This window comes from Coregonus lavaretus (genome assembly GCF_964263955.1).
Source record: "Coregonus lavaretus genome assembly, chromosome: 32".
Lineage (NCBI taxonomy): Eukaryota > Metazoa > Chordata > Actinopteri > Salmoniformes > Salmonidae > Coregonus > Coregonus lavaretus.
In genome coordinates, this window is record NC_140019.1 from 29,195,405 (window position 1) to 29,267,493 (window position 72,089).

General features: G+C 44.6%; 2 protein-coding genes across 3 annotated transcripts; both read right to left on the reverse strand.

Moving 5' to 3' along the window:
- Positions 1-9,431: 9,431 nt before the first annotated feature.
- LOC311107366 (NXPE family member 3-like) lies at positions 9,432-36,029 on the reverse strand. Of its 2 annotated transcripts, none has more exons than XM_084149856.1 (6): positions 35,941-36,029; positions 13,097-13,166; positions 11,800-12,632; positions 11,401-11,468; positions 10,617-10,823; positions 9,432-10,154 (listed from the first exon to the last, which is right to left on the reverse strand). In XM_084149856.1, exons 1-6 carry the CDS (start codon positions 35,970-35,972, stop codon positions 9,622-9,624), a joined length of 1,743 nt encoding a protein of 580 aa, XP_084005982.1. In that variant the 5' UTR covers positions 35,973-36,029; the 3' UTR covers positions 9,432-9,621. The 2 variants fall into 2 exon arrangements, with proteins under 2 accessions (XP_084005982.1, XP_084005983.1); XM_084149857.1 differs by lacking the exon at positions 35,941-36,029 and adding an exon at positions 31,367-32,381.
- A 551-nt stretch (positions 36,030-36,580) lies between these two features.
- On the reverse strand, positions 36,581-43,321 carry LOC311107649 (NXPE family member 3-like; the record flags this gene model as incomplete). Its single annotated transcript, XM_084150178.1, has 4 exons — positions 36,581-37,427; positions 42,130-42,174; positions 42,377-42,556; positions 43,307-43,321. 4 exons carry the CDS (start codon positions 43,319-43,321, stop codon positions 36,633-36,635), a joined length of 1,035 nt encoding a protein of 344 aa, XP_084006304.1. The 3' UTR covers positions 36,581-36,632.
- Positions 43,322-72,089: the final 28,768 nt, after the last annotated feature.

Below are 72,089 nucleotides of genomic sequence, written 5' to 3' on the forward strand. Positions count from 1 at the left end.
AAATGAAACATTTCTGTATTTCATTATCCCATATTTTTCAACAATTTCTAAAAACATGTTTTCGCTCTGTCATTATGAGGTAGATAGGTGAGAAAAACACAACAAAATGTGGAATAAGTCAAGGGGTATGAATACTTTATGAAAGCACTGTACAGACCTATTTGATAAGGCCAGTTCTAAAGGGTGACCGAATTCCTGTTTTGGCCTCGTTTTAGATTTGGTTAATTAAGAAATGCTAGCAGCCATGACTGAATTCTAACGTGAGTTGGTTTCAGTGTGTGGTTTTATGTGGATGTCTCTTGTGTGTGTTTGCAGGTGGGAAGAGTTCGACAAATTATTTAGCCAATTAGCTTCTCTGGAGATAGTTAGGGACCGTCAATAAATTACACAATGTAAATTAGGCACGTGGGCTACTAACAGCTTACTACACAACATACACTTAGTATTACTTTCTTAGCTACAGTATACATATCTCCCTGGCATATTACATCATTTATGCAGCAGCATACAATACGTTTTTGGACTCACCTTGTTGTGCTCACTTGAACAGAAAGGTGGCGCGGCGGTCCTTCGTGGGCAAATTTTGTCATCAAAGATTAAGAGGCCGGATTTACAATTCCGAGTTGGATGACCATTCAAAACGTATTTTCCCAGTCGGAGCTCGTTTATTCCCGACTTCCCAGTTGCAACGCTTGCAGTTAGCCACTGTCACCGATTCCCTCCAAACCACTCATTGTTGACTTTGCGATTTCCAACTTGTTGTGTCATGTTTCTGTCCAATGGTCGATGAGCACCGATACATTTTATCTAAATTATAATTTATCTTCATATGACAAGGATTAAAAAGGATTTGCCAGTAGTTTGTCGACTTGATTCATGATGATGACTGCTAGCTAAGATTTTGAAAGTAAGATGTTGACATGATCAGTCCAATCAAAGCTACTGTCCATATAACGTGATTTGACATCATTTTATCTGTGGCCAATGACCTTGAGCCTTCTTGGAAGGGCACTTCTAAGATAACTCTATGGCAGCAACCAAGGGGCTTGAATTTTCATTTTGGAGTTGCCTTACTCAAGCAAACAAAAAAGAGATCATGTTTGTATGCAGCTTTATTAACTCAATTATATATATTTTTTACATTGTTTGCATACTGATATGTGACACGTATTAATGCCAAAATAACATGCAAAAAGTCTAAAACTGTGGGGCTCAAAACAGAATGACGGGTCACCACTGCACATATGCCATTTTCAAAACGAGAAGTAGATTTTTAGGGGCAGTCGCTATTTAAACCATCCCCCTTTCCCCTACCACGCTTGATTCCCCTTCTGTATCTGAAAGTACAGAATTGGTGTAAGAAATATGGTAGAAAATGCAATTACTGTACCTGAGGAATAGGTGGAGCTATTTTTAAAAATTTAATTTAACCTTATTTTGACAGGGAAGTCATATTGAGACCTAGGTCTCTTTCCCAAATGTGCCCTGTATAGTATATGGGCAGGTTTTGTAATGTTTTGTCACTCATTTTGTGGCACAGATCACTCTACATCGATCACTCTACACGCAGCCAGAGACAGTAGACAGCATCATCGACCTTGCAAAAGAAACCTGCAACAGATTGGCTAGTGAAACGCACACTTTGCACTCTGATTGGACCAGCAAACTGTCAATCAACACAGGTCGGCGAGCTAGCGAACAGATTACGGATTTGCTGTAGCATGCAACTATAGCATCCGGTGTAGCGCAAACGTCAAATTGTAGGATGAGAGGATTGCCATAATAAATAAATATGCAGCTCCAAAAATTATTTGGAGGTCAAGAATATTAACTGTTTACTTTGCAAGCTCACCAACAATGGGGCATCAAGGAACAATGACTAACATAGGCCCACTGGTCTTTTGGTATGTCAAATATGCTTGAAATGGATCATTTAGTTATGAAGCTTGTATTTGGAATTTGTAGTTCAAATGAATTATTACTGTGGAGAAGACGCACTATGGGCGAGGCTCTTCACTTGGGCTCTCCAAACTCCCGCTAGTGGAGAGTGCTTTTTTCTCTTGTTGAAATGTTTGCTGTTGCTTTCACACATTTAAATACATGGGCCCTATGTGGTAAACCTATATTATATCTAATCAGAGGTGGGTAGAGTAGCCAAAAACTGTACTCAAGTAAAAGTACTGTTTCTTCAGAATAATATGACTCAAGTAAAAGTAAAAAGTAGTCATCCAAATAATTACTTGAGTAAGAGTAAAAAAGTACTTGGTGAAAAAACTACTCAAGTACTGAGTAACTGTTGAGTAACGTCTGATTTATTTTTTAACACAATACAACAATCAGACAGACAAAAATACAAAATAATCATCTTTAGGCAAATTATAGTTCATCCAATCAATAAAATAAATTAAAATAAGTTAAGATAAGCAGCATAAAGCATGTATGATGTGTCTTTACAATGGAGTTATACATTCATAGCTCTGCGCTTTCTAGCACAGCCATTACACAGTTAAGGGGATTAAACGCTTTGCTCAAAAGCACCTCAAAAGCAGTTGAGAGAGGAGCAGCTTCCCCCATCTAGACTCCCACAGACAGACAACAGATTTGGCAATATTCTAACCTTTAGGCTGACACTGGCCCTTTGACTGGTTGACTGGAGTCAACACTCCAGGAACTCTTTGGCACAGTAACATGAAAACCTTTTTATATTGAAGGCCCCACTGGGAGTGAGTGTGTGTGTGTGTGTGTGTGTGTGTGTGTGTGTGTGTGTGTGTGTGTGTGTGTGTGTGTGTGTGTGTGTGTGTGTGTCAAAACATGCAGAAACAAACTATTTCACCAAAGAATCACTCAGTGATGTCACTATTAAGCTTCAACAGTGGCTGGCTCTCAAGGTTCTTGCTGTGAAGCTGTGATCGTTTAGCAGTGAACAGGAGTCCTGCATGACTGAAAAGTCTCTCGCAGTCTGCAGATGCAGGAAGACCTGTGTTGACTTTGAGTGACAGCTTCTTGATGCGAGGAAAGGTGTGGAGTAGATCCATACCTGCAGGGGACAGACATGAAAGGTACCTCTCCAGCTCTCCTACTTGTGATTTTCCCAACTCCATGGATGCAAAGAAGTCGTCTTCATCAGAGAGGCCGCTGTTTGCGCTGGTGACATCATCCAAGTAGGTGTCGAGGTGATTTCTGATGTAGTCAAGGCCTGTGGGTTTTAGGGCAAGATAAATCGTTTTTCAAACGAATTAAGCCTGCACATTATTCTTACCCTTCTACTGTATAGGCTGTCAAGCTGCTGATGTTTGACATTAAAAGCTACCTGAGCTTCTAACTATATTGCCACCCTGTGGTTTGTCACTGACACACTATAATCCTAAATGACAGTAACATTATACAGAGTTATATAGGTCAATGTCTACTGGTTTACATTTGAATTGATAAACAAGTATATTTACCAGCATTTAAGATGTTCTCCTCTGTGGTCCAGGATGTTCTGAATCTTGGTAGGAGTATTGCTGCTGCAATCAGCTCAGGCTCTTTCATGATGTCTCCAAAACATTTCTGGATCCCTTGTTGCAGGGCGTGAACAAGAGGTGTACACATTTTGCAAGTTGACTCCAACCTCTTCAGCTTGTCCCACAACTGGTAAAGTGTTGGCAGCAGGAGGCCCATATGCACAGATGATTCCCCTTGGAGGATATTAAGGGCCATGGCAACAGGCTTCATCACAGCAGCATACTCGACCAAAAACCCAATTTCAGCTGGATTGAACCTATAAAAGATGTAACGATAAAAAAATTACTTATAGTTATTTCTGGTACAATGTCTTTATTATGCATTACATGTTAAATACACAAATAAATACAAATAAAATAAATTAGTTTAATTATTTCATTCAAGTCATCCACAATTGTCACACCACCATGCAAAGAAAACTTAGTTACTTGAGACAAGTGGATTCACCCATTAATCAGCAAGGCTTATTTATTTTTATTATTCTTTTAAAACAAAATATAAATTTTGTCAACTTACATCTTTATCTTTAATGCTGTGCAGACATTGTGAATTGCTTGTTCTCCTTGCTCTCGGTGAATGTGCACAATCCTTTCTACAGCGAGGAACAGGGAGCTCCAGCGTGTCTGATTGGGTCGGAGAAACTGCAGCTTGCATTCACGTTCCACTGTTTCATGAGCCATGGTTGACCTGCTGGTTTTATTCCAAAGAGCATGACATTTTGCAAAAGCAGACCGAGACAGCCTCTTGTAGGTTTCGTTTGCAGCTCCTCCTGCAGCAGTGGCATCAACTGTGGATATAAGATTGAGGAGATGGCATTCACACATTTGGTGCCTTGGAAGTTGGTACTCAAGGCCTATGTTGTCATCCAGAATAGCAGACACATCTTGATACTCCACCTCTGACTCACTCTGATCTTCTGTTGCATCATCAAGGGTGGAGTCACTCTCCTCTTGTACACTGATGGCTTCCTCCTCTTTCTCCTCACCATATAATCGAAAGGCCTTCAGGAAGTTTGAGCCACTGTCTGTTGTCATCCTGGTCACTTTTTCCCTGATGTGGTACTCAGAATGTATTTCCTCTAATGCAGCAGCAAGGACATCAAACGTGTGCGAGCCTTTGACAGGTCTACAAGCCAATGCACCGGAGTGCCTCTCCAGTGAGGTGTTGTCTATCCAGTGACAGGTGACACCTAAGTAGCTACGTTGTCTGGCAGACCAGCAGTCTGTTGTGGTAGCAACATAGCACACAGCTTTTTGATAATTATGCTCTTCTTGTGTTTTGCAGCTTCTTGTATTCTTGTGCATAACGTTTTCCTTGTCATTACTGTATGAGGTTGCAAGGTTTCTATCAAAGTCTTGAAGGATGGCGTCTCAACTACAGAAAATGGTTGGTTGGCCTCACATACAAAATTTAGCACCAGCTTGTCAAGCGTTGCTTGTGTTACCCGCCCTGGGGCAGCGAAGGCTGTGATTTTTGCATTTTTCACAAGAGTATCACTGGAAGAGGAGGACTTACGCTTTCTGTGGTTCTCTAGTAAGTCTGTGTACTTTGCCAGTTTGTTGGGGTGAACCCTCTGTGGATAGAAAAAAAATCTGTGAGGCTACAGGGAGATCAAGACATTAAAAGATACTTATTATCACATCAAATGTGGATATATATATATATATATATATATATAGAGAGAGAGAGAGAGAGAGAGAGAGAGAAAGTATGTAACCTAAAAGACAAACATTCGCCTATCCACAACAAAAAAATACGAATTTAGGAAACTTACCGCTACATGTTTCCTCAAGTTAGATGTTGAGTTCTTGAATGCTGAAATGTCCGTTTGTTTTGGTAGACACAGAAGACACCGCATAATGTAGCTGCTCTTTCGCACTTTTACTAAGGTAAACATGCTTTCAATATGAGGCCAGGGGTGCGGGTGTTCCTCCTCGTCTGTGTCTGCATTGCCGACGGCTAATTCTGACATTTTTGTGTTGCTACGACTGTAAAGCTAACCCGTCCCGCCGCTGAGATTGAGTATGGTAATGTGACGAGACTGCACAACTACGTTTGATTGGTGAAACACAGTCACGTGGTAGAGCCTTAGCGGAAGTTTCTCTCTCTCTGTCAAAATAAAACATTAAAATAAGGCGTATGCGGGGGGATAAAGACAATGACGCGTAGAATACCAAAGAGGTAAAAAGAAAAGTAACGACCTCATTGTAGCGGAGTAAGAGTACAGTTTCTTCTTCACAAATCTACTCAAGTAAAAGTAAAAAGTATAGTGATTTAAAACTACTCCTAAAAGTATAATTTTTTCAAAAATGTACTCAAGTAAATGTAACGTTGTAAATGTAACTCGTTACTACCCACCTCTGCATCTAATACTACAATAATTGCTAGCGTTTCATCATTCCATCCCCCTACCTACCGTTTATTGCAACATGTAGACATTTCTGTTTCATGTTTGATAGGCCTACGATACATTTTCTTTTAGTCAACCATTTCTTACCCTACTCTGAGTGGGCGCGATGTTTATAGTGCACATGAACGTTCACAAACTCATGAGGTAGAAGTTCTGTTTATTTAATTAAATGTATATTTTCCTTCGTTCATATTTCCCGTGTTATGTCGGAGTTCCGTGTGTCTGTGTCCTATGTCTCTGTCATTTTGGTTGTGCGTAATAGGAGCACGCGCGCCACAGTGCGCATAGAAATAGGCTACGTCGCCTGCCCTCCACGCTTTGGAGTCAGAACGTTGAATAACAGAAAATGATTGTTCCATGTATGCATGGTGATGAAATATCATTAAGTCTAATTAAGACGAATGTACCAATGTAACAATAGATGTAGAACCAGAACAATGAATGTAGAACATTGTAGAGCCAGTGTATTGGTTGTAATTGCCAATTGGGTAATTGTATGGTCCTGGGAGCCAATTGCTTATATTACTGTATGTAGGCCTATCTGTTTAAGCTCATGTTACACAGATTCGATTTGGGAGGCTGTACAGTCTTGCCCTCTACCTGTGTCCGTTAAGATAGGACAGGTTAAGCCTGATACAGAGGCTATTTCTTTTGGGCTATTACCCGTATATATTTGGTAAATCTACTTGGATATTTTGTATGCTATGGCGCTTTCACAATTGGATCACCAAGACCTGTAAATAAATCTACACTCTGAGCATGTCAACCTGCCTTACCTTCTGCTGATTTCATGCCCTTACGGCTACAAGGTCCCTATTTTACAATTACATAGGCTAGTCAAAATGTGTTCTAGACCAAAAAATGAAAAGGGCTGTCTGGTAGCCTCAATAAATAGACAAAGATTTGTAGTTGAACAAGTCGTTGCATGTATAGATTTTTTTTTTTACTTGAATTGAAAACTTGTGACTCGACTGACTTGTCTACTTGGGACTTGACTTGAGACTCGGACCTTGTGACGTGAGACTTTCTTGTGACTCGAATAACAGTGACTTAGTCCCACCTCTGGTCTAAAGCATTGACAAAATCATTAACAACTATTGCCAAATTACAAATTACTTTGTGGATGTGTTAACTAGTGATGACCAGGCTTCTGCGATTGTTTTGAGACTGGGCCATTAAGGCATGTGATAATGGTATTCCAAAGTTTCACACAGAAAGTGCACAGTGTCTAGAATGCTTATATACTGTACCAGTCAAACGTTTGGACACACCTACTCATTCAAGGGTTTTTCTTAATTTTTTACTATTTTCTACATTGTAGAATAATAGTGAAGACATCAAAACTATGAAATAACAAACATGGAATCATGTAGTTACCAAAAAAGTGTTAAACAAATCAAAATATATTTTATATTTGAGATTCTTCAAAGGAGCCACCCTTTGCCTTGATGACAGCTTTGCACACTCTTGGCATTCCCTCAACCAGTTTCATAAGTAATGCTTTTCCAACAGCCTTGAAGGAGTTCCCACATATGCTGAGCACTTGTTGGCTGCTTTTCCATCACTCTGCAGTTCAACTCATCCCAAACCATCTCAATTGGGTTGATGTCGGGTGATTGTGGATGCCAGGTCATCTGATGCAGCACTCCATCACTCTCCTTGGTCAAATAGCCCTTACACAGCCTGGAGGTGTTTTTTCGGTCATTGTCCTGTTGAAAAACAAATAATAGTCCCACTAAGCCCAAACCAGATGGGATGGCGTATCGCTGCAGAATGTTGTGGTAGCAATGCTGGTTAGTGTGCCTTGAATTCTAAATAAATCACAGACAGTGTTACCAGCAAAGCACCATCACACCTCCTCCTTCCTGCTTCACGGTGGGAACCACACATGCGGAGATCATCCGTTCACCTACTCTGCGTCTCACAAAGACACGGCAGTTGGAACCAAAAATCTCAAATTTGGACTCATCAGACCAAAGGACAGATTTCCACCGGTCTAATGTCAATTGCTCATCTTTCTTGGCCCAAGCAAGTCTCTTCTTCTTATTGGTGTCCTTTAGTAGTGGTTTCTTTGCAGCAATTCGACCATGAAGGCCAGATTCACCCAGTCTCCTCTGAACAGTTGATGTTGAGATGTGTCTGTTACTTGAACTCTGTGAAGAATTTATTTGGGCTGCAATCTGAGGTGCATTTAACTCTAATGAACTTATCCTCTGCAGCAGAGGTAACTCTGGGTCTTCCTTTCCTGTGGCGGTCCTCATGAGAACCAGTTTCATCATAGCGCTTGATGGTTTTTGCGACTACACTTGAAGAAACTTTCAAAGTTCTTGACATTTTCCGTATTGACTGACTGTCTTAAAGTCTTAAAGTAATGATGGACTGTCGTATCCCTTTGCTTATTCGAGCTGTTCTTGCCATAATATAGACTTGGTCTTTACCAAATAGGGATATCTTCTGTATACCTCCCCTACCTTGTCACAACACAACTGATTGGCTCAAACGCATTAAGAAGGAAATAAATTCCACAAATTAACTTTTAACAAGGCACATCATTCAAGGTGACTACCTCATGAAGCTGGTTGAGAGAATGCCAAGAGAGTGCAAAGCTGTCATCAAGGCAAAGGGTGGCTACTTTAAAGAATCTCAAATATAAAATATATTTCGATTGGTTTAACACTTTTTTGGTTACTACATGATTCCATATGTGTTATTTCATAGTGTTGATGTCTTCACTATTCTACAATGTAGAAAATAGTACAAATAAAGAAAAAACCTTGAACGAGTAGGGGTGTCCAAACTTTTGACTGGTACTGTATATATATATATATATATATATATATATATATATATAATTTATATATACACACACACAGGTTTTTTTTCTCCAGTTTTCATATTGAGTATTTCCAAGATATTACACATTTCATGATTTACAATCAGATTACTTCGTACAGTTACATTCATTTAGATGGGTCAGAGGGGCATGTACATTCAAGATCATGGACATTTTTACATTGCTCAAATGCAGTGCTTCTCAGTCCTGGTCCCGGGGACCCAAAGGGGCGCACACTCCCACCCCCGCCCCCTCCCACCCCCGCCCACTCACACCCAACCCAAACGAGAGGCTCCTTGATGAGTTGAATAAAGTGTGAGAGAGAATGCGCACTAGCAAAAGCGATTGCACCCTGCATTGCCCTGGGCAAGATTAAACCAGTAGGTGATGGCTCAAAAAGGGCCACCAGATGGCACACTTCTACATTGACTGCAAACATCATAGACTGTTGTTAATTAATTACATTTTACATTTTAGTCATTTAGCAGACGCTCTTAACCAGAGCGACTTACAGGAGCAATTAGGGTTAAGTGCCTTGCTCAAGGGCACATTAACGTCATTTAGCAGACGCTCTTAGCCAGAGCGACTCACAAATTGGTGCGTTCACCCTATAGCCAGTGGGATAACCACTTTACAAGTATCAAGTACAAGTACAAGTATCAAGTTACAAGTATCATTAATGCATAAAAAAAAAAAAAATGACAATTTGCTCTAAAACAGCCCACAAGTTCTATAAATGAATCATTGCTTAACTATATTTTATGCATGACAGAAGAATCATTGCAGAGCTGAAAGCAGGCAATAGTTTGACAACCACCATGTTCTATGCAGTTGATTTTACAGACAATCCCTTTTGAATGCTTCTCTTTTCTCACTGTGGACAAACAAAGGACAGGAAGAGGTCCACTTCATTTTGGATCACCACGGGGGGCGGGTGAATGTTATCCGGAGAATAGTGGCAGGAGGTCATCTGCCAAACGTCAATACGGACCACGGGCAAGTCCCTGAATATTTCCTTTAGAGCCATGTCGAGCTGCCAGGAGAGCCAGTCGCTGCCGTACACATCCTTGTAGCCCGTGTTGGCTGATTTGATCACTACCAGAGTAGTGGGAGATCTTCTTAGCAGCGACGCCACAGCCCTACGGATGACGACCAGACGGTGTGCATACATAGCCAGTGGGTACGTGGTGAAATGAGCCCAGATGGTGAAGACGACTACAGAGTGTGCACCCCCTGCCAGACCCTCTACCTCTCTGGCGATGTAGTGGAGGTCAGCCCAGGGGGTCTTGCTCGTCCGTATAGGTATCCCATGGGCCCGCCAGATGATACGGGTGTTGGACTGGGTGTCGACTGCCTCAAAGGGGCCCGATTTGCTTGATGTGTGAAGGTTCAGGCGTTTCAGTGCTGCAGAAGGATCATGTTGGGTTCAAATCCGGCAGTCAATTTTGATACTTCAACCATAATTACCATTAAAAGGGAAATGCAAAAAATATCCCCCACAAAAATGTATTTTCAATTAAATTCCAAAGATTTAAATTTTTGTTACAATTCCAATTGAAACAGTCTAATTCCAATAAAATTCCATTGATATGATCAATTGAATCAATAGATTGTTACAATTCGAATTGATTTCCAAGTAAATTCACTGCTTCATGAGTGAATGAAAAAATTGAATTGGAATTTCAATGTAAAATGGAATTCAACCCAACACATTTTCAGGTGTTTCCCAACACCCGCAAAATGGTGGCAGCTACCTGCAAGAATGTTTCCAATCTTGGGGTGTACGGCCAATGAGGCCACCCAAAGTAATACATAACCACATATATGAGTATCTTAACACTGAAAGGATTACAGACTATATCTTACTTGGCAAAGTTTTCTCCAGGTACTCCAACCATTGACGGAGAGTGGAGTCACCCATCATAAGGATCTGTTTGTCCTTCAGGCATCCAGATATCAGTTTAGCTGAGGGAAATGATTTTGAGTCACACACCATGGACGTCCAGCGATCCTGGAGGTAGAATCCAGACGGTACTGGCGTGTGCAAACCAGGACGGCATTTTGTGTTTGGACCTAGAGAGAGAGAAATCATTGTTAGATCATCTGAGCCGAATCTGCATCGCTAGCATGAAATAAAATGTTATTTTCACGTGCCGAATACCGTGAAATGCTTACTTACAAGCCCTTAACCAACAATGCATTAAAAAGTTAAGAAAATATTTACTAAATAAAATAAAGTAAAAAATAAAATATACAGGGGGTACCGAGTCAATGTATGGGGGTACAGGTTAGTCGAGGTAGAGGACGCTGAGTTGTGATAATCACACCAGTTTGCAAGTTGATAACAAGCCAGGTTTAAACCAGATAACAAAGGATATGACTTGTTTAAAGATTGTGACTTATGTAGGTAGCAAGGTACTGCTGTATTCTTTGTAGTGGTATTACAATAACCCAAGGAACTGCTGTATTCTGTGTAATGGTATTACAATAACCCAAGGAACTGCTGTATTCTGTGTAGTGGTATTACAGTAACGCAAGGAACTGCTGTATTCTGTGTAGTGGTATTACAGTAACCCAAGGTACTGCTGTATTCTGTGTAGTGGTATTACAGTAACAGGAGGGAAAGGAGGAATATGTTGTAGGGACTTACGGGTTTCATTGCCCTGTTGCTGGACATGTACAACTGAATTATCATATGGTACAATAATGTTTGTGAATCTGCAAAAAATGAAATATTATTTGAGTGTGAAGAACAACAATCAATAATTTGGAGACACTACCATTAAGTAATGGAACAGGATGCAGTGCAGTCATGGTTTGTACACATTTCTGCTAACATTGGGTCTACAGCAATTTACTTTATTTTCCTGAACAGCATGATTTGTCAATTCACCAATGTTATGTGAGTTCCTCTTTCCCCAACATAAAATATTTTCAAATAATAGGATAGGATTGTGTTTGGATAACAAGAGGGGCCACATTAAATCAGATGGTGGGTAAACAATGACCCCCAAGCTGCATATTTGACACCCGATTGAAAGATATCTACCTCTTAAGAAGAGTTGTCTCCAACTTGGAGAGTACTGCCTGGTAACCACCCATGCTATGGTAGGTCAAAGCATGGCAGGGCAGGAAAGATGGCCGACGACAGAACCAGGACTCTCCGGTGACTGGCTCTCTGTACTCACAGCAACACTGCGAGCTGTTCCCCACCAGCCTAGGACTTCTCTGGGCATTGCACATCACTGTTTCCTGCATGCCACCATCCTCAAAGTAGCCTTGGAAGTAGATCTTATCTGGGTCCTGTTCCCTTTGCCTGCACAGTACCTGCACGGCCTCACTGGAGTGCACTAGGCGGATGGACACCTTGGCAGGTCCGGGCCAAAGCAGGGCCAGGCGGGCAGTGTAGGTGCCATTAAAGTGGTCTGTTACAGCTCCATAAGTACTGGCCTTAAGTTCTGCGTTAAACAACTTGGCCTGAAAAAAGTCCCCTCCATAGGTTTTGATCCTGTTTTTAGTATCTCTAGCTATCAAAATCACATCTATAAACCCTCCAACTGTGTGGTTTGAATTGGGGTTGACAACAGAGAATGAGCACTTAGTGGGGTTTGTGGCCTCATCTGTGGATAAGAGGTCAACAGGCGGTAATGACCATTGTAGCTTTGTGACCAGAGATTCCCATTCCTCTTTACTTATTAAGGAGTCATTGGTTGGCGTAAATGTCCTGTTGGTGATTCCATTACAAATATCAACATGTGGAGTTTGAGTGGTAATATATGGGGTATGAGTGGTAACATATGGAGTATCAGTGGTAAAGGTAGTGTGGTTGATTTTAAGGTAATGTGAAAGAATATTCAATTGGCAATGGTTGTCTCGACACACCTGAAATAGAAAGACATGGTAGCCCTTATTACATTTAAAATATGATCTCATGAACTCTGCTATATTTGATGTTTGTCCAAAAGATGCAAATGTTGAACTGCATGCTCAACGATCCTCTTGTGGACAAAATACCGCCACTGCTAAATTGCCTCCCGGTGTATAATTTCATCTTGGAGAAACATTGAATGTAGCAGTGTAAAGCTGGGGACCAGGCTGTCAAGTTAACAAGTAACTCTTTGAATGATCAATAACTAATAATTCCATGAATCATTATTTTGACCAAAACCTGAGCAATTAAAAGTAATCTGACTGAACAAAGGCAAATTAAAATGGGATTTTAAATTAGATTAGACCTTAATGGAGCCTAAGCTTTTTAATGATTTCAAGCATCTTACAGTACTTGTATTTATATGTCTTATAATCTTTTATAAGGTCAAGAATATAAAAAGCGCTTTAGAACTTACTGATAAAAACAAAATGGTGATCGTTACCACCATAACCAATATCTGTAGCCGCAGTCTTCCCATTCTCAATCTGTTGGTAAATCAGAAGGTAAAAGATTATCAAAATTTGAACAGACAGGAAAGGCTGCTCTCCTAATCTTGAATATGATGGACAGGAAAATGTCAAAATTAGAGCCATATACATAACTTACTTTTGGACAGTTTTACTTTTTATGAGTTCCTGTGACATTTTTTGTGCAGGGCCCCAGTATTGACTAACTAACAATACTACTGGAAATATGTTTTCATTCTCTTAATGTAAGGGATCGGGAGTTGGCTGGGTCTAGACAGAGTCTGACACTTCCCCGATCTACAGAGAGGGGGAGTCATCAGACTCGATCTGGTTCACCTGAGTTATAATATAATATAATATAATATAATATGCCATTTAGCAGACGCTTTTATCCAAAGCGACTTACAGTCATGCGTGCATACATTTTTGTGTATGGGTGGTCCCGGGGATCGAACCCACTACCTTGGCGTTACAAGCGCCGTGCTCTACCAGCTGCGCTACAGAGGACCACAGAGTTCTGAGCACACCTGTCAGTAATTAGTGTAGGATTTAAGGTGCGCTCAGAAGCTCAGTCGGCGCGAGGTATTGTTCCATTGTGACTTGCTAAGCGTTTTGTTCCGAGAGAGAGAGAGAGTTTGTTGTTTTTGATTACCCGTGTATCCGACCTGTGCCTTGTTGTTTGACTCCCCAAATAGCTTAATCCTCTGCTTGTTTATCCCAGTGATTACCGTACTCTGACCCTGTGCCTGTGCCCTCGACTACGACTCCGCCCGCTCCCTTGGAACCTCTGCCTGTCTCTGCCTGGCCCGGTTTTGACCACAGCCCGCCCGACCACGATTTAGCTATTCCCTTGTCTGTACTCTAATAAAGCATCGCTATTCTGCGATTGGATCTTACCACTCTGTCCGAGTATTCATTACACTTAAGGGTTCTTGCAGCTTTGTTTTGTTTGTGAAAATAATATTTCCTAATAGTGGGGTGGCTAAGCAAATGCATTGTTCAGTTTGTCATAAAAGCACCAAATTTGGCACATAGGTAGGTTTAAAAAAGTAGACAACATTTAAAAAATGGCAGCAAATCCATCATAATTATTAGTGTGGTGATTAAATCATTCACTTTTTGATAAAAGTAACAGTTTTGACAAATAGGTTGATTTATGTACTCAATAGATTTAGTGCAAAATAAGACAAAAAAGTTTCAAGGGTTTGAGTGAGAGGTCTCCAGGACTCACGGGTGTTTGGCTTGCTTGTATGATATCAAAGCAGTATTTATTATAATCCGCTACATCTCATCTTTCAAAATACAAACTCCTCTTAATTTACAGCATTTCCCTCCTTCAGAAAACCAACATTTGCAAAAGTTGCTCAATTAGCATGAGGGATGGGGGCAACTTCTCGTTGCGCAAGGTACTCAAGTTCAGAACGGCTGTCTGTCAAAACCCATACAGCGCTGTGAAGCGCAGAGCCAGAGCGCTGACATCATGTATAGCATGTTACTGTACAGCCACTGCATTCCAATTTAGGCATTTATCAATGTCATTCATAAACATGATACCTTCCTTATACATCTTTCCAAGACAATTGGTCTTTCCTCTATCAGTACACTGGAGTTTAGCCATATTAGTTTCTGTAATATTTGTTCAGCCTCTTCTGGAGGATGAAATTGGAAGGAGAAAGGAGGATCCTTTAAACAGGGTTCCATTATCAATCCACCAGAAATTGTTAGTTTTAATCCGCATAACGGCAAAAAGCACCCTTTTAAACATTGGATGTGCCTCTTTTAGTAAGCTAATGGAAAGCCAGTTTGGAATTACTGTACAGTTGAAGTCGGAAGTTTACATACACTTAGGTTGGAGTTATTAAAACTCGTTTTTCAACCACTCCACAAATTTCTTGTTAACAAACTATAGTTTTGGAGAGTCGGTTAGGACATCTACTTTGTGCATGACACAAGTAATTTTTCCAACAATTGTTTACAGACAGATTATTTCACTTATAATTAACTGTATCATAATTCCAGTGGGTCAGAAGTTTACATACACAAAGTTAACTGTGCCTTTAAACAGCTTGGAAAATTCCAGAAAATGATGTCATGGCTTTAGAAGCTTCTGATAGGCTAATTGATATAATTTGAGTCAATTGGAGGTGTACCTGTGGACGTATTTCAAGGCCTACCTTCAAACTCAGTGCCTCTTTGCTTGACATCATGGGAAAATCTAAAGAAATCAGCCAAGACATCAGAAAAATAATTGTAGACCTCCACAAGTCTGGTTCATCCTTGGGAGACATTTCCAAACGCCTGAAGGTACCACGTTTATCTGTACAAACAATAGTACGCAAGAATAAACACCATGGGATCACGCAGCCGTCATACCGCTCAGGAAGGAGACGTGTTCTGTCTCCTAGAGATGAACATACTTTGGTGCGAAAAGTGCAAATCAATCCCAGAACAACAGCAAAGGATCTTGTGAAGATGCTGGAGGAAACAGGTACAAAAGTATCTATATCCAGAGTAAAACGAGTCCTATATCGACATAACCTGAAAGGCCGCTCAGCAAGGAAGAAGCCACTGCTCCAAAACCGCCATAAAAAACCCAGACTACGGTTTGCAACTGCACATGGGGACAAAGATCGTACTTTTTGGAGAAATGTCCTCTGGTCTGATTAAACAAAAATAGAACTGTTTGGCCATAATGACCATCGTTATGATTGGAGGAAAAAGGGGTTGCTAGCAAGCCGAAGAACACCATCCCATCCGTGAAGCATGGGGGTGGCAGCATCATGCTGTGGGGGTGCTTTGCTGCAGGAGGGACTGGTACACTTCACAAAATAGATGGCATCATGAGGAAGGAAAATTATGTGGATATATTGAAGCAACATCTCAAGACAAGAGTCAGGAAGTTAAAGCTTGGTCGCAAATGGGTCTTCCAAATGGACAATGACCCCAAGCATACTTCCAAAGTTGTGGCAAAATGGCTTAAGGACAACAAAGTCAAGGTATTGGAGTGGCCATCACAAAGCCCTGACCTCAATCCTATAGAACATTTGTGGGCAGAACTGAAAAAGTGTGTGCGAGCAAGGAGGCATACAAATCTGACTCAGTTACACCAGCTCTGTCAGGAGGAATGGGCCAAAATTCACCCAACTTATTGTGGGAAGCTTGTGGAAGGCTACCCGAAACGTTTGACCCAAGTTATACAATTTAAAGGCAATGCTACCAAATACTAATTGAGTGTGTGTAAACTTCTGACCCACTGGGAATGTGATGAAAGAAATAAAAGCTAAAATAAATAATTCTCTCTACTATTATTCTGACATTTCACATTCTTAAAATAAAGTGGTTATCCTAACTGACCTAAAACAGGGAATTTGTACTAGGATTAAATGTCAGGAATTGTGAAAAACTGAGTTTAAATGTATTTGGCTAAGGTGTATGTAAACTTCCGACTTCAACTGTATAAATACTTTTGTTACAATGGAGGCTTTAAGTGAGAGGTTAATGCTTTAATGTTTGATAGTTTTAACGCTCCAAACGCATTGTTATATAAATATGCCCATTTAACTTTGTCTGGTTTGCCAATCCAGATTAAATGAAAAAAACTAATTCTCACATGACTTGGAAAAAATATGATCCTGGAGTTGGTAAAGCCATGAATAGATATGTAAACTACTAGGGAATTAATCAGGGTAATTTTCCCGTAGATGGACAGGTGTTTCCCTCTCCAAGGTTTCAAGATCCTACCGTATCTATTTGACTAAGTTCCTATCAAAGTTAATAGTTGCAAGATCGTTAGACTTTTCCGGGATGTACACCAAGCACAACAACTTCACCATCCGCCTATTTAACTAGGAGACCACATGGCAATTTAAAGTTTGTATCTTTTAGCTACCCAATCTGTAAAATAGTACACTTATTACAGTTGAGTTTTAGTCAAGAGAAACTGGAAAAATATCCAGGTCCTCAATCAGGGCCTTCAAGGTTGAAGATTGAGGACTCAAGAGAGAACTTGCATATGGCATACATTAATGTTTTTGTCTCTAACTGATAGATTCATTATTAATGACTAATTATTACACCCTGAAACTGTGTATAATGTGTTAGAAATGTGTGAGTGTAGGACCAGTAAAGACGATTAGTTACCGAAGTGTAACTCCAGTTCTATGAGTGGAGCGGAGCCCCATAGGGGAGCTCTGCTCCTAGTGGTTTACCCTCTGCCCTAAGGCAGCAGCAGCCTGAGACAAAATTATGCACACACCTACAGCCAATAGGAGTACAGGTGTCCCTATAAGAGGGGATGCCTCCCCTCACTCAGCCTCCCGAGACATTTTTCTTCAGCGAGACTAGAGAGGGTCGGCAGGGCCTTAAGTCCTATGGGGCTCCGCTCCACTCATAGAACTGGAGTTACACTCCGGTAACTAATCGTTCTATATCGTGGAGCTCCGCCCCATAGGGGAGCTCTGCTCCTAGTGGTTTAAGGCGGAGCGTAGCGCTCCAAAATGTACTCCCTGCCGAGCCTAACACTTCCCATCGAAACGAGAAAGTCAGGCCTAGCAATGGCTGCAACCGAGTCCCGCAGTACTGCAACTAAAAAACCCTACGGGCGTCACAATATACCGCGTCATCGGTTAAAGACCCGCCCCACCTAGTCCAATGGCAATGCCAATGACTAGTGGGCAGATCACCAGAATAGAAGCCATACTAATCTGTACTAGCAGATAGGTATGCCTCAATATCCTGTGAAAACACTACCGACCACTAATGGAATGACACCAAGTGTCACTCTACATTGTAAACGCGGTAGACCGCCTCACTCACTCGATGGAATCCCAGAGATTAGTGGGCAGGAACAAAAACATGAGTCATACTAACTGAACAAGCAGATAGATGACCTCACATTCTGTTAATCAACGCATGCCTCTACTGTACTGACCCTGTCAGTCAGGATTCATGCCACAAAATATGTTTTCCCATCCAAAGCGGACCTAATGGAAACCCTGTCCATAGTCCTGCTTTTCCCTCTCTTCCTAGCTCAAAATCTCCCTTCAGCTATGCTGAGTACAGACCGAGCCAAAGAGTTAGAAAACACATTTGTCAAAAAACACGTCTTCCTAACCAAAGCGGACCTGATGGAAACCTATGTCCACAGTCCTGCTTCTCCTCTCTTTCTTGCTCAAGATCTCCCTTCAGCCACGCTGAGTACAGATCGAGCCAGAGAATTAGAAGACATATCCAAGAGATAGAAACGGATAAATGGAGACGGCGTTGACCAGGATGCTGCTCTACAGATATCCTCTACTCCTGTTCCTCTGAAAAGGTCAGTAGAAGCCGCTACTCCACGAGTGGAGTGAACTCTGATACCCTGAGGCAATTGCCGCCCCGCTGCCTCATAAGCTGTCTCAATGCCTTCACAAAGCCAATGAGACAACCTCTGTTTTGAAAGTTGTCTGCCTAGTGCAGCCGCACCGTGACACACAAACAACTGAGGCGATGACCTAATCGCTGCTGTGCGCTCGACGTAACACGCCAAAGCGCGTACCGGGCACAGGCGATGGAGCTTTTCCTCACTCCTCTCTCTATGAGGAGGAGGAGAAAAAGCCCACAGCTCCACGGTCTGTGACCTATATGAACTCTTAATAACCTTCGGCACAAATGCCAGGTTAGGACGTAACACTGCTCTGCTCAGGTCACCATTGATGGCCAAGCAGTCAGGTCTCGTCGAAAGAGCACACAAATCACTGACCCGCTTGGCTGTAGTCAAAGCGAGCAACAGTGCTGTCTTTATAGACAGCATCTTGAGGGGTATTTGATTCAATGGCTCGAACGGCGACTTACATAGCGCTTCGAGTACCAAAGCCAAATCCCACTGAGGAAGCGTGACTCTAAGTGTTGGCCTAAGTCGCCGCGTTCCTAATAGGAAGCGTTTCACTAGAGGGTGGCTAAAGACATTGTCTCTGCCAAAACCCTCATGACAAGCTGAAATCGCTGCTGCAAACACTCTAATCGTGGCAGGCGATTTTTGCTTATCAAACATGAGCTGTAGAAAAGAGAGAATACTCTCCACCTGACAGCTCATGGGGTCTACACCCTGTGTGACGCACCATCGTGAAAACACGTTCCATCTGCTGGCATACATCTTAGAAGTGGAACTGGCACGTGAACCCTGTATGGTCCTGATCACTGCATCAGATAACCCACGGCGCTCTAGCCTGTCCCTCTCAGCAGCCAGGCCTTCAGTGGTTGGCCGATTATGGGCAATTTCCCTATCGTGCCAGCCGCCTGAGACAACGCGTCCCGTCGATGTGGAATTGGCCAAGGTGGCGCAATCAACATCTGACTCATCTCCGCAAACCACGGAGCCCCCGGGCGATCGGGCGCTATCAGTATCACTGACAGCCCCCCTGACCTCACCCTGGCTAGCAGTGGGAGAATGCAGGACAGCGGAGGGAATGCATACAGGAGAACTCTCGGCCACGGTTGCTGCGCAAAGGCGTCCCTTCCCAGTGGCGGTTCGTCCTGTTCCCTCAGAGAGAACCACAGAGGACATTGCGCGTTCACGCGTGACGCGAATAGGTCCACCTCGGCTCTCCCGAATTGTTCCCAAATCTGGAGAACAATGTCTGGATGCAGACACCACTCGTCGTCTCGAGGACCCCCTCTTGACATGAGGTCTGCTCCTACGTTCAAGTAGCCCGGAATGTGTGCTGCTCTCAATGAGCGAAGGTGCTCGTGAGCCCACAGCCACAGTTCCTCTGCCGCCCGATGGAGAGCAGGCGACCTGACTCCACCCTGGCGATTTATGTGGGCTACTGTGGTCCGGTTGTCTGACCAGACCAGCACATCGCGACCCCGAAGGGTAGACGCGAAGTGGGTCAGAACCAGTCGAACCGTTTCCAACTCCAGGAGGTTGATGTGACGACCTGATTGAGGCCACACACCTCCTATCGCTTGTGTCTGACATGTCCCTCCCCATCCCGTCAGGGACGCATCTGTGAATACTGGGATGTGAGAGGACACCTTTCCTATCGGGACTCCGTGCGTGAGAACGCGCGAGTTTCTCCAATAGTTTAGGTCTGCACTGAGCGAGAGGGGAACCACCACCAACCGATGACGTTGACGCAATGGGTCTAGTCTTAGTTGGGCGAACCATCGCTGCGTCCTGCGCATGTGCAGGAGCCCCAGCGGAACCACAGAGTGGGCTGACGACATGAGACCCAAAAGTGACATGATCGACAGCGCTGTCACCGTGTGATTCGGACGACACTTCCTTAGTGCTAGCAACAAGGCTACCCTTCGGGGGTCCGAGATTCGAGCCCTCATCCTCACAGGTAGACAATCTGATGAGTGGGCCAGGGCGCGCTCTTTTTCCAATTCACAGCGAACCCCAGACTTGTGAGATGCATCACTGTCTGTGTTGTGTGAGTGATCGCCAGCTCTGCTGACGGGGCGAGAACCAGTAGGTCGTCCAGGTAGGCTAGTAGCCGTATTCCCTGACGACGCAACGGTTCCAGTGCCGCCTCCACACACTTGGAAAATGTGCGAGGTGCCAGGGCGTACCCAAATGGCATCCTCGTTTATTCGTACGCCACCCCTTGAAAGGCGAACCGCAGAAACTTCCTGTGACGCGGCTGAACCGGCACATGAAAGTACGCGTCCTTTAGGTCTATGCTCGTACAAAAGTCCCCTCTCTGGACACATTCCAGCAGACGTTTTGTCGTTAGCATTCGGAAGGGCCGTTTGGTTATGCTCTCGTTGAGAATGCGTAAATCCAAAATCGGCCTCACTCCCCCCGTCTTTTTGGGCACTAGGAAATAAGGCGAATATAGCCCTTTGTTCCTTTGCTCCCGGGGAACTACTGTCACCGCCTCCTTCGCCAAAAGTTCCGTAATCTCTGTCATCAGAGCGGCCACTTTGTCTGGCGTTTTCATCACCGTCTCCACCACTCCCCTGAACGGGGGTGGGGTCCGGTGGAATTGGAGAGCATAACCCTTCTGCAACGTCTGTTCTAGCCAGCGTGAGAGGGTGCAGCTTCTTCGCCACTGCCAGCAATGCTGAGAAAGTGGCTGGGCGCGAAGCTGTGGTGCATCCAGTAGGAAGGACCTGTATTCCTCTATGGCCCTTACCGCCCCTGTTCCCCAACATTGAAGTGGTGGAACAGCCCAAGGTGGGCCTCCCGTGAAAGGGAGAGGAAATGCGTTCTGAGAAAGAAAGAGGAGTAGGGACGTCGGTTAAACCCGTAACCGTCGTATTCCTGCCCTCCTTGAACGCATCGCGGGTCTGAATTGCCCTGACCGAGGCCAAAGCCTGCGGCAGGGCACCATCCCCAGCAAGCGATTGCGTCATCTTAGGTGACTGCAATTCGCTATCAGAGCCCTTCACTACAGTACTCCTAGAAGTCTGTAGTATGAGGTCTCTATGAAGTAAAACAAGGCGGCGCCTTGATACCTTCTTAACTTTCACCTTCTGTGTGTGTTCAACTCTGCACCCCTGGTGGGTTGATTCACGCTCAGTGTGGTGAGTACTGGCTCGTTCTGTCAGGGGAGCTGATACTTTGGTTATACCCATAACGCTAGTAATCCTGCCCTCCGTGAACGTAGCATGGGTCTGAATCGTATTAACCGAGACCTTGGTCTGCGATAATGCGCCGTCCCCAGATAGCTGGTGTGTTACAATGCCTGGGGGCGCCGATACTCTGGGCACCTTGGTGACCGCGGTAATCGGGCCCTCCGTGAACGCAGCATGGGTCTGGCTCGTACTAGTGGAGACCTTAGTCTGTACTAGTGCGCCTTCCCCAATTAGCGGCTGCGTCCTCATGTCAGAATCTGACCGGGACTGCTGCCTTCTATGTAAAGCACTTCTTATACGTGAAGTGTGATGTGACGACCTGATTGAGGTCTTCTGGATACCTACTCTTAGTGCCTGTTCAGCAACGCACCCTCGGTGGGCTGAACGGCTCTTAGAGTGGTAAGGAAGAGAGGGTGAGATTTGAACGCTCTCGGACGTATTATGGAAAAGAGGCTCTTTTTTGACAAAGTCAGGTGGAGCCAACTCTTTATTAAACACATCAACAAAAGCATTTACATCAGCACCCGTCCCTTCAACCGAAGGGTGGGGGGGAACAGTGGGCGCGTTCGACACCATCGATGCGTCCTCCATCCTCTCCCCCGCGTCCCGTCACGTACGCCTCCTCTTGCCTCCCTTGGAGGGCCAGGTCGGCGTCCTCGTCACCTCCCTCGCCGGCTGTAGTGGGGCTACCGTAGCTGCTGGGAGGGCCGAGCCCGCTCCCTTGCTGCTTGTGGCCGCCGGATGACGCCGATTACGCCGCCTCGTCGTAGATCCCGGTCTACTTAGAGGGGCGGAGGTAGATGGCCTTTGGGGAGGAGGGGGGCCGAGTCGTCCTGCCAACGGCAGGTGCTTGGCCAACTGCTTCTTCTCCTCCTCCAACTTCGAAAAACGCTCCGTCGCCTCTTTGACTGCGACCCCAAAGAGGCCGTCGTCAGAGAGGGGGGCGTTCAAAAGAGACGTCCTGTCTGCCTCTTTCATGGAAGTCAAAGACAACCAGAGGTGTCGTTCCCCGACCACCGAAGTGGCCATGGATCTCCCCGCGCAGACTGCGGACGCCTGTGTAAGGTGGAGTATGGCGCCAGAAATTCTGGACGCCTCCTCCACCTCCTCCGGTGCCATCTCTGTCTTACCCGTGGTTAAACGGGACAGAGAGGCCGCCAAGAGGGCAATGTTGTTAGCTGCTGCTACAGCTTGGGCTCCCAACCCAAAAGACTTCTCTAACAGCGACGCTGTGAGTCGGTCCTTCTGGGATGGCAACGTGGCCTTCTTGGAAGAGGGCCAAGGGCTCGAACCCGGTACGAGATACGCCGTCATGGCGCTCTCTAACCTGGGGATTCCCTGACCCAGAAGCCTTCCTTCCACTCTCGTGAATGGGAGATACGCTTTTACAGGCGAACGCGCCGCTAAAGGTGCCTCCCACGAGCCTCCAACGTACCTAGCCAAAGAAGGCATGGCAGGAGCCACTGGCTCTGCCGCCTTCCTTGGCCTGGAATAAGGACCGCCCTCCATCATATCAACCTCCGGTGCGGAGGGAAGAGGGGGCAGCTCTATTGCCAGCCGTTGAGCAGCTCTCTCAATGAGACCCGGAAAATCCGCTCTCAGAGAGGCTGCAGCGAAAGAGATAGCTTCTGATCTCTCAGAGCTCGTATCCCCTTCGCTATAGGGACTACAAGCCCTCTCGCTCTACAAAGGAAAGGGGGGCTTGAAAGTATTAGGGACGGGGTCCAACTGTCCAGTCCCCCCACCCCCCCCCCCCAATTGCAGCCCAAAACAAGGATAGAAGCAGTAAACATTTCTATCCCTTTTGCCTCAGTTGTACTATAAAACTTTTGCTTTTTTTTTTTTTTTTCAGAATACCTTTATTCCTTTCACATTAGATGGATAGTATGCGTAATCATTTTTGGCACTTCTTTCAAAAGGAGAGCTACCTTTCACAAAGGAACCGGCAGTAGAAAATCTACATTTAGGCAAGCATATATTATTTTATGTTATAGCTTGAGATTCCCAAAGGTTGCGTGTTCGAATCTCATCATGGAAATTTGAGCTAATTAACAACTTTGCAACTACTTACTACTTTTCAGCTTCTTTGCTAACCCTTCCCCTAACACTAACCTTAACCTTTTAACTAACCCTTCGCTTAACCCTAACCCTGACCCCTAGAGCTAACGTTAGCCAGCTAGCTAACGTTAGGGTTAGCCACCTAGTTAACGTTAACCACAACAAATTGGAATTCATAACATATCATATGTTTAGCAAATTTGTAACATATTGTACGAATTGCAATTCATAACATTGAACGAATTGCAATTCGTAACATATCATATGAAATGGATGATAGACATCCACCTTACGAAACATACAGTAACATACTAAATGGAGTGTCTCGGATTTACGCACAGAATAATGAGAAATGGCCTCCCGAGTGGAGCAGCGGTCTAAGGCACTGCATCGCAGTGCTAGAGGCGTCACTACAGACCCGCGTTTGATACCAGACTGTGTTGCACCCGGCCGCGACCGGAAGACCCTTGAGGCGGCGCATAATTGGCCCAGTGTCATCCGGGTCAGGGGAGGGTTTGGCCGGCCGCGATGTCCTTGTCCCATCGCCCTATAGAGACTCCTTATGGCGGGCCAGGCGCATGCACACTGACTTGTGTCGCCAGTTGTACATTGGTGTGGCTGGCTTCCGAGTTAAGCGAGCAGTGTGTCAAGAAGCAGTGCGGCTTGGTAGGGTCGTGTTTCGGGGGACGCATGGCTCTCGACCTTCGACTCTCCCAAGTCCGTACGGGAGTTGCAGTGATGGGACAAGACTGTAACTACCAATTGGATTTCACGAAATGAGTGGTCAAAAAGTAAATAAAAAAATATTTTTTTATAGTATAATGCAAAATGCTCTGAGACCACGTTGCATATGGTCCCTATTATCATCACCATATAGCCATGATAGTGGGATGCCTACACGCCCCCACCCTCACATGTCTACATCTCTCCCCTTCCCTTCCACTAGTACACACTCACACACTCACACGCATCCAACCTCAAGCTCACAATCCCGATTCTCCGACAGACCCTCACACACTTGTTCCACTCTCGAGCCCAGCTCAAGAGTAGACTTGCTAAGTGAATGTGGATACCGTTGTAGCCGTTCAAGAGGAGCGTCCAAATTTTCCCGGGATGGGTAGATTTCAATTGCCCAATGTCTAGTCCTGGCTGATGGAGCTCGGATACCCCACTCCCCCTCAACAGATGCACGCTGGTCACCCGAGGTGACCCTTCTTCCTCAGCACCTCTGTGCTGTCAGGTGTCTAGTGTAGTTAGGGTTGGGCAACTTTCCATCATGATAAGACAAAAAGATAAGTATCACCGCTTTAATATTCAGTATTTTATCATTACTTTTTGAAAGTATTTCCCATCTCTGCACAAACATGGCTACTCACACTCTATGGCACAACTCTTCCTTGCAGACACACATGGACAGACATTTGCACCCACTTCCTTACTCACTCACTTGCATCTCTTCAGATTCATTCAAAGATAGACACAAAAGTATTCAGACCCCTTGGATTTCCTCACATTGTTTTGTGTTACAAAGTGGGATTAAAAAGAATGTTCTTGTGAATTTGTCAACAATAGACACAAAATACTCTAATATCAAAGTGAATGTATTTTTTATATATTTTTAAAGATGAATAAAAATGCAATAACTAAAATAGTCGTTGCATAAGTATTCAGCTCCCGGAATCAATAAATGTTACAAACACCTTTGGCAGCGATGACAGCTGTGAGTCTTCTTGGGTAAGTCTCTAAAAGCTTAGTTTACATACCTGGATTGTGCAATATTTGCCAATAATTATTTTCAGAAATCTTCAAGCTCTGTCATGATGTTGAGGATAATGGCTAGACAGCAAGTCCTGCCATAGATTTTCAAGCAGATTTAAGTCAAAACTGTAACTTGGCCACTCAGGAACATTCACTGTCTTCTTAGTAAGCAACTTCAATGTAGATATGGCCTTGTGTTGTAGGTTATTGTCCTCCTACTGAAAGGTGACTTCCTTTCCCAGTGTCTGGTGTAAAGCAGGTTCTCCTCTAGGATTTTGCCTGTGCTTACCACCATCCCTTTTCTTTTTATCCTGAAAAACTCCCCAGTATTTGCCAAAGTCAAGCAAGCCATGATGCAGCCAACACCATGCTTGAAAATATGGAGGCAGTTACTCAGTGATGTGTTGTATTTGCCCCAACATAAGGCTTTGCATTTAAGATGGAAGCCACTCCTGAGAAAGGCATGACAGCACTCCTGGTGAAACAACAATGGAACTCTTTGGCCTGAATGCAAAGCACTTTGTCTGGAGAAGACCAGGCACAGCTCATCACCCGTCTAACACCATCCCTACTGTGAAGCATGGGTGGCAGCATCATGCTATGTTTTTCAGCAGCAGGGACTGGTAAGGATAGAGGGAACATTGAATGGAGCCAAAAATAGGCAAATCCTTGACGAGAACCTGCTTCAAAGCGCAAATGACCTTAGGCTGGGGCGAAGATTTACATTCCAACAGGACAATGACCCCAAGCATACAGCCAAAGCAATGCTGGAATGGCTTCAGAACACGAATGTGAAAGTCCTTGAGTGGCCCAGCCAACGCCCAGACCTGAATACCATTGAAAATCTGTGGAAAGACTTGAAGATTGCTGTTCACCGCCACTCCCCATCTAACTTAACAAAGCTTGAGAAAATCTGCAAGGAAGAATGGGAGAAAATCCCCAAATGCAGATGTGCAAAGCTGATACAGCCATACCCAAGATGACTCAAAGCTGTAAACACCACCAAAGGTGCTTCTACAAAGTATTGACAAAGGGATGGGAATACTTATAAAAATCAGATATCTGTATTTAATTTTCAATAACTTTGCAGACATTTCTCACTTTGTCATTATGGGGTATTGTGTGTAGATGGGTGAGAATAATATTTTATTTCAATCAATTTTGAATTCAGGCTGTAACACAAAGAAATGTGGAATAAGTCAATGGCTATGAATACTTTATGAAGGCAATGTATGACATGCTATGGGGAGTCAACATTGACCAATCATATTAATCTGAAGAAAACTGAAAACACGCCCAACAGGCCAATGAATGCCTAGACTGCCCTCGGAAACCCCGCCTTCCTGGCTATAACACCGGGGCTCGCATTCATTTCCTCAAATCAGTGGCGCTCTTCAGTGAGCCTAAACCCCACATGACAATAAGTATGTGGACACCTGCTCGTCGAACATCTCATTCCAAAATCATGGGCATTAACATGGAGTTGGTCCCCCCTTTCCTGCTATAACAGCCTCCACTCTTCTGGGAAGGCTTTCCACTAGATATTGGAACAACTTGCTTCCATTCAGCCACATTCAGACACAAGAGCATTAGTGAGGTCGGGCACTGATGTTGGGCGAGAAGGCCAGGCTCACAGTCGGCGTTCCAATTAATCTCAGAGGTGTTCGACGGGGTTGACGTCAGGGCTTTGTGCAGGCCAGTCAAGTTCTTCCTCACCGACCTCGACAAACCATTTGTGTATGGACCTCGCTTTGTGCACGGGGGCATTGTCATGCTGAAACTGGAAAGGGCCTTCCCCAAACAGTTGCCACAAAGTTGGAAGTGCATTATCGTCTAGAACCCTCAAACTCAACTCTGGACCTCGAAGTCAGTTCCACTGCATTTTTATATTGTTCCCCTCTAATCAGGGACTGATTTAAACCTTGGGCACCAGGTGGGTGCAATTCAGTATCAGGTAGAACAGAAAACCAGCAGGCTCCGGACCTTACAGGGTAAAAGTTGAGTACCCCTGCTCTAGAATGTCATTGTATGCTGTAGAATTAAGATTTCCCTTCACTGGAACTAAGGGGCCTAGCCCGAACCATGAAAAACAGCCCCAGACCATTATTCCTCCTCCACCAAACTTTACAGTTGGCACTATGCATTAGGGCAGGTAGAATTCTCCTGGCATCTGCCAAATCCAGATTCGTCCGTCGGACTGCCAGATGGTTAAGCGTGATTCATCATTCCAGAGAACGCGTTTCCACTGCTCCACTGTCCAATGGCGGCGAGCTTTACACCACTCCAGAAAACGCTTGGCATTGTGCATTGTGATCTTGTGTGCTGCTGCTCGGCCATGGAAACGCATTTCATGAAGCTCCCGACGAACAATTATTGTGTTGACGTTGATTCCAGAGGCAGTTTGGAACTCGGTAGTGAGTGTTGGAACCGAGGACAGACACTTTTACACGCTACGCGCTTCAGCATTCGCCGGTCTCATTTTGTGAGCTTGTGTGGCCTACCACTTCGCGGCTGAGCTGTTGTTGCTCCTAGACATTTCCATTTCACAATAACAGCACTTACAGTTGACCATGGCAGCTCTAGCAGGGCAGAAATTTGATGAACTGACTTGTTGGAAAGGTGGCATCCTATGACAGTGCCACGTTGAAAGTCACTGAGCTCTTCAGTAAGGCCATTCTACTGCCATTGTTTGTCTATGGAGATTGCATGGCGGTGTGCTCAATTTTATACACCTGTCAGCAACGGGTGTGGCTGAAATAGCCGAATCCACTAATTTGAAGGGGTGTCCACATACTTTTGTGTATATATAGTGTTTGTTATACCTCGTTCCCTCCTTCAGGGAACAGTAGTTATATATATATACATAACTGTATGCTCCCTTTCAGTCGGTCACTCTGTATAACATACTATGGGGACATACAATCACTTCCCATGCCGGCTCAGAGGGTACCAAACTAGGAGGCCCACGGCAGCCCAAACACATACAGGCTCCACCGGCTCCAAAAAGGGGTTACAGAAGCCACTTTTTTCCCCTGATACTTAAACAAGACGCTTGAACTGTCAGAGCCTCATGAGGCCTGAACTGTCAGAGCCCCATATAGGGAACCAGAACCACCTGCTGCAGCTTGGCTATGCGCATTGACCATAGACATTAAAACCAGTAGATAGTGATGTCTATGGGCCCTCCTCGTAGCCTGCTGCTCTGTGATTTGTCTGTCAGCATGTGGTCCTGTGTGACGACAAATGTAGTAGTCAGAATGGATCACAATTTAATTAAATATTTCGATTTGTAGCAAACTTTTAAAAAATTCAACGTGGGGATCAAACTTGATCATTATAAACACATTTTAGAGGTCAAAACTGCCATCTAAATAAATGTTGTTTGGCCGATCTGGCGATCGTAACTTACATAGGCTTTCTAGGGCAGACCAGGGCTTTTGACACTGCAAGGTTGCTACGCAGTAGCCCACCAGCAGAGCTTGTGACTTCACTGACACGCCGTCACTGCAGCCCAAGTCCATAAACCCCCGCGGTTCCAACAATACTTACCTTGCGAACCTGAAATGACAGAAATCGTACAAGGAACCGCAAGTCCAAAACAACAGAACACCTGTTGTGACTTGGTAAAGTGCACACGCGCTGCATAGCATCGACCAGAGTCAATGGACCGCCGCAGCCCAAGGCTCAAACCCATATTGAAACTGTGGTAACCTGGATAAAGGTGCAACCTGCGCGCAGCTTAACACCCACTCCAGGACCCCGCCATAAGAAGACTATGAGCCACACTGGGAGCAGTTACATCCAAGTGATAAAACCTCAAAAGGTATGTGGGGAACCCAACTTGCTGAAGCACCGATATCACCAATCGTCATTCCCCTGAACAATGCTCACGAAGCCGCCACACCCCTAGTGTGAGCACGCACACCGCTAGGCAACCCTTGTCCTTTGCTGTCACATGCCAAGGAGATAGCCTCCACAATCAAATGAGGAAGACACTGCTTAGAAAGCGCCCTACCCCGAGCTGGATTAGCAAAACAGACAAAAAGCTGGTCACAAACGCGGGTATCCTTGTACGTGCGTAAAGCCAAACGGAGGAGGTGAGAAAGGGAGAACCATAAACCTGTAAGACTTACAGTACCAGTCAAAAGTTTGGACACACCTACTCATTCAAGGGTTTTTCTTTATTTTTACTATTTTCTACAGTGTAGAATAATCGTGAAGACATCAAAACAATGAAATAACACATATGGAATCATGTAGTAACCAAAAAAAGTGTTAAACAAATCAAAATATATGTTATATTTGAGATTCTTCAAAGTAGCCACCCTTTGCCTTGATGACAGCTTTGCACACTCTTGGCATTCTCTCAACCAGCAATGTAAAAAACACAATTTCAAATGTTGCTACATAAGACCGATTTGAGCCGGTCGGTCACATATGGACTTGGTCTTTTACCAAATAGGGTTATCGTTTGTATACCCCCCCTACCTTGTCACAACACAACTGATTGGCTCAAACGCATTAAGAAGGAAAGAAATTCCATAAATTAACTTTTAACAAGGCACACCTGTTAATTGAAATGCATTCCAGGTGACTACCTCATGAAGCTGGTTGAGAGAATGCATCAAATATATTTTGATTTGTTTAACACTTTTTTGGTTACTACATGATTCCATATGTGTTATTTCATAGTTTTGATGTCTTCACTATTATTCTACAATGTAGAACATAGTAAAAAATAAATAAAAGTCCTTGAATGAGTAGGAAGTCAGTGTACAAAAGAGTGAACTCAGCCGGTGACACCGGTCACACAAACTGGTCCGAGCCAAGGCAGCCTGAGCGTTTTTCCACCCCAGGCAAACAAGACAGCACTTCTGAGTATCTTTAATTTTCATTGTGAAAATGCCCTAGAGCACAGTCGGAGGTTCATATCCGTCTGGTTAGCCTTTTTGAACTTACTCTTACCACTGGCCATCTTACTCAAGCAAGGAAGCACTGGCTATACAAGCAGAGCAGAAGTGGTAGGCTTTTAGCAAACACAAATCCTACCCAAGCAAGGAAGCATTAGCTACACAAGCAGAGCAGAAAGTAGTTCGCTTTTAGTAAACACAAACACCAATAAAAATACCCAAAACTCCCAACATCTAGGGACACGAGTACTCGCTCCCCACTAACAGACACCTAAGCTGGAGCTGAATCAAGTAGTCTTAGTGTGCTTGAAAAGTTTGTAAATTGCGTGACACTTTGTCCTTCAGGCCAGCTGAAAAGCAAAGAATTGAGAAAAATATAACCAGGAAAGCGGGACTTCCGAGAGCAGGCTCTGCATTCATTGGCCCGTTGGGCGTGTTTTTAGTTTTCTTCAGGTCGTTAACTGCACATAGTATGTTACACCAGGTGACCAACAAAGGGAACCATGCCTTACAAAATAAATGTTGAACTGTCCCTTTGGTTGTCTGCTTCAAGATGCCTGCTCAACCAAGACCTAGAACCTGTCACTTTTCACTTTGTGACACTACCACTCAATAAAATCAATCTCCTGTTCCAGAAATACTATAAGTATTTATTATTGGACCACTATATATGGCATATAAACATGAATTATGCTGTACCAGACGTGTGATTTCTGTTGCTCACTATATTTGTCACATAAGCAGCAAAATAGGGGGGTAAAACACAGTGCACTGATGGCAAACCAACCCTAAATCCTTTCATACGAACATTCAACATACTGTAAAAAAAAAAAAAACTTATTTTTTTTAAACTATCCCTCACCACAGATCCAATGATATTGACAAAGTAGATAAAACATTAATGAAAACCTTATAAAGCATTTCACATACCCAGAAACGTTGATAGACACGCAGTGTTGCTGGAAGGACAAACTGTAAGATGTCTAGTACATATTAACTAAACTTCTGTGGCTGAATGCCCATTGATATATAACTACCATAAAACACATTGACATTGGATCATTAAATTATTTATTGAATATGTGTGTGTGTGTGTAAAAAAAACATTGTGGCTAATTAAACATACACAATCTCTCTTTGTCCATAACCTGCTTTCAAAGAAACAAATACTGAATGCAAATACAGTACCAGTCAAAAGTTTGGAACTCCTTCAAGACTGTTGGAAAAGCATTCCAGGTGAAGCTGGTTGAGAGAACGCCAAGGGCGTGCAAAGCTGTCATTAAGGCAAAGGTTGGCTTTTTGAAGAATCTCAAATATAAAATATGTTTTGATTTGTTTAACACTTTTTTGGTTACTACGTGATTCCATGTGTTATTTCATAATTTTGATGTCTTCACTATTATTCTACAATGTAGAAAATAGTCAAAATAAATTAAAACCCTTGAATGAGTAGGTGTTCTAAAACTTTTGACCGGTAGTGTGTTATATATATACACACACACACACACACACACACACACACACACACACACACATACACAGCACCGTTCAAAAGTTTGGGGTCACTGACATTTCCTTGTTTTCCATGAAAACATATATGAAATGAGTTTGAATAGGAAATATAGCAAAATGCATAGGAAATGTAGTCATTGACAAGGTTAGAAATACTGATTTTTAATTGATAAATAATTGTGTCCTTCAAACTTTGCTTTCGTCAAAGAATCCTCCATTTGCAGCAATTACAGCCTTGCAGACCTTTGGCATTCTAGTTGTCAATTTGATGAGGTAATCTGAAGAGATGTCACCCCATGCTTCCTGAAGCACCTCCCACAAGTTGGATTGGCTTGATGGGCACATCTTACGTACCATACGGTCAAGCTGCTCCCACAACAGCTCAATAGGGTTGAGATCCAGTAACTGTGCTGTCCACTCCATTATAGACAGAATACCAGCTGACTGCTTCTTCCCTAAATAGTTATTGCATAGTTTGGAGCTGTGCTTTGGGTCATTGTCCTATTATAGGAGGAAATTGGCTCCAATCAAGCGCCGTCCACAGGGTATGGCATGGCGTTGCAAAATGGAGTGATAGCCTTCCTTCTTCAAGATCCCTTTTACCCTGTACAAATCTCCCACTTTACCACCACCAAAGCACCCCCAGACCATCACATTGCCTCCACCATGCTTGACAGATGGCATCAAGCACACCTCCAGCATCTTTTAATTTAATCTGCGTCTCACAAATGTTCTTCTTCATGATCCGAACACCTCAACCTTCGATTCGTCTGTCCATAACACCTTTTTCCAATCTACTGAACATAAAATAGGGGGATTACAAGTGTTATCAGTTTGTACTTTCATCTGAAAAATTTGCCAAAGTTATTGAACAAAAACTAATATTAAGATTATATCCCTCCCAGCGTTGGAATTTGCATACGCTTTTAAGGAACTCTATAAGACGTCTATAAGCCTCAATGATGCTTTAAACTGTCAGTGTTCAACCATAACGTGACAAGAATGCAACAAAATAGATTATCAGGAATGACATTTCATCTCACAGGTTGCAAAGAATACAGCCCCTACTAATCTCCAGGCCTAATCTACAGGCCTCCTGTAGCTCAGTTGGTAGAGCATGGCGCTTGCAACGCCAGGGTTGTGGGTTCAATTCCCACGGGGGGCCAGTATGAAAAATATATGCGCTCACTAACTGTAAGTCGCTCTGGATAAGAGCGTCTGCTAAAATGACTAATATGTAAAATGTAATCTACGCCTCCAGTCTTCTGATCTGACTAGCTGGGTAATAACCCAGCATAAAAAACCAATCTTGCTCTTTTTAAAAGAAAACAACCCAACCAGGGCCAACGGCAAAGGTGTGGCGAGCAGGCATTTGCCCCAGCACTTTTCAATTAGGTGTGGTACCGCCCCACCACTTTAATACATTTTTTTGAAGCTCATCATTTGTCAACTCACACCCAATTAGTAGCCTATGTCCTCATCAGAGTGCTACATGTTGTGTGTGTCTTGACAAATCAGATTCACAGAAATCAGATCGAGCATGGCGCACACGTCTATGGAAAGCAGATGGAAAAGAACTCACTCCCGCCACACACACAAGAAAAATAAAAACTCTTTAAAGTATTGTTGTAGCAGCCTACACCTAAACATTAGCAATCTGACATGCTGTAAGCCTATCGGTCTGATCAACTGTAGCCTACCTATGCAAGCCAATTTAACCGTGTAAATAGAAAATGTGAATGTGATCAAATTTGGTTTATATTCAAACTTCGGTTGGTTAGGCTACCTAGGCCTTTTTTAAGTCCAAAATTGACTGGAACTAATCAAATCAACAGAAAGTGATGACAAGCTAGACTTAATACACCTGTAACTTTTCAATTCCAGGTGTGTCTATAGGCTACATGATGCAACCCTGCATTAAGCAAGTTCAGCACTGTTAATTATCTTGTCTAATCGCAGTTGTCTCTGTCTGTAATGGAAACCCCCATTAGCCTAGTTTAAAATATATAATTAATATGAACAAGTACAAGTGCTGCAGTTTGACAGGGTTTTCATCCTCCCTATAGGGCAAGGAGTTTGTCCAGGTGTATTACAGTGTGTGACCTGAGTGATAAGCCCAATTTTAAAAGAGTGTCTGCCTTTAAAAAGCAATGAATCCCTTTGCAAATGGCCTACGTGGCATCGATATGAGTCAGAAACTCTAGTGTCAAAATGGACTAAAGTGTAAATAGGACAATTTGTCATGAAGTCAGTCTCGTCTAAAACAGAGTTTGGAACATCCACGTGTCACAAAGGGTAAATTAAGGTTGGGTTTTGATTATGTACATTTGCCCACTAACATGGGGTGAACAGCTGTGGTGATTGCCCTCTATCCAATAGTATAAAATAGTGAGTCAGACCTGCCCAGCAGCCCGACTTTGTTTACATAAGACAACACGTCGTGCATTTCTTTACTTGAGAAATACTGCACCAAACACCTTTTTAGATGTAAAATTGCTCAACTTAAACATACTCGGCAAAAACGTCAAAATTAGTAGAGTTATCTTAGATTCATTCTGGGGATTTTGAGAAAGTGAAATAGGCTTCTGCTTTACGAGTCTTAACTTAAAACCTAGGGGATTGTTTTGAAACTGGGCCATAAAGGCATGCGACTATGGTATTCAAAGTTTCACACATAGGGAGGGGTATAAAAACAGTACACAAGTTCTATAAATGAATCATTGCTTAACTATCTTTTATGTATAACAGAAGAATCAAGGCAGAGTTGAAAGCAGGCAATAGTTTGACAAACACCAGAGGGCATTAATTGGGAAGAATCTACGGTAGTAATGCAGTCTCACTGGTCACCTTGAGTTTCCCAACCATATACAATAATGGCTATCAGAGCACTGAACAGCACCTAGAATTTGACTGTTGTTTTCATGATGTGGTTATATTTTTTTATGTATTGGTTGCCATTTTCTATGCAGTTGATTTTACAGACAATCCCTTTTGAATGCTTCTCTTTTCTCATTGCGGACAGACAAAGGACAGGAAGAGGTCCACTTCATTTTGGATCACCACGGCGGGTGAATGTTATCTGGAGAATAGTGGCAGGAGGTCATCTGCCAAACGTCAATGAGGACCACGGGCAAGCCCCTGAATATTTCCCTTAGAGCCATGTCGAGCTGCCAGGAGAGCCAGTCGCTCCCGTACACATCCTTGTAGCCCGTGTTGGCTGATTTGATCACTACCAGAGTAGTGGGAGATCTTCTTAGCAGCGACGCCACAGCCCTACGGATGACGACCAGACGGTGTGCATACATAGCCAGTGGGTACGTGGTGAAATGAGCCCAGATGGTGAAGACGACTACAGAGTGTGCACCCCCTGCCAGACCCTCCACCTCCCTGGCGATGTAGTGGAGGTCAGCCCAGGGGGTCTTGCTCGTCCGTATAGGTATCCCATGGGCCCGCCAGATGATACGGGTGTTGGACTGGGTGTCGACTGCCTCAAAGGGGCCCGATTTGCTTGATGTGTGAAGGTTCAGGCGTTTCAGTGCTGCAGAAAGATCACATTGGGTACAAATCCTGCAGTCAATTTTGATACTTCAACCATAATTTCTATTAAATGGGAAATGCAAAAATATCCGCCCATAATAATTTAATTAGAACATCGGAATTAAATCCCCTTTATTTTTTGAAACAAACTAATTCCAATTCAATTGATATGATCAATTGATTATTGCAATTCAAATTGAATTCCACGTAAATTCTCCACTTCATGAGTTAATTCAAGAATTTAATTTTCAAATGTAAAATCGAATTGAACCCAAGCCTGAAACATAAATTTTCAGGTGTTTCCCAACACCCACAAAATGGTGGCAACTACCTGCAAGAATGTTTCCAAACCCTTTCTTTGTTTACGGTGTACAGCCAATGAGGCCACTCAAAGTAATACATAACCACATATCTGAAGTATCTTAACACTGAAAGGATTACAGACTATATCTTACTTGGCACAGTTTTCTCCAGGTACTCCAACCATTGACGGAGAGTGGAGTCACCCATCAAAAGGATCTGTTTGTCCTTCAGGCATCCAGATACCAGTTCAGCTGCGGGAAGTCCAGCAATCTTGGAGGTAGAACCCAGACGGTACTGGGGTGTGCAAACCAGGACGGCATTTTGTTTGTGATCCTAGAGAGAGAGAAAAACAATTGTTAGATAATCTGAGCAAAATCTGCATCGCTAGCATTAGACGACACTGGGTTGTAATAATGACGCCAGTTTGCAAGTTGATAACAAGCCAGGTTTAAACCAAATGAAAGGATAGGACTTGTTTAAAGAATGTGACTTATGTCGGTAGCAAGGTATTGCTATCTTCTGTGTAGTGGTATTACAGTAAAGCAAGGTACTGCTGTATGACTATTTTGTGTAGTGGTATTACAGTAACGCAAGGTACTGCTGTATTCTGTATTGTGGTATTACAGTAACGCAAGGTACTGCTGTATTCTGTATTGTGGTATTACAGTACAGGAGGGAAAGGAGGAATATGTTGTAGGGTCTTACGGGTTTTGTTGCCCTGTTGCTGGACATGTACAACTGAATTATCACCTGGGAGAATAATGTTGAATCTGCAAAAAAGGAACTCTTGTTATTTGATTAATACTACAATCCAAACTGAATGTGATCAGTGATGGAACCATATCTACCTCTTAAGAAGAGTTGTCTCCAACTTGGAGAGTACTGCCTGGTAACCACCCATGCTGTGGTAGGTCAAAGCATGGCAGGGCAGGGAAGATGGCCACCGACAGAACCAGGACTCTCCAGTGACTGGCTCTCTGTACTCACAGCAACACTGCAAGTCATTCCCCACCAGCCTAGGACTTCTCTGGGCATTGCACATCGTTGTTTCCTGCTTGCCACCCTCCTCAAAGTAGCCTAGGAAGTAGACCTTATCTGGGTCCTGTTCCCTGTGCCTACACAGTACCTGCACGGCCTCACTGGAGTGCACTAGGCGGATGGACACCTTGGCAGGTCCGGGCCAAAGCAGGGCCAGGCGGGCAGTGTAGGTGCCATTAAAGTGGTCTGTTACAGCTCCATAAGTACTGGCCTTAAGTTCTGCGTTAAACAACTTGGCCTGAAAAAAGTCCCCTCCATAGGTTTTGATCCTGTTTTTAGTATCTCTAGCTATCAAAGTCACATCTATAAACCCTCCAACTGTGTGGTTTGAATTGGGGTTGACAACAGAGAATGAGCACTTAGTGGGGTTTGTGGCCTCATCTGTGGATAAGAGGTCAACAGGCGGTAATGACCATTGTAGCTCTGTGACCAGAGATTCCCATTCCTCTTTACTTATTAAGGAGTCATTGATTGGTGTAAATGTCCTGTTGGTGATTCCACTACAAATATGAACATGTGGAGTATGAGTGGTAACGGTAGTGTGGTTGACTTGAAGGTAATGTGAAAGAATATTCAATTGGCAATGGTTGTCTCGACACACCTGAAATGGAAAGACATGGTAGCCCTTATTACATTTAAAGTATGATCTCATGAACTGTGCTATATTCACAGTTCTTACAGCTCAGCCAATGAACTCTGTGGCCTGAACATTTTCAGCCTCATAATGATATCCATTGTTGTAGTACTCAAAACCGCCCTCAAGTATTACAACTTCTTGACTCCGTCTCAGACAATGAGGACTCGTAATCAATCGAGAACAAAACTCTCTCATAATTAAATCAGCCCCGTTCAGTCAGCGCATTAAAACACTTTATCCCTTTCATGTTTTTAAAGCTGATTGGATGTCAAAACTATTGTAAATTCACCATCCAACTGCGGGACCTTACAGAGACGGGAAGTTATTCTTAAATCATGAGAACCGCCACTTTTGTAAACAGATGTACCCCATTCAACAAATTGTGTCCGTAGAGCACGGCGCTTGTAACGCCAGGGTAGTGGGTTCGATCCCCGGGACCACCCATACACAAAAATGTATGCACGCCGGACTGTAAGTCGCTTTGGATAAAAGCATCTGCTAAATGGCATATTGTTATTATTTATGAATATATTTGCTCCTGTACTTAGATGTTCTTCAAATCCTTTGCTGTGGCACATCCCAATTTAAACCCCTTTTAGATTTAAATTTAAGGCAGCAAACTGAACTGTGCAAGGCTGTGCAGAATTTAACTAGGCACTCAGGTCCAGTATTAGACACCCTTGATAAAAGATGAGCAAAGACTAGTAAAAAGAAGACTAAAATAAATACAAACACTGAGCTATATCGTATCTTCAAAAATTGGGAAATCATATTTGTTTATACTAACACAATTGAAAAAAGTAAAGGGATTGTTTAAGAATCACAAAAAGTTAGGGGGTCAAAATTATTGGCACCCCTGTTTTCAATACCTCACTGAGCATTTTTCTAAAATGTTTGGGAGGGATCTTAGAAAATTATAGCTCTCTGGCCATGCACACCAGTGGTGGGTTCGGCGTCGAAAAGAATCACATGCAGAAAAGAACCCTATACCCACTGTAAAAAATGGTGGTGGATCTTTGGATGTTTATGGGGCTATTTTGCTTCCACTGGTCCAGGGGCCCTTGTTAAGGTCAAAAGCATCATGAACTTTACCCAGTTTCAGAACATTTTAGCCAAAAACATGGGTGCCTCGGCCAGGAGGCTTAATCTTGGCCGCAAGTGGATCTTACTGCAATCAACATTTTGCAATAGCCATCTCAGTCTCCGGACTTGAATCCCATTGAAAACCTGTGGTTTGTATTGAAGTGGACAGTCCATAAGTGCACACCGAAGGATATCAAAAATCTGGAAAGATTCTGTAAGATCCCCCTCTGCGTTCTCCAATCTCATAAAACATTTTAGAAAAAGACTCAGTGTCCTTATCCTTGCAAGGTGAGGTATTGAAAAACAGGGGTGCCAATATATTTTTCCCCTAGCTTGAGAAAAATAAATATTACTTGTTTAACAAAATAATCTTTCAATTGCATTAGTTTAAATCATATAATTTCCACATTTATCTTGCATACAATTTTATACAGTCTTATTTGCTCATCTTTATCAAGGGTGTCAACCATTTCGGACCTGACCGTACATCACATGCTCAACTGTTCTCTTGGGGACAAACTATCACCACTGCTACTTTGCCTCCCAGCCTATAACTAACTTGGAGGAACATTGAACATAGCAGTGTAAAGCTGGGACCAGGCTGTAAAGTTAAGTTACGCTTTTCAACTACTAACTATTTCATGAATCATTATTTTGACCAAAACCAGAGCAATATAGAGTAATCTGAATAGACAAAGGCTAATTAAAATGGCATTTGAAATTATCACATCTTAAAGTAGCCTAAGTTTAGGGATTTCAATCATGTTACAGTACTTGAATTCATCTTATGTAAGATTAAGAATATGAAAGAGCTTTAACTTGCTGTTAAAATATAAATGTTGATCATTACAAACAAAAACAATATCAGTAACTTCAGTCTTCCCATTCCCAATCTATTGGTAAATCAGAAGGTAAAATAATATCAAAGTTCTAACAATGCTTTGTTGAAATGATAGAATTGAACAATCAAAGTTAACAGGCAGCACTCCAAATCTTGAATATGATGAACAGGAAGTTGTCAAAACTAGACCAATATATATAACTTACTTTTGGACTGTTTCCCTTTTTATGAGTTCCGGTGAAAAATGTTTGTGCCGGGCCCCAGTAATGACTAACTTAAGCACTAGAATGTTTTTTAATTATCCTCTTAAGGGTTGTGGTGCTGTAAAGGGCCAACGCTCCTACCACGCCCTTCCAGAAGCTTCCCAGTTAGGAGGCTAATAGAGCCCAGCTGAGATTCATTGGTCAATCAAGTGTGTTATTGGCTGGACAATCAGCCCCAACAGTAGCAGCTGCTGCTGCTCACGCAACTGAAATTAGAACCATTTACTCTGCACCTAGCTACACATTGTAGTGTGATATGTGAATGCTTCCATATTCACCAGCGTTTTCTAAACTCTGCCACTGGGGCCCACGTTTTGTTTTTTTCCCTAACACTACAAAGCTTGGTTGATTATTTGGATCAGCTGTGTATTGTTAGGGCAAACACCAAAACGTGCACCCCTAGGGGTCCCGGGGACCGAGTTTGGGAAACCCTGATATACATTTACATTTAAGTCATTTAGCAGATGCTCTTATCCAGAGCGACTTACAGTTAGTGCATACATTTAAAAAATGTCATACCCCCTGTGGGAATCGAACCCACAACCCTGGCGTTGCAAACGCCATGCTCTATCAACTGAGCTACATCCCTGCCGGCCATTCCCTTCCCTACCCTGGACGACGCTGGGCCAATTGCGCGCCCCTCATGATGAAGCGAGCAACTGCGGCCCCTCATGATGAGTTCAGATTTTTGGTGCTCGTCGAACATGTCTTTACAAAATCATGGACATTAATATGGAGTTGGTCCCCCCTTTGCTGCTATAACAGCCTCCACTCTTCTGGGAAGGCTTTTCGCTAGATGTTGGAACAATGCTGCGGGGACTTGCTTCCATTTAGCCACAAGAGCATTATTGAGGTCGGGCACTGATGTTGGGTGATTAGGCCTGGCTCGCAGTTGGCGTTCCAATTCATCCCAAAGGTGTTTGATGGGGTTGAAGTCAAGGCTCTGTGCAGGCCAGTCAAGTTCTACCACACCGATCTCGACAAACCATTTCTATATGGACCACGCTTTGTGCACGGGGGCGTTGTCATGCTGAAACAGGAAAGGTCCTTCCCCAAACTGTTGCCACAAAATTAAAAGCACAGAATCGTCTAGAATGTCATTGTCTGTTGTAGAGTTAAGATTTCCCTTCACTGGAACTAAGGGGCCTGGCCTGAACCATGAAAAACAGCCTTAGACCATTATTCCTCCTCCACCGAACTCTACAGTTGCCACTATGCATTGGGGCAGGTAACGTTCTCCTGGTATCTGCCAAACCCAGATTCGTCCGTCAGACTGCCAGATGGTGAAACGTGATTCATCACTCCAGAGAATGCGTTTCCACTGCAATGGCGGCGAGCTTTACACCACTCCAGCCGATGCTTGGTATTGCGCATGGTGATCTTAGGCTTGTGTGTGGCTGCTAGGCCCTGGAAACCCATTTCATGAAGCTCCCGACGAAGAGTTATTGTGCTGATGTTGCTTTCAGAGGCAGTTTGGAACATCAGTAGTGAGTGTTGCAACTGAGGACAGACGATTTTTACACACTAGCGCTTCAGCACTGGTGCGGCCCCATTCTGTGAGCAACAACGGCTCACTTCGCATCTGAGCCGTTGTTGCTCCTAGAAGTTTCCACTTCACTCTTAATAACTATTTAATCAAACTGTTTGCCAAGGTCTTAGTTGTCCTCACACAACTTTTTGAATTCAACTTTTTCACTCCGGATGCTTTATCTGGACTTAGATCTGCAGAACCTCCCCCACCCAAAATAATTATAATAAATGAATATAAAAAACCTAAGTAACATTATGCCTTCTAATTGCAGTCGCTATACTCTTAATATACAGGAGAAATATCACCTTATGGTGAGAATACCCGAGTTGCAAGCTCGGCTTCAGACACAATCGTTACGCAAGGGCAATTTAAGTGTAGTATCAAGTTTCAGGATAGAGACAGTGTCGAAGTAACAAAAATGTATTACAAAAACAGGGGGCAGGCAAATGACAGATCAAGGACAGGCAGAGGTCAGTAATCCAAATCAGAGTTCAAAAGGTACAGAACGGCAGGCAGGCTCAGGGTCAGGGCAGGCAGAATGGTCAAAACCAAGGAAACTACAAAACAGGAACTAGAGAAAGACAGGAGCAAGGGGAAAAACGATGGTAGGCTTGACGAAAAAATATGAACTGGCAACAGACAAACAGAGAACACAGGTATAAATACACTGGGGAAGATGGGCGACACCTGGAGGGGAGTGGAGACAATCACAAAGACAGGTGAAACAGATCAGGGTGTGACAGTACCCCCCCTAGGGGTGCCACCTGGCGTCCTACCTGGGCACATACCTGGTTGACTGGGATGCCGGCGTTGAAACTCAGCGATGAGGCCTGGGACCAGGATGTCCCTAGCGGGGACCCAGCACCTCTCCTCCGGGCCATAACCATCCCAGTCAACCAGGTACTGGAATCCCCTGCCCCGAGGTCAAACCTTCAGGAGACACCTCACCGTGTACGCTGGTTGACCGTCGATGAGAAGGGGGAGAGGGGTGGGCTTAGAAACAGGAGACAAAGGGCTGTGAGACATGGGTTTGATCCTACACATGAAAAGTGGGATGTATACGGAGGGTACGGGGCAACAGAAGATGAACAGCAGAGGGGCTAATGATCTTGGAGATGGGGAAAGGGCTGATAAACCGGGGGGAAAGTTTGCGGGACTCCACCCGGAGGGGCAGATCTCGGGTGGACAGCCATACCTTCTGCCCAAGATGATACCAGGGAGCCGGGATCCGGTGGCAGTCCGCTTGTTGTTGATACCTGGAGGTGGTCTTGAGAAGTGCCGACCGGGCTCTCCTCCAGGTACGACGACAACAGTGGACAAACATCTGGGCTGAGGGTGTGCCGACCTCTTCCTCTAATTCCGGGAAGATCGGGGGCTGATAACCCAGGGAACACTCAAAGGGCAAAAGAACCGTGGCAGAGCAGGGAAGGGTGTTTTAGGCGTATTCGACCCACACTAGTTGCTGGCTCCAGGTGGTGGGGTTGGCGGAGACCAGGCAGCGCAGAGTCGTCTCCAGGTCTTGGTTAACTCGCTCCGACTGGCCATTGGACTGAGGGTGGAAACCGGAGGACAGGCTGGCCGACGACCCAATGAGTGTGCAGAATGCCTTCCAGAACCGGGACGAGAACTGAGGACCCTGGTCGGAGACCATGTCCAGTGGGAGTCCATGGATCCGGAAGACGTGCTGCACCACGAGCTGGGCAGTCTCTTTGGCGGAGGGTTGCTTGGGGAGAGGAATGAAGTGGGCGGCTTTGGAAAACCAGTCCACAACTGTCAGGATGGCGGTGTTGCCATCAGACGGGAGAAGACCCATGACAAAGTCCAGGGATATGTGAGACCAGGGACGGTGAGGAACAGGCAGAGGTTGGAGGAGACAAGCCGGAGATTGCCGAGGAGTCTTGTTCAGCGCACAGATCGTGCAGGCGGCGACGTACGTGGAGACGTCAGGAACCATGGTAGGCCACCAAAAGCGTTGTCGCACAAAGGCCAGGGTCCGATGGGAGCCCGGGTGGCAGGCAAGCCTGGGAGGGGGTTGGCCCACTCCATGACCGAGGAGCGGACAGCGTCAGGAACAAACATCTGGTTATCTGGCGGTAGGCTGGGGCCAATCCACCACCGATCTCACCTTCCCGGGATCCATTTGTACACTACCTGCAGCGATGATGTAGCCCAAGAAGGGGATGGTGTAGCAATGGAATTAGCATTTCTCCGCTTTCACAAAAAGCTGGTTCTCCAGGAGGTGTTGGAGGACCTGTCGGACGTGGAGCACGTGTTCTTGGGCGGAGCAGGTGAAGACGAGGATGTCATCAAGTTAGACGAAGACAAACCGGTTCAACATGTGTCAGGGAACATCATTAACCAGGGCCTGGAACACAGCTTGAGCATTGGTACGGCCAAATGGCATGACCAGATACTCGTAGTGACCGCTGGCCGTGTTGAAGACTGTCTTCCACTCGTCCCCCTCCCGTATCCACACCAGGTGGTAGGCGTTCCGTTGGTCCAGCTTGGAGAACACTTTACTTCCTCCGATACGCCCTGCAGGAACGTGTCGAACAGCGCTTCCGGGTTCCAGGCACACTCAGCTGCCAACGTGTGGAAATCCATTGCATAGTCTGCCACACTGCGGGATTCTTGCCGAAGCTGGAGTAACTTCCTGGCAGCCTCACTCCCTGACAATGGAGCATCAAACACCTTCTTTACCTATTGCATGAACTCCTACAGATTGAAGCATACGGCCGACTGTTGTTCCCACACTGCCGTGGTACAGGCGAGAGCCCTCCCAGACATCAGCGTGATGAGGTACGCTATCTTAGAGCGGTTCGAGGGGAAGGAGGAGGGCTGCAGCTCGATGATGAGCAAACATTGAGCGGGAAATGCCCGACTCTCCAGCGAAGCGTTCCGGGGAGGTAAGCGGGGTCCTAAGGAAACTGGGGTGGCCGTGGAGGCTGCACTGCTAACAGCCGGGTTACTGAGGGGCTGGGAGGTTACCGTCGTGGTAGGCTCCCTAACAGACAACCCGCGGAATTGTTCCAGCAATGTGTTAAACGCTCGGTCATGGCTTTCGGCCAAGGTCTGGAACCCTTTCATGAGACCACGAAGCAACTCCTCGTGCCTTCCAATGGTGGCTCCTTGGGAGGAGATGGCATTGCAGAGCTGGCCCGAGTCTGCTGGGTCACTCATGGCCAGTTCGTACTATTACGTTTCAGGAGAAGACCCAGATGCAGACAGTGTCAAAGTAACAAAAGTCTATTACAAAAACAGGGGGCAGGCAGTCTCAGGGTCAGGGCAGGCAGAGGTCAATAATCCAGGGTGGTGTGACAAGGTACAGAACGGCAGGCAGGCTCAGGGTCAGGGCAGGCATAATGGTCAAAACAGGGAAAACTAGAAAACAGGATCTAGAGAAAGACAGGAGCAAGGGGAAAACGCTGGTAGGCTTGATGAAACAAAACGAACTGGCAACAGACAAACAGAGAACACAGGTATAAATACACTGGGGATAATGGGGAAGATGGGCGACACCTGGAAGGGGGTGGAGACAATCACAAAGACAGGTGAAACAGATCAGGGTGTGACATGTAGGAAAGGAGGATGATACCACGTCTGTGCCACCAGTAAATACAGGTAGTAGTGTTAATCCCCCTGCACAGTCCCCACAACCAGACAATTTTCTCATGGCTTCTGGAAAGAAGTTGTGAAGGAAAATTGTATGTTTGTGCTTTTCTAAAAACCAATTTCTGGGTTCATGCAAGTGACTGATTGATCGTGCCTGGGAGGAATCCTCACTGTCAGTATAAGCAATTTGGCAGTATGTCCAGAACATTGTTTTGAGAACTGAAAGGGGTGTCTCAGTTTCAATGTCTCAGCTTGGAGAGAAGAATCCTCGTGAGGTATTGGTCTGTCATATGCATGACCCAGTATTGGTCAGTTACATGAATGAAGCAAACATTAATGATGAATTATTATGAATGATGAATAACCTAAATTATGCAAATATAACTTGTCTGTATACAAGAGAACTAACGGGACTGCCCCGGTGGAGCTTCTGAATTGGTTGGAACCTCTCCAGCGCCCTGATAATAAAGAATAATTCAATTAAGATTGACTTAGAGTGTCCCTCTGTAGAATTTCCACAGCAATTTGGCGTCACAAACTAGATTATTGATTCTGCCTGCGCAATTTTCCAGTGGGGGTCTGCAAAGAAAACCGGTGCCACATTTGATGAAGCGTGAGGGAAATTCCTGTCTGACCAAAAGACGACGAGACCTGCCCAGACCAGAAACTTACTGTGAGATGCCCAGGAGGAGACACATCCGCGAACAATTGAGGGACATGTCTTCTGATTTCAGTAAGTCAATTTAAATGAATTTCTATAAAAATAGAAAGATAAGTACTGAGTGAATGTGTCAAAATATGTGTGTTATTCTATGTGTATGCGGCAAGACTATAGATTCTATAGAGACCATAGCATTTATGACTATATAAACTATTGATATTATGGAGGGACTATAGATGCTGTAGGGAATATGATGTTATAGGGACCATAGATACTATGGATGCTACAGGGACTGTGATGCTATAGGGACTATGGATGCTCAGGGACTATAGATACTATAGAGACTATGGCGACCGTAGAGACTACAGAGCAGGGATCATCAACTAGATTCAGCTGCAGGAAGATGTTTTTCTTGAGCCGATGGTCGAGGGCCGGAAACGTAATTAAGCCCAAGGGGGTGTGGTATATGGCTAATGTAATCGCACACGCTTTTTCAGTTCTGCCCACACTTTCTATAAGGATTGAGGTCAGGGATTTGTGATGGCCACTCCAATACCTTGACTTTGTTGTCCTTAAGCCATTTTGCCACAACTTTGGAAGTATGCTTGGGGTCATTGTCCATTTGGAAGACCCATTTGCGACCAAGCTTTAACTTCCTGACTGATGTCTTGAGATGTTGCTTCAATATATCCACATAATTTTCCTTCTTCATTATGCCATCTATTTTGTGAAGTGCACCAGTCCCTCCTGCAGCAAAGCACCCCCACAGCATGATGCTGCCACCCCCGTGCTTCACGGTTGGGATGGTGTTCTTTGGCTTGGAAGCCTTCCCCTTTTTCCTCCAAACATAACGATGGTCATTATGGCCAAACAGTTCTATTTTTGTTTCATCAGACCAGAGGACATTTCTCCAAAAAGTACGATCTTTGTCCCCATGTGAAGTTGCAAACCGTAGTCTGGCTTTTTTATGGCGGTTTTGGAGCAGTGGCTTCTTCCTTGCTGAGCGGCCTTTCAGGTTATGTCGATATAGGACTCGTTTTACTGTGGATATAGATACTTTTGTACCTGTTTCCTCCAGCATCTTCACAAGGTCCTTTGTTGTTGTTCTGGGATTGATTTGCACTTTTCGCACCAAAGTACGTTCATCCGTAGGAGACAGAATGCGTTTACTTCCTAAGCGGTATGAGGAACCGCGGCAGTGATACATATGACAGAAGAAGGCTAGAGCTAGTCTTAGAGAGTCTTAGAGAGAAGACTAGAGTGAGGGCAAGTAACGGTACCATGCCCCACTGACAGCTGTCTGTAGGCATTTATAAAGAGAAATATCTACATGGTCTGCAGCCACTGATAATAGCATGAGGTGCTATTCTATAGGCACTGTATAGCTTGAGGTTCACCTCAAGCTGAACCTCGGCAAGATGGAGCTGCTCTTCCTCCCGGGGAAGGACTGCCCTCTCCATGATCTCGCCATCACGGTTGACAACTCTGTTGTGTCCTCCTCCCAGAGTGCAAAGAACCTTGGCGTGACCCTGGACAACACCCTGTCGTTCTCCGCTAACATCAAAGCGGTGACCCGATCCTGTAGGTTCATGCTCTACAACATTTGCAGAGTACGACCCTACCTTACACAGGAAGCGGCACTGGTCCTAATCCAGGCACTTGTCATCTCCCGTCTGGATTACTGCAACTCGCTGTTGACTGGGCTCCCTGCCTGTGCCATTAAACCCCTACAACTCTCACGTCACCCCGCTCCTCCGCACACTCCACTGGCTTCCAGTTGAAGCCGCATCTGCTACAAGACCATGGTGCTTGCCTACGGAGCTGTGAGGGGAACGGCACCTCCGTACCTACAGGATCTGATCAGTCCCTACACCCAAACGAGGGCATTGCGTTCATCCACCTCTGGCCTGCTGGCCCCCCTACCTCTGCGGAAGCACAGTTCCAGCTCAGCCCAGAAAAAGAAAAAGAAAAAAAGAAAAAAAAGAAAGAGTGTTAAGGGAGATTACTGAGTGTGTTTGGATGTTAAAGTTGTGTGATTGTGAAATATGACATATTAAGCTGATTGAAATTTGGATAATAAAATATTGAAATGTGGATATTAAGCTGATTGAAATTTGGCTAATAAGAGATGAAATGTGATAATAAGCTGATTGAAATTTGGATAATAAGAGGAATGAAATTTGGAAAATAAGCTGATTGAAATTTGATAATAAGAGATTGAAATGTAGCTATTAATTAGAGCGTGAATGAGAGCTGTCAGGGGACTAGCTCCAGTGAGAAAGATGATTGAATGGATAACACAACCAGTTCTGTGTGAGCTGAGTTTTCCGATCTATAACGTTATCTAGCGGTTCTGTCCACCACCGCCCATCGTAGTCTGGGACTACTAATAATAGCACAAGGGTTATTGTTGTTTTATTTGAAGTAGCGGTCTATAGGCATTTCTGGGAATTGTCTATGTGGTCTGGGACCACTGTACCATAGTCTTTGGGAGGCTAGAGAACCATTGAAGATACATATGGTGCATAGGATGCACATGGTGTGGTGTGGATGTGAATACCTAAGTATTGTTACATAGGGAAAAGTGAATGTAAATATATGAAAGAATAGAGGACAATTTCCAAATATGCTGTTAAATAGAATACGAGTGAATATTTAAACTCCTGTATGAATAGAACACTGATGTAGAGGAGGAATTTGTGATGTAACACAAATGTATAATGGGTTACTAGAAATAGAGTCTCAGACAAAGATTGGCCTATATCCACTTTTGGTAAAGGTACAGGACTTGACTTACACCTAACCATTAAAACTATTAGTAGAACCAATGAATGTTGATCATGATTTTCTGTTAACTAAACTTAATGCTACAATTTATTGTACTCCCAAAGGAGTTTTCATTGATATCCCAAATGATTACGTTCTAAACCAATTCGTGAGTAGGCAAAATGGAGACTACCTCTGTTTCCCTGTCTATGCTGTCTCAAGTGCCAGACTGATTATGGATAGAGCATGCCATCTACAGGGGACTGATAGACAGTGCCAGCCTAGTTAATAAATATTGATCCCTCCATAGCATTACATATGAATCTTAAAATAATAGACATTTAATAAATATTGAAGCAGAAAGTGAATATCCAACAGAGATTGGTAATACAAATATAGAGTAATTTTTAAAGGTATACTAAAATGAAAACAATGTCTTTCAATATGGAGAAAGTTATCATGTTTGTGTTGTTTTGTTTTAAACCTTGCAATAGGGGGTAAAGCAGAACATTGTTTGAGAGTGATCCGAGTGTATTAGCAGTAGTGATTGAGGTCTTCCTATTGGGAAGGGAGTCCAAGTTGATGGAAACAGATATGGAGACTAGTGAAAGTAACAAAGTGAATGGTAATTGGCTTTCAGATAGCACTCTAATAATGCAATGTCTTAGTAATTTGAAGAAGTAAATGTTTCAATACAAGGTCACATGACGAACAGAGGGATTGAGCATTGGGACTGATATTAAATTAGAGGCCACCATCTGGAGTTTGGGTTAGAGATAAGCTTCCTGTGGAACAACAGATATCCACTGTTCACACTGTATAATCTGTTTCCATTATGTGGAACTGTGTTCAGAATTAAGTAGATCCAAGGAAATGTTTTGTATCGAATATTTAGCTGATAAACTAGCACCAACTTTTTGAAGGTCCTAGCAGAATTGTTAAACAACAGGTTTCATATTTTGACTACTTTATGTCCCAGGGACAGTTTGTACAGAACTGTATGTCAATGCAACAGGTCAAAATGACAATGATTACAAGAGAGGGGCTCTGGGATTGTTTACTTTAGAAGGTGCCTATTCAGCTTGACGGGACACTGAATCATCTGACGTGTCTGACGTATAATTCTGCATGGGTTTTATCAAGACTTCCTGCCTAAGATGCAGTAAACTCGATTAAGTTTATTTTCTTTCTTCCAGGACAAAGTTTTTTTAAACGTGTTTATCAATGATTTTGTATCTCTCCCTTTGAAAGGCTTCCTAAGGCAGTTAAAAGTACCCGGATCCAGCTGTTAAGGGACCTCCCAAATTAAGTAAGGCCTGGCAATTATGTTTGTTTTTTAACCTAAGATTTTTACCACATACTTGCCAGCATCCAAACACAACCCATGTGTTATGAATATTTATTAGTGGTGTTAATACTCTGTTTGATTTATGGTGTGGGGTCTCGTTATTTTGGTTTTAGTGGGTTTTTCACGGGTTAGAAAGGATGCACCTTAAAGGGCACACAAATGAAATTTTCGGAAGTTTCTATTGTCAGAGTTTGTTGCACACATGTAAATTCTCTTGATAAGAAATGTACTAAAAACCCAATGTAAACCTGATACACAAAATGTTTGAAATGTTTGAAATATCTTTAAATAATGTCTGAGGTACAGGGAAACAAACACCTACTTAATAGGGCTGACTGACCTCTGACCTCTGTTCTGACTTTCTGGTGAGGCCTGATCACCCTCACTAGAAAGACTAGAGACATTGGGTGAGATTTTAATGGGCATTGTAAACACTAGATAATTAGGAAGAAGGGTATCATTTATCAACAGTCCTATGTGTGATTCGGATCACGAGAAGGAGAGAGAGAGAGAGTGCTGCCCCTGAATGAGGGACACCTGTCTCTAGTCTATTTTACCATTACCTTATGGGATGCAATTAAGTTAAGATGGAGACATCAAGGGTTGTAATTTTATTTGTTATTTTGATTTAACAGGCAGTGTTGTTGTTTTTTATTACCAGTCCCCTGGGTAGGGCTGTGGTGGTCACAAAATTTCGGCAGCCGGTGATTATCAAGCAAATAACTGTCGGTCTCACGGTAATTGACCGTTAATTAACATTAACACATTTAGCATCTCCTGGCTTCCACACATAGCCATAAGCCACTTATGCAGACTTTTGGAACATCTACATTTGAAAAAGTCTAATAACTCCATGTAATATAGCCTACACCTTCACAATAAATCCATTATTTATTTTAGACAGGTCTAAAGAAGCATGATATGAAGAAAATGTAGTGTATTTCAGATGAACAGAATAGCATTCTCTGAGTTGTCCTTATGTTAGGTCATGATCTGGCTATGCCAAATGGCTGTGGGCTACACTAGTTCATTTAGCAGACAAGATTTGCTTAGAATTCCATGGCATTATTTTATATTATTTTATAGTATGAAGAATACAATTGAACAAAGCTGAATAAAATATAAATATTTTCTCCAAATGATTTGAGGGAGTGCGCACATGCGGCTATTCTGTGCGGTTAACAAAGAAATAAGTACTCCTATATGCTTAATTTAGAGTTATTAATGTAACTTTAGTTGTTCTACAAACGTTGGGCTATATGTTTTGATTTTTAATACATTGTAAGGCTGCATGATGCTTGAAAGGCATAAGCGCTGCTTTGTTTTTTGCGCAGGCTGTACACTCTTCATTAGTCTCTCATTCACAATTTGACAAGCACTTGATAATGCCTCGAATTTCACAGTGGCATCCCCTTTGTGGCCAAAATGCACCCTAAAAAATCCATGCCTTTTGCGGCCAGTGGCCGTTCTGCGCTTGGCCCGGAGTGCTGCTTTGTGCCCTTCTCCCTGAGTGCTGCGTGCTCCTAAGCACCTCTCACTCACATGGCTTTCCATCACGTGATCGGGTCTTTCTCACAGACTACAAGTGAAGACAGACACATCGGAGACGCAAATGCACAGGTCCTTATCCAATTCCAAGGTGAATATTGAAGATATTGGAAGAATTGTCCACATTTACTTTTCGTCAGCCAACAAGATGTGTAGGTCTAACGAACAGCAAAAGCACTAGCCTATGTCAATCTTCTATCCCCCATAGTACAAAAGTCTACCTATTCTGTGCGAGAAACAAATATTCCAAACATAGTCTGGGACAGCTGTGGGCTGCAATAGATCCCAAATTAATACGACTTGCATCAAAAAATAAATTTTTACGCAATGTGGCTGACGCAACATATTAGAACATTTAGCTTAAATGTTGATAAACTATTAGGCTATTTCTTCACATCATAAGCGTAGCAATACGCACATGGCAGTAGATTATAAGCGCAAATGTTCAATTAGCGGGAAAACACCATTATCAAAAGTGACCGCAAATGTGATTATGCATGTAATGCTTTTATTATAAAGGTGCATTTTTATGGTGAAAATTATCTTCCCCAAACTTGAAACTCGCACGCTGCTTATGTATGCCAGTTAGGCTCTAAACCACTGGTAAAGCAGATTAATGTGCTTAATTTTAAGAAGTTATTTGGCCACTTTAGTTGTGATACAAACCTTATCAAAACAAATAGACCTACGGACTAGGCTACATGAGGTGTGCGACTATGATTAGAAAAAGTAGCAAAAAAAATAGGCAGTATCTTATGCTGGGCATCATTCACAAGTGATAATATATCATTCACAATTGATAGACTAATATTGTCACCCATCAGACTATTCTTGATTTAATCTTGTCTTAACATATACTAAATAATGTATGTGTGAAATTTGTTTTGATATAGAATGGACAATTATCATGCACCTGTCTCGAAACTAGGGTTGTGGGAAAAAATACATGTCATCTATGCACTTAAATAGCGAATGGAGGACGATTGTCCCTTGGTTAATTTTCATGCCAGCCAGGTAGGCTATACTCTTGTTATGATGAGTTTCTCGGGTATTCAAGTAATCAAGGATGTAAGAATTTGCTTAGACATGCTGTGGAGATTTTATACCAAGTATTTATTGGATCACGAGCTCGTGGGTTCATCTAACAAACGGACATAGCTCTGCCCTTTGTCAATTGAACTGCCCCTACACACAAATATCGCCTCCTTTATACTCTTGGTTATCCTTCCTTTCACATACATCTGGCAACCATCATAGGCACTCCCTTTCTCTGTTATTATTACCCTTTGCCCCAGGTCATTATATCCTGTCCATCAATCATACTACCATAAACATCAGTAATCTCCTTTGACATAAGGAATGTAGACTCAGTGGAACCAAACCAATTATCTCGTAACTCTACCTCGGTCCTCACAATACTATGACATGATATCATTACAACTCTATTTATTTAACCTTTATTTAACCAGGTAGGCCAGTTGAGAACAAGTTCTCATTTACAACTGCGACCTGGCCAAGATAAAGCAAAGCAGTGTGGTAAAAACAACAACAACACAGAGTTACATACAGTTGAAGTCGGAAGTTTACATCCACTTAAGTTGGAGTCATTAAAACTCTTTTTTTAACCACTCCACAAATGTCTTGTTAACAAACTATAGTTTTGGCAAGTCGGTTAGGACATTTACTTTGTGCATGACACATGTCATTTTTCCAACAATTGTTTACAGACAGATTATTTCACTTATAATTCACTGTATCACAATTCCAGTGGGTCAGAAGTTTACATACAAAAAGTTCATTGTGCCTTTAAACAGCTTGGAAAATTGTCACGGTTTCGGCCGAGGCTGCCTCTCTCCCTTGTTCGGGCAGGCTTCGGCGTTCGTTGTCTCCGGAATACTAGCTGCCACCGTTGTATGTTTCATGTTCGTTTGCTTTTGTCTGTTTGTTGTCACACCTGTTCTCGTTTAGCGTAATTAGTGTCCTATAAGTTTCTCGTTGTGTTTGTCTAGTGTTGTGTGTTATTGATTTTGGTCTGTCGTGTGTAGGGCTTCATTTGTGATTTCGCTCGGTTGAGCTTCCCTCCACTGCGTTGGAGTGTTACGCACCTGTTTTGTGCGCTTTCGTTTTGTTTCGCCTTCGAGCGTAATTTCGCCTTCGGGCAAGAGTTGTCTTATTTCCTTGTTGGAGATTACTAAAGTCTGTTGGACTATACTTCGGTGTCCTGCGTTTGATTCCACCACTGCACCCACCTACAGCACGCGTGACAGAATAACACACCTAAGAATGGAATCAGCAGGAGCCGCAGCAGCCCAGGCGACGCTGGAGGACAGGGTCCGGGAACAAGGTGACCAGATCCTGCAGATGGGGACCGCACTGCAGGAGGTGATCACCACCATCCGAGGCTGGGGGACGCCGCCACCGCCACCCTCCCTGCCAGCACCATCGGCCAGTCAGCCCATTCCCGCACCTGAACCCCGAGGAGTCCGACTCTCGCTCCCGAGGGCTTACGATGGGACCGCGGCCGGGTGCCAGGGTTTCCTTCTCCAGGTGGAGCTGTACCTGGCCACCGTGCACCCGGCGCCCTCGGGACATGAGAGCGTGTCCGCCCTGATCTCCTGCCTGTCCGGGAAGGCGTTGGAATGGGCCAACGCGGAGTGGAGGAGGATCGACGCGGACACCATAACTTACGACGAGTTCTCCCGCCGCTTCAGGGCGGTGTTTGACCATCCCCCGGAGGGGAAAGCGGCGGGGGAGCGTCTGGTCTTCCTCCGGCAGGGGAGGAGGAGTGCCCAGGAGTTCGCCCTCGAATTCCGTACTCTAGCGGCAGATGCAGGGTGGAATGATCGGGCTCTCGTCGATCACTACAGATGTAGTCTACGAGAGGACGTCCGTCGGGAGCTGGCCTGTAGGGACACCAGCCTCACGTTCGACCAGTTGGTCGACATGTCCATCAGGCTGGATAACCTGCTAGCTACCCGCGGATGTCCCGAGGGGGGTCCGTCCATTTCACCCTCCAGCGCCTCCGAGCCGTGCCCCATGGAGCTCGGGGGCGCTGGCGCTAGAGAGAGGAGGGGTCGGCTTACTAGGGGGTCCATCCCCTGCACCAACTGTGGTCGGGGAGGACACACCGCGGCTAGGTGCTGGGGATGGCCTCCTAGGGGAGAGGACGACAGGTCCCGCACTGGGGATTCCTTCCAGGTGAGTAGGCGCCCCACTCACCCAGAGCTCTCTGTTGCACATTTCTGTATGCCTGTGAGTTTTCCACAGGTAGCACCTCATTCCCAGCATAAGGCGCTGGTAGATTCAGGCGCGGCTGGGAATTTTATTGATAAGAAGTTTTGTTTAGCTTTAGGGATTCCCCTTCTTCCTGTTGATGTCCCTTTCCCCGTTCATGCCCTAGATAGCCGTCCGTTGGGTGCGGGCTTGATCAGGGAGGTCACTGCGCCACTTAGGATGTGTGCGCAGGGGGGTCATCAGGAGATGATTCAGATATTTCTGATTGACTCTCCTGCGTATCCGGTGGTGCTGGGCATGCCCTGGTTGAGTACCCATAACCCATCTATTTCGTGGCAGGAGAGGGCTCTGATGGAGTGGTCTGCCCAGTGTGTGGGTAGATGTTTAGGCGTTTCCGTAGGGGCTACCTCGGTGGAGAGTCCAAACCAGGTGCCCGCATTGCACGTTCCCCCTGAGTATGGGGATTTGGCTATTGCGTTTAGTAAGTCGAGGGCGACGCAGTTGCCGCCCCATAGGCAGGGAGATTGTGCGATAGACCTCCAGGCAGGAGCTGCGCTCCCACGGAGCCATGTGTATCCTCTGTCTCAGGAGGAGAAGAAAGCTATGGAGACTTACATAGACGAATCTCTGAGACAAGGATACATACGGCCTTCCACTTCCCCTGCGTCCTCGAGTTTCTTTTTTGTGAAGAAGAAGGATGGTGGTTTGCGCCCGTGCATCGATTACCGTGGTCTCAATCAGATCACGGTGAAGTACAGTTATCCACTCCCGCTGATTGCGACCATGACTGAGTCCTTGCATGGGGCGCGTTTCTTCACTAAATTAGATCTCAGGAGCGCGTACAACTTGGTGCGCATCAGGGAGGGCGATGAATGGAAGACAGCCTTTAGTACCACCTCGGGCCATTACGAGTATCTTGTCATGCCATACGGGTTGATGAACGCTCCGTCAGTTTTCCAATCATTCGTGGATGAGATCTTCAGGGACATGCAGGGGCAGGGGGTCGTGGTGTACATAGATGACATTCTCGTGTACTCGCCTACCCGTGTCGAGCATGTGGCCCTGGTGCGCAGAGTGTTGCGGAGGCTGGTGGAGCACGACCTGTATGTTAAGGCAGAGAAGTGTCTGTTTTTCCAGGAGTCTGTCTCCTTTTTGGGGTATCAGTTGTCTGCGTCAGGGGTGAAGATGGAGGTAGACCGGGTGTCAGCCATGCGTAATTGGCAAACACCAACCACTGTGAAGGAGGTGCAGCAGTTTTTGGGGTTTGCGAATTACTACCGGAGGTTTATCCGGGGTTTTGGACAGGTGGCAGCTCCCATCACGTCTCTCTTGAAGGGGGGCCCGGTGCGTCTGCAGTGGTCTGCCGAAGCGGACAGGGCGTTTGGGAGGCTGAAGGACCTGTTTACCTCGGCTCCAGTGCTGGCGCATCCGGATCCCTCTTTACCATTTCAGGTAGAGGTGGACGTGTCTGAGGCCGGTATTGGAGCCGTGCTTTCACAATGGTCAGGCGCGCCACCTAAACTCCGCCCCTGTGCCTTCTATTCCAAGAAGCTCAGTCCGGCGGAGCGAAACTATGACGTAGGGGACAGGGAGCTGTTAGCCGTGGTACAGGCCCTAAAGGTGTGGAGGCACTGGCTTGAGGGGGCTCAACACCCTTTCCTCATTTTGACAGACCACCGTAACCTGGAGTACATCCGGGCAGCAAGGAGGCTAAACCCTCGGCAGGCTAGATGGAATATGTTTTTGACCCGTTTTACATTTAAGATCACGTACATCCCTGGGTCACAGAACGGTAAGGCAGATGCGCTGTCTCGGCGGTATGACACGGTGGAGAGGTCCGTGGAGCCCACTCCCATACTGCCGGAGTCGTGTCTGGTGGCACCGGTAGTGTGGGAGGTCGATGCTGAGCTCGAGCGGGCGTTACACACCGACCCTAGTCCACCACAATGCCCGGAGGGTCGGAAGTATGTTCCGCTCGAGGTTCGGGATCGATTGATCTATTGGGCTCACACGTCACCCTCCTCTGGACACCCGGGTATCGGCCGGACAGTGCACTGTCTTAGTGCCAAGTACTGGTGGCCCACGTTGGCAAGGGATGTGAGGGTTTATGTTTCCTCCTGCTCGGTGTGCGCCCAGTGTAAGGCGCCTAGACATCTGCCTAGGGGTAAGTTACTACCCCTGCCCGTTCCACAACGACCATGGTCCCACCTCTCGGTGGATTTCCTTACTGACCTTCCTCCTTCACAGGGGAATACCACTATACTGGTCGTTGTGGACCGGTTTTCTAAGGCCTGTCGTTTGCTCCCCATGCCGGGCCTTCCTACCGCCCTGCAAACTGCCGAAGCCCTATTCACCCATGTGTTCCGGCACTACGGGGTACCCGAGGATATTGTGTCTGATCGAGGTCCCCAATTTACCTCCAGAGTCTGGAGAGCTTTTATGGAGCGGTTGGGGGTCTCGGTGAGCCTCACCTCGGGTTACCACCCGGAGAGTAATGGGCAGGTGGAACGTGTGAACCAGGATGTGGGTAGGTTTCTTAGAACATACTGCCAGGACCGGCCGGAGGAGTGGGCAAGGTACGTTCCCTGGGCCGAAATGGCCCAGAATTCCCTACGCCATTCCTCCACTAACCTAACCCCTTTCCAATGTGTGTTAGGGTACCAGCCGGTTCTGGCACCTTGGCAGCAGAGCCAGATCGAGGCTCCTGCGGTGGATGAGTGGGCGCGGCGCTCGGAGGAGACATGGAACGCTGCACACGTCCACCTGCAGCGGGCCCTCCGACGTCATAAGGCGAGCGCCGATCTCCACCGCAGTGAGGGACCGGTGTACGCACCTGGTGATCGAGTCTGGCTCTCTACCAGAAACCTGCCCCTCCGCCTGCCCTGTCGGAAACTGGGTCGGCGGTTTGTAGGGCCATTTAAAGTCCTGGAAGATTGAACGAGGTGTGTTACAAATTACAACTACCTGTTGAATATAAAAGTATTAACCCCTCGTTCGATGTGTCCCTTCTCAGGCCGGTGGTAGCTGGCCCACTCCAAGAAAGTGAGATCAGGGAGACTCCTCCGCCCCCATTGGACATCGAGGGGGCACCGGCGTACTCCGTGAGGTCCATCTTGGATTCGAGATGTCGGATGGGGGGTCTCCAGTATCTAGTGGAGTGGGAGGGGTACGGTCCGGAGGAGCGGTGCTGGGTGCCGAGGAGAGACATTTTGGCCCGTCTCTCCTGACGGAATTCCATCGTGGGCACCCGACGCACCCTGCTCCGCGTCCTCCGGGTCGTCCCCGAGGCCGGAGTCGGCGCACGTCTGGAGCCGCGCGTCAAGGGGGGGGGTACTGTCACGGTTTCGGCCGAGGCTGCCTCTCTCCCTTGTTCGGGCAGGCTTCGGCGTTCGTTGTCTCCGGAATACTAGCTGCCACCGTTGTATGTTTCATGTTCGTTTGCTTTTGTCTGTTTGTTGTCACACCTGTTCTCGTTTAGCGTAATTAGTGTCCTATAAGTTTCTCGTTGTGTTTGTCTAGTGTTGTGTGTTATTGATTTTGGTCTGTCGTGTGTAGGGCTTCATTTGTGATTTCGCTCGGTTGAGCTTCCCTCCACTGCGTTGGAGTGTTACGCACCTGTTTTGTGCGCTTTCGTTTTGTTTCGCCTTCGTGCGTAATTTCGCCTTCGGGCAAGAGTTGTCTTATTTCCTTGTTGGAGATTACTAAAGTCTGTTGGACTATACTTCGGTGTCCTGCGTTTGATTCCACCACTGCACCCACCTACAGCACGCGTGACAAAAATTCCTGAAATTGATGTCATGGCTTCTGATAGGCTAATTTACATTATTTGAGTCAATTGGAGGTGTACCTGTGGATATATTTCAAGTCTTACCTTCAAACTCAGTGCCCCTTTGCTTGACATTATGGGATAATCAAAAGAATTGTAGACCTCCACAAGTCTGGTACATCCTTGGGAGCAATTTCCAAACGCCTGAAGGTACCACGCTCATCTGTACAAACAATAGTATGCAAGTATAAACACCATGGGACCACGCAGCCGTCATACGGCTCAGGAAGGAGACGCGTTCTGTCTGCTAGAGATGAACGTACTTTGGTGCGAAAAGTGCAAATCAATCCCAGAACAACAGCAAAGGACCTTGTGAAGATGCTGAAGGAAACAGGTACAAAAGTATCTATATCCACAGAGAAACTAGTCCTATATCGACATAACCTGAAAGGAAGAAGCCACTGCTCCAAAACTCCCATAAAAAAGCCAGACTATGGTTTGCAACTGCACATGGGGACAAAGATCGTACTTTTTGGAGAAATGTCCTCTGGTCTGATGAAACAAAAATATAACTGTTTGGCCATAATGACCATCGTTATGTTTGGAAGAAAAAGGGGGTTGCTTGCAAGCCGAAGAACACCATCCCAACCGTGAAGCACGGGGTGGCAGCATCATGCTGTGGGGGTGCTTTGCTGCAGGAGGGACTGGTGCAATTCACAAAATAGATGGCATCATGAGGAAGGAAAATTATTTGGATATATTGAAGCAACATCTCAAGACATCAGTCAGGAACTTAAAGCTTGGTGGCAAATTAGTCTTCCAAATGGACAATGACCCCAAGCATACTTCCAAAGTTGTGGCAAAATGGCTTAAGGACAACAAAGTCAAGGTATTGGAGTTGCCATCACAAAGCCCTGACCTCAATCCTATAGAAAATTTGTGGGCAGAAATGAAAGAACTTGTGCGAGTAAGGAGGCCAACAAACCTGATTCAGTTACACCAGCTCTGTCAGGAGGAATGGGCCAACATTCACCCAACTCATTGTGGGAAGCTTGTGGAAGGCTACCCGAAACGTTTGACCCAAGTTAAATAATTTAAAGGCAATTCTACAAAATACTAATTGAGTGTATGTAAACTTCGGACCCACTGGAATGTAATGAAATAAATAAAAGCTGAAATAAATCATTCTCTCTACTATTATTCTGACATTTCACATTCTTAAAATAAAGTGGTTATCCTAAATGACCTAAGACAGGGAATTTTTTATAAACAAAAACGTACAGTCAATAACACAATAGAAAAATAGAAAATATATATACAGTGTGTGCAAATGTAGTACGTTATGGATGTAAGGCAATAAATAGGCCACAGTGCAAAATAATTACAATTTAGTATTAACACTGGAATGATAGATGTGCAGAAGATGATGTGCAAATAGAGATACTGGGGTGCAAATGAGCAAAATTAATAACAATATGGGGATGAGGTAGTTGGGTGGGCTAATTACAGATGGGCTGTGTACAGGTGCAGTGATCGGTAAGCTGCTCTGACAACTGATGCTTAAAGTTAGTGAGGGAGATAAGAGTCTCCAGCTTCAGAGATTTTTGCAGTTCGTTCCAGTCATTGGCAGCAGAGAACTGGAAGGAATGGCGGCCAAAGGAGGTGTTGGCTTTGGGGATGACCAGTGAGATATACCTGCTGGAGTGCATACTACGGGTGCCTCCCGAGTGGCGCAGTGGTAACTGCATCGCAGTGCTAGCTGTGCCGCTAGAGATCCTGGTTCGAATCCAGGCTCTGTCGTAGCCGGCCGCGACTGGGAGACCCGTGGGGCGGCGTACAATTGGCCCAGGGTAGGGGAGGGAATGGCCGGCAGGGATGTAGCTCAGTTGGTAGAACATGGCGTTTGCAACGCCAGGGTTGTGTGTTCGATTCCCACGGGGGGTATGAAAAAAAATATATATATAATAATGTATGCACTAACTGTAAGTCGCTCTGGATAAGAGCGTCTGCTAAATGACGTAAATGTGTTGCTATGGTGACCAATGAGCTAAGATAAGGCGGGGATTTGCCTAGCAGTGATTTATAGATGACCTGGAGCCAGTGGGTTTGGCGATGAATATGTAGTGAGGGCCAGCCTAGCTTAAAGCCCCTCCCTCTTGGGTTCCCCTACCACCATTCTGGTTTCCCTCTCTCTACAGCTCCGCCCACTCCCTTAGTCTATGATAGCGGCTAAATTGGACTTTTCTTCAGTTCAGATTCAATAGTAATACAATCAATCCCTTATCTTGCAAAAACACTCATGTTCAGTTTAAACTCTGTTCAACCCCAGCTCTCCCGGGCTTGATCTGAAGATTGATTGTTGGACATGACAGGTCCATACTTAATCTTTCAAACATACACAAACCCCACCCCATCATGCTGTAATCAATCAAGAAGATACCCAAGGAGAGACAAAGGTTTAGCCTGAACTCTGTTCAACCCTGGCTCGTTCCAGGGATATGCCTAAGGAGAGCCATAGGGTCATAGTCTGGTTGCAGATAACATAAGACAACTGTAGAATTTGACCCAATAACAGGTCAGATGTCCATTTTACACCTAGTGAGAGGAATTCACTAAGTTCTTGCCTAGCAACAACGTATTTTTTTATTTTTATTATTTTTTAGTCATTTTAGCAGACGCTCTTATCCAGAGCGACTTACAGTTAGTGAATACATATTTATTTATTATATTGGCCCCCCGTGGGAATCGAACCCACAACCCTGGCATTGCAAACGCCATGCTCTATCAACTGAGCTACATCCCTGCCGGCCATTCCCTCCCCTACCCTGGACGACGCTGGGCCAATTGTGCGCCGCCCATTAGTCTCCCGGTCGCGGCCGGCTGCGACAGAGCCTGGATTCAAACCAGGATCTCTAGTGACACAGTTAGCACTGCGATGCAGTGCCTTAGACCACTGCACCACTCAGGAGTACATGTACCAATGTTTAATTATGACTCCTTGTTTGTCATGTGTGTAATTAACTTTGGTTATCCAATAGTTTACTAAAAAATCTTCATCATAGGATAGTCAGTTTTACGAGGGCATGTTTGGCAGCATGAGTGAAGGAGGCTTTGTTGCGAAATAAGAAGCTGATTCTAGATTTAACTTTGGATTGGAGATGCTTAATGTGAGTCTGGAAGGAGAGATTACGGTCTATCCAGACACCTAGGCATTTGTAGTTGTCCAAATATTCTAAGTCAGACCCGCAGAGTAGTGATTCTAGTCGGGCGGGCAGGTGCAAGCAGCGTTCCATTGAAGAGCATGCATTAAGTTTTACTAGCGTTTAAGAGCAATTGGAGGCTACGGAAGCAGTGTTGTATGGCATTGAAGCTCGTTTGGAGGTTTGTTAACACAGTGTCCAATGAAGGGCCAGATGTATACAAAATGGTGTCGTCTGCGTAGAGGTGGATCTGAGAGTCACCAGCAGCAAGAGTGACATCATTGATAAACACAGAGAATAGAGTCGGCCTGAAAATTGTACCCTGTGGCACCCCCATAGAGACTGCCATAGGTCCAGACAACAGTCCCTCCGATTTGACACATTGAACTCTATCTGAGAAGTAGTGGGGCGGCAGGTAGCTTAGTGGATAAGAGCGTTGTGCCAGTAACCGAAAGGTTGCTGGTTCTAATCCCCGAGCCAACTAGGTGAAAAATCTGTCAATGTGCCTTTGAGCAAGGCACTTAACCCTAATCGCTCCTATAAGTCGCTCTGGATAAGAGTGTCTGCTACATGTCGTAAATGTAATGTTGTTGGTGAACCAGGCGAGGCAGTCATTTGAGAAACCAAGGCTATTTAGTCTGCCAATAAGAATGCTATGATTGACAGAGTCGAAAGCCTTGGCCAGGTCGATGAAGACGGCTGCACAGTACTGTCTTTTATCGATTGCGGTTATAATATCGTTTAGGACCTTGAGCGTGGCTGAGGTGCACCCATGACCAGCTCTGAAACCAGATTGCATAGCGGAGAAGGTACGGTGGGATTCGAAATGGTCGGTGATCTGTTTGTTAACTTGGCTTTCAAAAACTTTCAAAAGGCAGGGCAGGATGGATATAGGTCTGTAACAGTTTGGATCTAGAGTGTCACCCCCTTTGAAGAGGGGGATGACTGCGGCAGCTTTCCAATCTCTGGGGATCTCAGACGATACAAAATAGAGGTTGAACAGGCTAGTAATAGGGGTTGCGACAATTTCGGCGGCTAATTTTAGAAAGAAAGGGTCCAGATTGTCTAGCCCAGCTGGTTTGTAGGGGTCCAGATTTTGCATCTCTTTCAGAACATCAGCTATCTGAATTTGGGTGAAGGAGTAACGGGGGGACATGGGCAAGTTGCAACGGAGGGTGCAGAGCTGGTGGCCGGGGTAGGGGTAGCCAGGTGGAAAGCATGGCCAGCCGTAGCAAAATGCTTGTTGAAATTCTCGATTATCATAGATTTATCGGTGGTGACAGTGTTTCCTAACCTCAGTGCAGTGGGCAGCTGGGAGGAGGTGCTCTTATTCTCCATGGACTTTACAGTGTCCCAAAACTTTTTGGAGTTAGTGCTACAGGATGCAAATTTCTGTTTTGAAAAAGCTAGCCTTTGCTTTCCTAACTGATTGTGTATATTGGTTCCTGACTTCCCTTAAAAAAGTTGCATATCGCGGGGGCTGTTCGATGCTAATGCAGTACGCCACAGGATGTTTTTGTGCTGATAAAGGGCAGTCAAGTCTGGGGTGAACCAGAGGCTATATCTGTTCTTAGTTCTGCATTTTTTTAATGCAGCATGCTTATTTAAGATGGAGAGGAAAGCACTTTTAAAGAGCAACCAGGCATCCTCTACTGACGGAATGAGGTCAATATCCATCCAGGATACCCGGGCCAGGTCAATTAGAAAGGCCTGCTCACTGAAGTTTTAGGGAGCGTTTGACTGCGGACCCATTACGGACGCAGGCAATGAAGCAGTGATCGCTGAGATCCTGGTTGAAGACAGCGGAGGTGTATTTAGAGGGTAAATTAGTCAGCTTGATATCTATGAGGGTGCCCATGTTTATGGATTTAGGGTTGTACCTGGTAGGTTCCTTGATAATTTGTGTGAGATTGAGGGCATCTAGTTTAGATTGTAGGACGGCAGGGGTGTTAATCATATCCCCGTTTAGGTCACCAAGCAGTACGAATTCTGAGGATAAATGGGGGGCAATCAATTCACATATGGTGTCCAGGGCACAGCTGGGGGCTGAGGGGGGTCTGTAGCAAGCGGCAACAGTGAGAGACATATTTCTGGAAAAGTGGATTTTTAGAAGTAGAATCTCAAACTGTTTGGGCACAGACCTGGATAGTATGATAGAGCTCTGCAGGCTATCTCTATAGTAGATTGCAACTCCGCCTTCTTTGGCAGTTCTATCTAGACGGAAAATGTTGTAGTTGGGGATGGACATTTCTGAATTTTTGGTGGCCTTCCTAAGCCAGGATTCAGACACTGCTAGAACATCAGGGTTGGCGGAGTGTGCTAACGCAGGGAATAACTCAAACTTAGGGAGGAGGCTTCTGATGTTAACATGTAAGAAACCAAGGCTTTTACGGTTACAGAAGTCAACAAATGATAGCGCCTGGGGAGTAGGAGTGATACTGGGGGCTACAGGGCCTGGGTTAACCTCTAAATCACCAGAGGAACAGAGGAGGAATAGAATAAGGATACGGCTAAAGGCTTTAAGAACTGGTCTTCTAGTGCTTTGGGTACAGAGAATAAAAGGGGTAGATTTCCAGGCGTTGTAGAATAGATTCACGGCATTATGTATAGACAAGGATATGGAAGGATATGAGTACAGTGGAGGTAAATCTAAGCGTTGGGTAACGATGAAAGAGATAGCATCACTGGAGGCACCGATTGAGCCGGTCTCCGCATGTATGGGGGGGTGGGACAAAGGAGCTATCTGAGGCAGGTTGAGCGGGACTGGTGGCTCTACAGTGAAATAGTACAATAAGAACTAACCGAAACAGCAATAGGCAAGGCATATTGACATGGGAGAGAGGCATAAAGCGATCACAGGTGTTATTCGAGAGAGCTAAGACAACAGCTGGTAATGGCGATGAAAGTTTGGGCTGAGGCTAAACAGATAAACGGGATGGGGTACCGTATAAAGGAACAGTCCAGCAGGCATCAGCTGTGTAGCTGAGTGATCATAAGGTCCAGTTAACAGCAATAGGTGAGTCCGGGAGCAGTTCGGTGGCTGCTACGACACAGGCGAGCAGGAGGCACGGCTGTTGATTGCGTGTGCTATCAGATGGATCCTCATGGTCATTGCAACGGGAAGCCCGTTGAAACCACATCAGACGATTACGTCGGCAGACCAGTCGTAATGGATCGGCGGGGCTCTGTGTCAACAATAGGAGGTCCCGTCCGGTTGACAGAGAGGTAGATAGCCGGGAGATGGGCCTGGCTCGAGGCTAGCTCAAGGCTAACTGGTGCTTGCTTCAGGACAGTGGTGATTAGCCAACAACAACAGCCATTCAGTTGCAGCTAGCTAGTTGCGATGATCTGGTGTTAAGGTCCAGTGATTCAGTGATTCCGGCAGAAAATCCGATATGCTCTGTGCAGACTGTGCAGACTGGCCGATAATTGTCCAGGCTAGAGCTGGCTGGTAGGTAGTGCAGGCCACGGACAATGGTGAAGACTGCTAACGGTGGCTAATAGCTAGTTAGCTAGTTAGCTGGCTAGTTTCAGCCGGAGGTTCTAGATAAAAAGGTATAACGAAATAATAGAATCCGTTCCACATTGGGTGAGGCGGGTTACAGGAAAGTATATTTAGTTAAAGGATGGAAAGTGAGATTGAGAAATATATACGAAAAAGACAAAAAAACTTTAAAAACAGGCTATTTACATGAGGACACTACAGAATACATGACCGCACTGCTACGCCATCTTGGATTCACAATGTGCTTAATATTAGGAAAGTTGAGAAATAAATATAGTAGGCCTAGCCTATAGAAAGCTGATGGGATCCTCTTCTTTTTAGTAGAGGCCATTACTCTGTTTTCTCCCGCAATTGCATAGCCTATAGAAATGTTGCGCAACATGAGCTCATGGGCTCTCATGAAGTGTTTGATTCGATTTTCGAAGACATTTGCATTGATGTCAGTGATTTGAGGGACAATAGAGTGCTGAGTACAAGGCAGTTAGCACGTTTGGTAGGTTACTAATGACCATCAGCTGCATCAGAGTCTAATTACCATGATTAAACGGTCACATGGAATTTGACTGCCTTCATGACCCGTGACCGCCGGTGTGGCAGTAATACGGTCACCGCAACAGCCCTACCCCTGGGGCCCTTTGGTAAATATACAAATTAATTTTGTTCACGCCTGCCTATAAAAGGAATAAATATATGTTGGTAATGGTTGACAGTTACTCCAAATGGATTGAAGTTTTCCCCACCTCAAGTGATATATGAAGAAGTGTATCGAGTGATATACGAAGAAATTCATTGCTGTTGTTGTTTTGTTTTCTTTGTTTTTGTCTTGCTTCAATACAAATCTCACCAGACTGGGACTGCTGGATGGTTGAGATTTCTCCCTAAGGATTAGCCCTCTGACTCCCTGACCCGGTAACTCTGTGTTGAGATCACCAAGATGATAGGGGAGTATAAACCAATTTGGGGGAAAAAATTGTTTCAACTGTGTGTTGTTATTGTCTTTGAACTTTATCTTAGAAATCTGTATTAAGAATATCGGTAGTAGTAATAATTTGTCATACAGTAAATTATTTGTCTGGATTTCCTGAATCAGAAATGCCCTAAACTAAACTGTTGTTCTGATCTGTCCTCTATCGAGGTTATGGCGAAGGTGACCATAGATGGTATCTAGATACATGGAAGGGATAATTCGGTCGAGAACAGTGTGAACCTCAACCCCTCTAACCGGCTGAAGGGATGGCGACAATTGCGTTCAGTATGGTCCTTCACCACTTCTTCCTGAAACCTGTGTCCGAGCCAGCAACCTGTGCACAGCATCCAGTCTAAGCTATCAACTGCCTTTTCTCTATTGCCTTTTCTCTCAGGAGTGCGACATGAGTCCATGTGGAGTGAGCATGGGGAGAAATCCCGTCCAAACTACTGGTGTACTGGTAGGAAAATGGACAAGACATAATGGACTGTAAAGGACAGTGGTGGCTCAGGTGAGAGAAATCGGGACATTATCAGGGGCCTTCTACTTTGAACATGTGCAATTGGGAGGACGAACTGAAACGCCAGAAGAATGAGTGTCGGGAGGAGGGGGGTGGGCAACCGTGCCCGTAATCAATTTAGGCTTATCAACAACAACAACAAAATGTGGGGTATCAGGTTGATTGTGGAGGTCTGCACACTGCAAAATGTATAGTACTTTAGACTAGAAATGCATTGAGATACTGATCTGTCATTAACATGCCACTCGCGACAAAAGCTCCAGCTGAAATGTCATTGCCAGAATCCATAAATGAAATTGTGTAATGAAGCATATGTGTAACTGTATGAAGCGAAGGTCTTAAGCCATGGTTTTACAAGAAGGATTGTACAACCCAGAATGAAGGGTTTGAAATGATGAAGTGTCTGGTTTTATGTGTTGAACCTTTTGATAGAAGCTATAATCTAATGCTTACCTTAAAATGTAATGATTATTATCACACAAGTGATAAGAGGAAGGAATGTGATGGAAATGTCCATGTTTGTGATTTTCTAATAACCAATTTCTGTGTTCATGCAAGTGACTAATTGAACGAATCCTCACTATCAGTATCTGCAATTTGGCAGTACGCCAGACCCTTGTTTTGAGGACGAAAGATATCTCAGTTTCCTTGTTAGGATGGAACAGTCAGACGTCACCAAGCGCAATAAACCTGGACTATCGGACCACCATCTTATTATGTTTGCAATCACAACAAATAATCTGCTCAGACCCCAACCAAGGATTATCAAAGCCGGTAAATTCTCGGACAACCCAAAGATTCCTAGATGCCCTTCCAGTCTCCCTCCACCTACCCCAGTATCTCGGAGTACAAAAATCAGTTAACCACCTAACTGAGGATCTGTATTAAACCTTGCGTAATACCCTAGATGCAGTCGCACCTCTAAAAACAAAAAACATTTGTCTCAAAAAATTAGTTCCCTTATATACAGAAAATACCCGAGCCCTGAAGTAAGCTTCCAGAAAACTGGAAAGTAACTGGCACTACACCAAACTGGAAGTCCTACATTATTTTTGAGAGATTGGAAACCCTAATTGGTCTAGATATCAGTTTGTCTCTATGGATGGTTTGTCCTCTGACAAATCAATTGTACGTTTCGGTGTACCTCAAGGTTCTGTTTAGGACTACTATTGTTTTCACCATATATTCTACCTCTTGGAAATGTCATTTGGAAACACAATGTCAACTTTCACTGCTATGCGGACAACACACAGCTGTACATTTCGATGAAACATGGTGAAGCCCCAAAATTGCCTGCCCTGGAAGCCTGTGTCTCAGACATAAGGAAGTGGATGGTGGCAAATATTTAACTTTTAAACTCGGACAAAACAGAGATGCTAGTTCTAGGTCCCAAGAAACAAAGAGATCTGCTGTTTGATCTGACAATTAATCTTGATGGTTGTACAGTCGTCTCAAATAAAACTGTGAAGGACCTCGGCGTTACTCTGGACCTTGATCTCTCGTTTAACGAACATATCAAGAATATTTAAAGGGAAGCTTTCTTCCCCATCTTCGTAACGTTGAAAAAATCTGAAACCTTTTGTCCAAAAATTATGCAAAAAAACTAATCCATGCTTTTGTCACTTCTAGATTAGACTACTGCAATGCTCTACTCTCTGGATACCCGGATAAAGCACTGAATAAACTTCAGTTAGTGCTAAATATGGTTGCTAGAATCATGACTAGAACCAAAAGATTTGATCATATTACTCCAGTGCTAGCCTCTGGCTTCCTGTTAAGGATAGGGCTGATTTAAGGTTTTACTGCTAACCTACAAAGTATTACATGGACTTGCTCCTACCTATCTCTCCGATTTGGTCCTGCCGTACATACCTACACGTACGCTACGGTCACAAGACGCAGGCCTCCTTCTTGTCCCTAGAATTTCTAAGCAAACAGCTGGAGGCAGGGCTTTCTCCTATAGAGTTCAATTTTTATGGAATGGTCTGCTTATCCATGTGAGACACGCAGACTCGGTCTCGACCTTTAAGTCTTTACTGATGACTCATCTCTTCAGTAGGTCCTATGATTGAGTGTAGTCTGGCCCAGGCGTGCGAAGGTGAACGGAAAGGCACTGGAGCGACGAACCGCCGTTGCTGTCGCTGCCTGGCCGGCTCCCCTCTCTCCACTGGGATTCTCTGTCTCTGACCCTATTACAGGGGCTGAGTCACTGGCTTACTAGTTTATCTTCCATGCCATCTTTAGGAGGGGTGTGTCACGCCGTGCCAGGCTTTTTTTGGCTATACTCTACTTGATCACTGACGTAATCTTCCTGTCCGGTCCTGCGCCCCCTTGGGCTCGTGCAGTGGAGGAGATCTTCGTAGGCTATACTCAGCTAGGTTTCTTCCTAGGTTCCTGCCTTGCTTCTACATCTGCATTGCTTGCTGTAGGGGTTTTAGGCTGGGTTTCTGTATAAGCACCTTGTGACATCTGCTGATGTAAAAAGGACTTTATGAATACATTTGATTGATTGAATAACAGCACTTACAGTTGAGCGGGGAAGCTCTAGCAGGGCAGAATTTGATGAACTGACTTGGTGGAAAGGTGGCATCCTATGACGGTACCACGTTGAAAGTCAATGAGCTCTTCAGTAAGACCATTCTACTGCCAATCTTTGTCTGTGGAGATTGCATGGCTGTGTGCTCGATTTTATACACCTGTCAGCAACGGGTGTGGCTGAAATAGCTGAATCCACTAATTTGAAGGGGTGTCCACATACTTTTGTATATATAGTGTATATTAGTGTTTTATTTTTCATTAATTTTAAATCCACTATGACATTACAGAGTATTTTGTGTAGCTCGTTGACAGATAATGACAATTATATCCATTTTAATCCCATTTTGTAACAGAACAAAACGTGGAAAAGGTCAAGGGATGTGAATACTTTCTGAAGGCACTCTAGCTTGAATTAGAGGCTAAACACATTGTTCAGTTCAGAAAGGAAATCTGGCGTTGTGACAGATTTGTTTAATGGGTCAGCACCAGGAAGTTTAAACACAACACAATAGTTTTTCACTTTGCCAATAAAATATTATATCTACAATATCTATAGTATACAGTACTAACAACAAGCAACATAATACATTGTTGACACGTGCATATTGATATAACTGACAAGGCTCTATCTGCCAGTGGGTGTATACAGGAAATGGGTGCAGGAAATGGAAGAGAGAGTACAAGAGTTAATGAGGCTTCCTGGCTGGGTTATTCTGTTTTAGGGATGGCACTGAAACAATTCAATTAAATGAGCTGCCAATACGAGTCCTTGGCAGGGTCTTCTACCAGCTAATTCTTCCATTGTTGATGAATTTGATCTAAAATAACTTTGGTCACAGATTCACACATTGCAAGAGATTACAACCCAGAGAGCGTGTTTCCAGCAGACCTGCATATCATAATGCTTGTTCCTATCTCCTTTCTATAATATCTCTGGCAACGGCATCATGCAATACACCCTGGACTAAAGAGGTAGACAAATAGAGAAAATGTGCTAGACCCACAGTAAAATCACACATTTCTCGAGGTAGGAACATCGCAAAAATATGATCAATGGCTCATTTGAGAGAAGACATCCTCCCAAGTTATGACATCAGCCAGTATTGAAATCTGACATGTACGATAGACATTTTCACAATCTAAATATCGTATTCCTTTTAACTTCCAGGGTACTGAGAGTGACTTTTTCACGGTGCTACGTCATACCGGCGGCATTTCTGCCTGATTGAATGCCAATAACTGAGATACACAACTAACTCAATGAAGTCCATGTTCTCTATTAGGGCTGGGAATTGCCAGGGACCTCACAATACGATATTATCACCATATTTAGGTGCTGTTACGATATTTATTTGCGATTCGATACTGTGATTTTATTGTGATTCGACGTTCGAAACATATTGCTCACCATACAGTATGTCTTCTGCAGAGGGACTGTCACACCCTGATCTGTTTCACCTGTCTTTGTGATTGTCTCCACCCGCCTCCAGGTGTCGCCCATCTTCCCCATTATCCCCAGTGTATTTATTCCTGTGTTCTCTGTTTGTCTGTTGCCAGTAAGTTTTATTTTGTCAAGCCTACCAGTTATTTCCCCTTGCACCTGTCTTTCTCAAGTTCCTGTTTTCTAGTTTTCACCTTTCTGCCTGCCCTGAGCCTGCCTGCCATTCTGTACCTTGTCACACCACCCTGGATTATTGAACTCTGCCTGCCCTGACCCTGAGACTGCCTGCCGTTCAATACCTTTCGGACTCTGAACTGAATTACTACTGACCTCTGCCTGCCCTTGACCTGTCGTTTGCCTGCCCCCTGTTTTTGTAATACACTTTTGTTACTTCGACACTGTCTGCATCTGGGTCTTCTCCTGAAACGTGATAGGGACAAGTGAGAGCCATGAGAAAACTAGTTTTGATCAGTAAATGTGCTGAAAACAAACTGGCTCCCTATTTAAAAAGAAAATGGAGAACAAGCTATGAAGGAAAAACACTGGAGTTTTGTTGAAGGTACAGCTAACGAGCGCAAAGATAATGTTGCGATATTGTCAAAAGGATACAATATGTAACTGTATAGGTTTTTTCCCCCATCACTATAATCTAATATGGGGTTCCTTAAAGATTGAGAAAGACAAGCTGAGAACATCTAAGACAAGCTACCATAATGGTATTTATTTAAAGGCCCAGCGATTTTCCTGTGTTTTATAATTTATATTTTTCCACACTGGGATTTGAAAAATACTGTGAAACTGTGATAATAATGATAATGCCCTTTTAGTGTAAGAGCTGTTTGAAAGTCCTTGCAATATTCTTCCTTGAAAAATTGCTCTTTGCTAAGAAGCTATTTTATTTAACTTTTTTTTTTCACAGTCATGTACTTAATTGTTTCCCAGATATGATTTCATATTGAGATAAAAATGGCTGCATTGGTATTTTATTAGAATCCCCATTAGCTTTTGCAAAAGCAGCAGCTACTCTTCCTGGGGTCCACACATAACAAAACATGACATAATACAGAACATTAATAGACAACAACAGCTCAAGACAGAACTACAATATTTTTCTTTTTTACAAAAGGCACACATCGCCTACATATCAATACATGTACACAAACTATCTAGGTCAAATAGGGGAGAGGCGTTGTGCTGTGAGGTGTTGCTTTATCTGTTTTTTGAAACCAGGTTTGCTGTTCACTTGAGCAATATGAGATGGAACGGAGTTCCATGCAATAATGGCTCTATATAATACTGTACGCTGTTTGTGGACAGTGAAAAAAACCCTGGTGGCATGTCTGGTGGGGTTAGTGTGTGTGTCAGAGCTGTGTGTACACTACCAGTTGAAAGTTTGGACACACCTCCTCATTCAAGGATTTTTCTTTACTTTTACATTGTAGAATAATAGTGAAGACATCAAAACTATGAAATAACATTTAGCAGACGCTCTTATCCAGAGCGACTTACAGTTAGTTTATTTTTCATACTGGCCCCCCTTGGGAATCGAACCCACAACCCTGGCGTTGCAAACGCCATGCTCTACCAACTGAGCTACATCCCTGCCGGCCATTCCCTCCCCTACCCTGGGCCAATTGTGCGCCGCCCCATGGGTCTCCCGGTCGCGGCCGGCTACAACAGAGCCTGGATTCGAACCAGGATCTCTAGTGGCACAGCTAGCACTGCGATGCAGTGCCTTAGACCACTGCGCCACTCGGGAGACTAACACATATGGAATCATGTAGTAACCAAAACAAATCAAA

Coding starts and splice junctions, on each gene's coding strand:
- LOC311107366 (XM_084149856.1), bottom strand. CDS start 35,972: ATGGTTGGAGTACCTGGAGAAAACTGTGCCAA. Junction 13,167..35,940: donor CCTGGAGAAAACTGTGCCAA/GTAAGATATAGT, acceptor ATTTACCAACAG/ATTGAGAATGGGAAGACTGC. Junction 12,633..13,096: donor TCACCATTTTGTTTTTATCA/GTAAGTTCTAAA, acceptor TTTCTATTTCAG/GTGTGTCGAGACAACCATTG.